Below are 72,089 nucleotides of genomic sequence, written 5' to 3' on the forward strand. Positions count from 1 at the left end.
AACTCGAGGCCACCGGAGATACCCGAGCTGACATGATCGTCTAATATAGCTCTTCCCATGTGGATTGTGGTCTAATAATATAAGTAGGACTTCATTTTAAGAATTTTTTTTAAAAATAATTGTTTTAATTGGAGTAAATTATCTTTTTATTATAAAGTTTGTATTTTTTCAATTATGAAAGCTGAATTTTTTTTAACCATGGTTTAACTACTTAGTGTTTCGATTTCCTTAGAATTTTGATAATAGCGTTTTAACTGGAATAATATAAATAGTGCAAAAAGTTTATTTTTTAGCTTTTTATTAATTAAACCTAAAAAATTAAAGAAAAATAAAATAAAATAAAGAAACAACCCATGCACGGTGAGTCGATCATGTGGAAATTAAAAATATTGTCACAGTGATGTACGTGGTAAAATCACGGTGCGTAAGAGAATGCCATGCACTGAAAATGTAATACAAGAAGTGTGTGTATATATATATATATATATATTTATTAAGCTTTCTTGTTGTAATTCTCTCAGAATAGTAATATAATGTCATTTAAAATATATGCATTATAAAATGCTAAGAGTTTTATAACTCAACTGATATTTTTTAGTGTTTTTAACAAAAATATCTAGGGTTCAAGTCTTTCCTTCCCATTATAACTCTCTAATTAAAATCAAAAACAAAATCATACAAGAAACCAGAAAAATATATTTCTTTACATTTGATCATCATATTATCGAGGAAATGACTTTTTCATTGTCTAGCTATGACAAAAAAAGAAAAAAAAAATCATTCAATCTCCTTTACCTGTCACTATCTTAGTTTCACTAGAATTCAAAAGGTAATGTGAGAATATAATCAACATTGAAACGCAAGTGCATGCATGCCTCTGTACTCAGAAAAATATTCATTCCTCATTTACTTAAAAAAAATTAGATTATCAAACTTAAACTATAAATAGACGATACTTTTTCAATCCATGTACCAGCATACATTTAATTATAAAATTAAAAAAAAAAAAAAAAAAGAATACAAACTAAATCCATTCCTAAAGAAGATTAGAGCTGATTACCAACAACAATAAGATAGACACCAAAACAATGTTTATACCAAAAAAAAAAAAAAAAACCAAATCAAAGAATATGTAGAGAGGACTAAACGTAATTTAATCAGATTTGTCTAAAATAGATCAAACATAATTTAATTAAAATTTGTTCAGTACTTGATTGTTTTATATTCTAACAAAAATTGTGATACATGGGTTTTAATTTGTTTCAATTAACCTAAAACTATTTCGTACTATAATTTATTGCTCATTTTGATATATCAAAAGCTTATATTTATGAGCATTGACAACCCATGCGAAAGTCCAAAGAAATCTAACACTTGTATATAATTTATAATCGTCACCATGATGCTAAAGAGTAAAAGAAAGCAAAAAGGGAGCCAGGTTCATTAATACTATCACTCTGCATTTATAATCTTTCCTTGTGTCTTTGCTAATATATCAAGGCCACATTACTTTCGGTTACTAATTGTGGTACAAACACGTAGGATTCATAATATAAACTGGGCTTTCTTCATTTTTGGAAACTGGAATCGCGTCTCAACAGTTTGATTTTGGAAAAAGCTTAACAAAATGCATTAAGAGATACCCTGTTGTACAAGTTCTAATTAAGGTCTTGATTTCTGCAAGTAGTCTTGTAAGACTCAGAATTGTATTATCATCCCTGGTCGTCGAATAAGAGATTTGGAATTTGAATCTTGCCTATACTAAAAATCAATTGGTGTCTTAATCTGATAATAAATAACCGTCATTCTAAAGCAAACACCATATTTTGAAAATCTGTTGTATCGATCAAATACTATCTTTCTTTTCCAATTTGCAGTTAGTTGAAAGTTGATAATATGTGGTTGATTGGAACCCTACAGGGATAAACTACCGGATACGGAAGCCCCATTGGTAGGTTAGCAAGTTCCATATATTCAAAGGTAATATATATTTTTTGAAATTGTATAACGTGTAATTTTTTCATTTATATCATTCTTGGGAATCACCTAACATCATTGTATGAAGTTACATCCGTATCGATAGCTTCAGAAGCAGGAGATGGTAACCACATTAGTTACTTATGGGGGGACCATGTGTGATACATTTAAAGTATATTATATAGCAGAACTATATAGATGCCATGCATAATTGCATATACGTATGCTTTCACTGTTTATTCACAAATATATATCAGCCCAAGATGGTGACATCAATAGCTAGCTCTCCCCCACAAATTTAGTCCCTTAAATAATGAATCTAAGCTTGTAATCAAATACCAGTAAGACTTATTAATTAGTAGTTAGATATGTATTAGTGCATGTTAAGTGAAGAGGAAAGTGTCAAATCAAAACCATTCATTCATGAAAAAGAAAGAAAAGAGAGAGAATTTGATAAGAATTTTTGAGAATTTAGTAGGCGCATTGAGTTGGATTTTGAGGTGGTCATGTGTAGATTGGTCTTAAATGCTGTGAAGGAGAGTAGGATTTTGAGTCATTAAAGTGAGACCTACTTGCCACCTTAAATGCTTGGCCTGCCCTCCTTTTAATAGGTTTGATGAAAGGAAATTTAAGAAACCTCTTTAGTAGACAAGTCCTCTTTGCATGACTCTCTTCTCTTGCAATCCAAAGGTGAGGAAATTTTTGGTGTCCTCTGCCTCTACTTTTTGTTTGCTCCCAAAGTTTCCACAATCGGGTTCTTCTTTCTTTTTCTTCTACTGCTTAGGAAGAGTAGAGCATAGTTATATTTTGGTGGGGAAAGGAGCAAAGCAAGATTGCATATAGGAGGCTAGCTAGAAGCTGCTTCTTTGACTACATATATAAATATTGGTTTATAAAGAAGAGAACTTTGTGAGAAGAAATGGAGTTTCCGGAGCTCTCTTTGGCTCCAACACAGTTTGTTGTGAATAAGAGCAGTATTTGTTCATCTCCAGAATCTGACGGCAACACTTCCCGGAAGAGGAAGTTTTTCAATGATCACTCGATTAAGACTGACCAAGCAGTTCACACTAGTGTTGATCTTCAACTGAAAGATCCACTGCCGATAGGCTGGGAGCAATGCCTTGATCTTGAAGTAACTCTCTCTCTCTCTCTCTCTCTCTCTCTCTTATTCTTTGATTATATTAACATAGCCTCTGTCAGATTTTTCTTTGGTAAATGTAAAAATGGGATCTTATTCCAATGACTAATGAACTTTGGGAATTTGTTTTGTAATATTTTTCATAACTTTTGGTTTTATCGTGATTTGTACATGATAAAAGTTGTCATATCGGTGGACTTGGAACATTCCTCACGTGACAATGAATCATATTATCAATTATAAAATATATTTAAAAAATATTGTGAAAAATATTGTATTTTTAACACTGCTCAATAGAATTTCATCTTTTAGCATTATTAATAATACTATTCTCTTGTCAATTCATATCTTTGATTCTTGTGTATTGCTGTTTGCAGTCAGGTAGAATGTATTATCTGAACAGGAAGACCTTGAGGAAGAGTTGGGAGTGGCCCAAGTATCAAAAGCTAGACCTTGAACTCAACATCTCAACAAACTCAACTTGTTCTGAGCAGTACAGCAGTGGCAGCTCTGTTACACTTGAGGACTCCAAGAAGAAATACTCCTCAAATGGTAACATGATTGCTTTGGCTTGCTTGAATTGCCATCTCCTAGTCATTCTCTCCAAATCCTCTCCATCTTGTCCCAACTGCAAGTATGTCCATTCACTCCCATCCCAACAGACCCCACAAGCCAAAGTCCCAGTTGTCAAGTCCCTCAACACCTTAAGCCTCTTAAATTGAGCTGTGGAAAATAAAAAATCATGCATTGGAGAAATTGATCAGTGGAATCAACATTTTGGTGTAACCATGCTAAGCTGGTTTATGATGTCTTATTTGAAGTAGAAAATGTAAAAATCTATGGTTAGCCTTTCTTATGTTTTACTTGTTATAGAATAGTCTCATTTGGTAATCCTTGGTGATGAGTGAGACTGACTCTGTAAGAACAATGATGGGCTGCAATACATTTCCGCTCAAAAGTTAAGTACTACACAATCAATTAGACAAATGTAATGCATGAATCAGCAGCAATATTGTTGTGGCCCATGCCTGTCCCCCTTTTTCACTACATTTTTTAGTTAATGTTGAGTTAGTACAACAAATGGATAAATGATGACCTTTCAGATTCATATCTTTACAGATACAGAGTCTGGGGGATCACCTTTCCAAGACCTTTACAAGACAAAATCACTATTGAGAAGACTGGTATTAGTAGTATATCTTGTTCAGTTTCCAAAGCAAAATTGAAGGTGTGCCATTGGCATTTGTGAACCTTTTGTGATCTCACTGAAGAAGCTGTGAATGCCTGAAGTAGCAGTAAGGCATTGGTCCAAAATCCAAATACTTGCATTGGGATCTGTGTATTTTTGGGCTTTGTGAATGTTGCTACGTGAACAGATTGAAAGAATTTAGGACATGTTTGATATTGTTATATAAATAACAGAATATGTATTTTTATAATACTTTTTTATCTATATGTATTTTCAAAATATTTAAACAATGTTATTAACAGAAATTTCTTACCAAACGAACCCTTAATAGTTTTTAATGGTTGATATTGTAAGTTAAAAAAACAACTTTTAGTCTTAACTAGTGAATAAAAATAATAAAAAAATTCAAAAATTAAAATTAAAAAGTGAGAATGGAAAAATAAAAATTATGAGTGAAAATAGAGTAATTGCACCTTATCTCAATCCATATGAATAAATGCTATATGCTCAGCAGTGACATTACCATTTATACCATTCACCTTCCAAGTTTGCCTTTCTTTTAAAAAAAAAAAATTTAAAAATTTAATTTTTTACTTAAAAGCTGATTTTTTTTTTTTTTTTAAAAGGTGGGTTTTAGTTCTCTAATCTGATTGAGATCAGACCATAATATTATAAATAATTATTTAATAATGTAAATAAATAAAAACAAATTTGATATTATGAATTTTTCAGACTTCTTTTCATATTGCATTTTTCTAAAATTTAATCTTACACTTTACAGCATAATATTGGTTATACTGATAAAAATTGAAATGTATTTTGGTGAAAAATGCATATAGAAAAGGCAAAAAAAAAAAAAAAAAAAAAACAAAATAAAATAAAGGTAGTGATTGTTGCACACAGTATGTAGTGCAAACAATTGAAATCTTGACTTCAAGTCATGTGTTTTAAGTTTGAAATCATGACTTGAAAACAATATTTTTCAATTGTTGTACGCAATGTGTGTCCGTACACATTTATGTGCGATAGAAATTGCCCATAAAACAATATCATATCCCTAAAAATTTATACGATGATAGAGCATTAACATCCGGTTTTTACAAAATATCTCATTTTACCATCTTAAAAGCTACTTTATCTATTTTATCACCTTACTTTACAATACATCAAATATCAAATGTTCTATTTTTTTTATCACTCCATCTAAAATAATATAAACAACTCATTGAAATAATAAAAGAAGATAGAGAATTTGAGTTTTTTAATTGAAGGAAAAGATATAATCTTAATAAAATATTATATTTTATTTTTAACAACTTGCTACAGTCAGTTGGTATTTATACCAGTTTACTGTAGTTGCAAAAAATTTAGCTTTAGTTTCTCCAATAACATATGATTTTTGGTTCTTTGGTGGTAAAATAGTTTTTTTTTTGCTAAAATATAGTCAACATTGTGAATGTTTTTATTGTTTTTGTTAAGTTTTTGGGTTGGATAGTTGCTATTTGGATGATGAAAACTCAATTAGTGTAGAAAACTAATGCTTGTTTAGACCCCAAATTTTAAAAAACACAGCTTAATTGCTTTTAGTCTAACTTATCTAAGTGCGGAATAAAGGTAAATGATACACAATAATTGTAACTACTCTCTAATTAAGCCATAACCACAAGCAAGCAACAATAAATATAAAGCTTAAAGAGTAAGAGAAGAGAGATGCAAACACAAAATAACACTGAGACATGTTATCAAAGAGGGCCTGGTTGCATTCGCCAAGCCTCACCGGCTTTTTTTGGAAAATCCCCAATGCTTCCCAAGCTCCAAAACACTTTCTACACTCTGAATATGTGTGAGTTATATTTGGGTATAAATCTCCTCTCAAGGTATAACAATATGAGGGGGAAAGGAGAAGAGACTACTAAGGAATTCTTACTCAAGGATGAATAGCTCTCTTTAAGATGCTAGGTGTGTTGTAGAAACCTCTCTAGGGTTTTCTTCTGTATAGTATCCTTACAATTTTGTGGTCAATGAGAGAATATATAGTAGGGTGAAGAAGAGGAAATGTCACACTTAAAATCATTGAGGCAGAGAGTTTCGCAAGTCACTCATGACTTAGCCTGAGTCACGAATGACTCGTGAAATTCAGTCTGTCAAAAACTCTTCAAATTCCAGCATGTGCTTCTCACATGGCCTATTTTGTGGTTGGCACTCGCGATCCAGTCGTGAGCTAATCGCGAAATCATCATCTTTACAGAATCTTCACCAAATTTTCACACACAACCCTTACATTAAATCCCACAAAAAATATAAGGAAATGAATAAATAGAATTACAATCAAATTTGACATAGAATTAAAGCCAACATAAAACATAGTTGTAAATTACAAATTTACAGATGAAGCTAGCTAGGCTTATTGAGGAGAAGGGGGACCTAAGGTTTTGGAAGAGGGGCCCAACTACAAAAATTAAATATATAATAACTAAAAAGAAATTGGACCTAGAGGGGGGCCTGGGCCCCCTTAGGCGCCCACCTAGGTCTGTCCTTGATTATACCATTCCACTTTATAAAACACCCAACATTCCAACTTTTATTTTCCTATACAACACATTAAAATATTATATCTACGCAATAAAATATATATTCTCTCTCTCTCTCTCTCTCTCTCTCTCTCAACCACTTGTCACCTCCATCACCATCGTGAAGACCCAAATCCCCAACACAGAAATTCAAACAAACCCTAAATAAATCCCCAACACAGAAACTCAACCCAACCATCAATAACACAACCATCTCCCAAACCCAAATCAACCCAACCATCAACAACATAACCACCCACTGATCCACCCAAAAGTTTCCAATCACCACGCACTGATCCACCATCAACACCACCACCCATTGATCTACCATTAACAACACAAGCACCACCCACCAATCTACCATCAACAACACAAGCACCACTCAAACCCAAAACTTTCCAATCACCACCTACCAATCCACCACTACAGCACCACCCTGATCCACCATTAACAACACAAACACCACCCACTGATCCACCACCCTAATCTGCCACATCTATGACATCAAACCCATAAGCTCCACCACCCTATGAGACCTATGAAGTATTGATTCAAGGGGAGAGAGAGGCAGAAAAAAGAGGCGAGAGAAAGAAAGAAAGGGAAGAGAGATTAGATAGAAATGAAGAGGGAAGAGTTTGCCCAACCTACTGCACCACCAGACCCATGCCGTTGCAACACCTACCCACGTCGTTGCACCACCAGACCCACACCGCTTCACCACCTACACCACCGTATGATCTAAGAGCGGCAATGGAAAGGGAGTGAATGAAAGAGAGGGGTTGAATGAGAGAGTCAGAAACTAAAAAAAGGAGAGAAGAAAAAGTGATAGGAAGAGAGAAAAAAAAAGAGATAAATGTAAACTATTAAATAAGTTTACAATCTTGCTACAGTACCATCATAAATTTAGGATGGTACTGTAATGCAATTGTAAATATTTTTAGAATTGGAAGACCGGGTAATTGGCTCTTTTTGTGATTTGATGCTAAAATATAGCATATTATACCATATGGAAGACCAGATACTGATGCTCTAAAAGCAAAAATTGTATAATAGGAAATATATGTCATATCTTCTCTCTCAAGTTTTCATCCACCTTAGAGAACAATGCCACCGATTAGTTCGAAAAGGGCTTCAAAAGTTCAATAATTAAGTTCAAAACTATTAGGTCCTAACATGTCAAGAATTACAGTGATACGTGTATGATTAAGTTCCCTATGTATATAGGGACTCAATGATCTCAGCCAAAAAAAAAAAAAAAAAATCCACTCAAAGATTTTTTTTTTTTACTGTTTATGTTACCTTATTAACTAACTCCCAATGTTCTAAAGAATAGCATGTACATCCCAATTGGACTAAGGGCACCAAGTGCTTCAAGTGGATGCATTCCTTAAAGTATTTCCCTGACCTCCTTCACAGTTGGAGCTTTAAAGCACGAGCATCAACTCTTCTACAAAATTTAGCATTTGACACATCAAAAAGTTTCATTTTCTATTATAACACACCATTTTACAACTCACATTGCATTACATCTCTTATTTTTCATTTCTATTCATTTTTTTTTTTATATTCATCTCTCTCTCTCTCTCTCTCCATAGCAATAGCCACAAATCCATAACCCTCCACCACCATAACCCCACAAACTAAAATTGCAACCCAATCATTGAAAAGTCCACCACCACCACCACCATAAACCCATATCCCACCTCCACCCACATCTAAAACCACCTAATCATCTTAACCCCACACAACCCAATTGCCATAAAGCCACTCTGCCATGAGACACTACCCAAAAACCCAACCCCTACGGCTTCTAGAGACACCCCAAATGATTAAACCACATACCCCTACCCGGGCCCCAAAATCCCCACAACCACCTAAAAACAACATTGTCATCTTTGAGACAGCTGGAGCCAAAAAAAAAATTCCCTTCTTCCCCTTTTATAGTTTGAGCCCAAGCCTACACCCCACAACATCACCAAAACCAGTGCCACCATAAGCCATCACCCAAACCCTGGATTGAGAAGCAAAAACAAAGAGATTAGCGAGTAGCGGAGCAACACAAGGGAAGCAACATGATTGGCGAAGATTACCACACCACCAACATTGCTTAGAGAGGTAGAGGATAGAGAGAAGACAAAGGTAAAAGAGAAAGAGAGAGAGATGAATAAAAAAAAAAAAAAAAAATTAGCATATATGCCATATTGTCTCATTTTTAGAATATTACTATAGCTTTATGCCAAATTTTTTGAGATTTACACATCTGATTTAGGTAGTTTTTTGGTATTTGGTATTGAAAGCTCGAATTTGTGTGAAAACACAAGAATTTGTTTAGACCCCCAATTAAAAGATTACGGCTCGGTTGATTTTACTCTAATTTAAACTAAGTGTGGAAAGAGTAAATGCGAGCGAATAAACAATAAAACTACTCTAAGCCATATTCATTAAAACACAGCAGTAAAATGAAAGCTTAAAGAGTAGGGAAGAAGAATGCAAACACAAGATAACACGTCAATGTGTTATCGAAGAGGAAATCGAAGAACTTGGCGAAAAACCTCTCCGCCACCCTCTAAACGATAAATTGATCCACTAGACAATAAGTTGGGATACACGAATAGCAAGAGACCCTCCAAGCCTAATCTACCAAATGCACCTAAGCCCTCCAAGCTTCTACTCCAACAAGGCTTCTCGGAACCATGTCTTGTCTAGCTTTTCGGATCCTATAATACGTCCGATTGCATCCGTCAAGTCTCGCCGGCTTCTTTTGGAAAATCCCCAAAGCTTCCTAAGCTTCAAAACACTCTCTACACTCTGAAAAAGGTGTGGGTTGTGTTTGGGTACAAATCTCCTCTCAAGGTATGACAATGGGAGAAGGATGGAGAAGATGCTACAATGATTTCTCACTAAGGATGGATAGCTCTCTCTCTAAAAGATGGGTGTGTGTGTTGTAGAAAACTTATTTAGGGTTTTACTCTCTGAATAGCCTCTTTTACATTTATGGATAATGAGGGTATATATAATATGGGTGAAGGGTAAGAAAGTTATACTTAAAAAATCCTCCAGGCAGAATGTTTCGTGACTATCTCGCTGGAAAGCCTTACTTACGAGACACTCGTGAAACTGATAACCTGGCATGACTTTTCAGCTTCCAGTCATGTGCTTCTCACATGGCTACTTCGCGGGTTAGCTTCTTGCGAGCTCTTCGTGAAATCCACTTGATCTTCAATTAAGCTTGAGTCTTCACCAACTTAATACTAAACCCAATACAATGAAATCCCACAAAATACAATGAACAAAATTAAAGCAATTACAACACTTTTTGTCATGGAATAAAGCCGACATAAAATATAGTTGTAAATCACAACTTTACATGTATGCTAATTGTCTATTTGGAAACAGCTTATTTAGCTAAAACTAATTTTTTTTTGCTGAAAGTACTGTAGATAAAACTAAAAGGTAGTTAAAATAGTACAGTCGGACTTATAAATAGTACCAAAAAGTGCAATAGGACTCATGAATAATAGCAAAAATAAGCTTAATAGTAAAAAAAAACTAGTTTTTTAAACCAATGCCAAATGCACACTAAATGCTAAAAAGTTAGCACTTAGCACACTTGATGCTAATACTCTTATCTAGCTCATCATTCTCCCAATTTGCAATGCATGATTGTAAGATAATTTAAGTCATTAGGCCAAGTTAGGTTCACTAATTCATCTACAGCCTTGAAATTGTCATTTCTTTAGACTATTGTGCATCACTGGGGGTAATTGTGTGTGTGCTATGTTTAATTGTCAAGAAAGTGAAAGAAGAGAAATTGGATATTGAGTTTTAAAAAAACAAAAATTTTACACAGATTTTTTATTTATTAAGATCTTGATGTAGCTTTTTAAATACCAATTAAATATTTTTATAATTTTTTAAGTTACATCATTTTTAATCATGTCATGTTAGCATTCTATTAGTTACCAGATTAAGTGAGAAGACGATAAGAACCAAAATAAAACGTTATCCAGAATCTCAAAGACTAAAAATTGAACTTATGAAAACACAATGACTAACATGAATACAATTCCTTGGTATTCTTTCCTCACAATGAATAACATGAATACACTTCTCTCTCTCTCTCTCTAGATATATATATATATATATATATATATATATTTTCCGGATGCATTTTATAATTCACTCTACCTTATCAAATAATTTTATTGTAAATATAACTATGAAAAAGTAAATTTATGGGTAAAAAAAAAATTGATATGAGAGAATAAAGGATTATTATTTTGGGTGTATATTTTGAGAATACCGAATAATTTTATTTTAAATAAATTAATGTTTGTTGCACACTGTTAGGATACTTTTTTTTACACCTAATTTTATTTGAGTACCACTTATTTATACTGCTAATAAGTTATTGGGTTTTTCCAAATATTTTTTGCTCTATTATTATGTTAATCACAAATGTTTCATATCTCATTATCTAAATTGGATTATGATATAAAATATCATAAAAAGCCCAAAAACTCATATTTTATCCAGTTTTATTATCATTATTTAGCTAAGCCCAAAACCAGTCCTATGAACCCAATAAACACATCTTATTCTATTTAAAGCCCAAGAATACTTATACTTGGCAATATTTAAAAAGTCTATGATTCAAGTCCATGGCAAAACAATTTTATCAATGAAATTCAAATCCATGATCAAAGCCCATGATTTAAACCTATGGCAATTTATTTATTCAAAACCCAATTTTCATTGGCAACATCAAATCCCAATTCTCATTGGCAAAATCAAAGTCCAGTTCTCACTGGCAATATTTAAAACTCAATTCTTATTGACGATATCAAAGCCTAATTCTCATTGGCAATATCAAAAACCCAACTTACGTTGGCACTAAAAAGCCCAAACTAACTACTTGACACTATTTTATTAAAAGCTCAGGATTATTAATACTTGGCAAAAATACTATATCATAGTTATTTCACTTAAAAGTCCAATAATGAACAATATTTTAGATTCTTAAACCTATTTCTACAATATTACAAGCTTATGAAATCTATCTTATAAAACCTATGATAACCATTTATGTTACATGACACTATTCATTTTTCTAAAACCCATGGCAAACATACATCAAACCCATAGAGAATTATGAATTTGTGTTACTAATATAAAAACCCATGGAAAGTTATGATTTATTTTAAACCCATAATATTTATTTATTTCATACCATATTATAAACCCATGGTAAGTATTTATGTTACGTGACACTTTTCATTTTTCCAAAACCTATGGCAAACATATATCACGCCCATGGAGAATTATGAATTTATGTTACTAATATAAAAGCCCATGGAAAGTTATGATTATTTATTTTGGACCTATGACATTTATTTATTTCAACCATAATATAAACCCATGGAATTTATATAAGAACTCATGGTCACTATTTATCTTACATCACAATATTCATAATATTTATTACCAAAACTCATGGTAGTTATTCATCCTACATGTCCATTATGATTATCTATAGAGAAACTCAAGAGAACATCACATTATTCCATTATATTGTTTGTTACCATATTTATTTAAAACTCATGGTAAATATTATTCTCAAGAAAAATATTGGAATTCATTATTTAAAAAGCCCCAAAGAAAATATCATTTATAAAGTAATCCATAGCAAAAATTATGAGAAATTATACAAGTTGTTATTTAAATCCCATGGAAATTAATACCCAAAATCTATCATAAATATTTATTAAAACTCATGAATTCATTTTATTTCTACTAACAACTAAAGCCCATAAGGAGTAAAAAACCCATGGCAAAGCATGTCTCTAATGTCCATTTTGTAGGACTAAGAATCTCATGAAGTAGGGAACAAGTCCAAGCAAAGAAAGGGCCATGTGGCCCAATTAAGAGTGCTGAAATGAAGCAAAGTTCCAACCTAAAAAGGTCCCCAACAAGAGGCTTGAAAGTGGGCAACCAGCCCTTGTTCATCCCTAACCAAAAAACAACTAGAGACCCTTACAAGAGAACCAAGCCTTTGAGGATGAACTAGGGGCTGTTCCATAAGTTTTCTGCTACCCTCTGCCTGACGTGAACAGTGCCCAAGGGCTGTCATATCAGCTGAAGTCTAAAGAATGATGGAACTCCATCATTTTCCTCAAGACTGCACCTCCAGCGGAAGGGGAGCTGAAACCAAATTATCCAAACTCCAACAAATTGATGCTATAAATGTTAAAAACGTTCAAGACATGATTCATATACTAAGCCCATGAATCCTAAAGGGGAAAATTGGGAACATGTGGTTTGGAGGGCATAAAGGGATCTCTAGCGGAACCTCCTGAAGTAGGCTTAAAACTTGACACTTAGCTTGGGGTGTTAAATCTTACTTCTTGAAGGTCCAAATCTCAGTTGTAGTATTAGGATTCGTTCTTAATACACGCCTTAATCATATTGATTCAACTCAGCCCCAGAAATCCTGGCATTAAATGCAAAGCACTTTAAAATCCTATCATTACCCAAAGAAGTAAGGCAGCCCCTAAAGTAAATCTCCTACTTTTGGCAAAAAATTTCAGGAAGATTGGTCTTGATCCATCACCTCTGATTAGTCTTGCGATTTTTGGATTTTTGTCAATTAATACTTCTCTAAAGCTCCATTATAAAAACACAAGCAACTAACCAAAAAACAGCTAACCACCCCCCTCTGAGACTTTAGGGATTTGTTGGCCATTTTTGCTGGTGGTTTAGCTTTCTTTAAACTCATCACTTATCATCTTTAGCCACCCCCCTTGAGACTTTGGGGATTCGTTGGCCATTTTTGCTGGTGGTTTAGCTTTCCTTAATCTCACCACTCATCATCTTTAGCCTACACTCATTTAATCCCAAATATTTTTCTCCCCCCTTTACACAATCACAGCTCAAAAATGTCCTCCAACTAGTCACAAACAGCCCGTTACTCACAAAAAACTTCAATCTCAGTATTAATCCCATCCCATTCACTCAAAAATAGCTCACATTTATCTCATTCATGCCTTATAAATACACACTCATCAAAATCTTATTTTAATACTTGGTGCACTGAGCTAGGGATCTTTCTCTCTCTTCATTCCATCATATTTTCCCTCTTTTATTTGTAACTATGAAACCTTTAATTCTTGTTTATTATTATTATGATGAAGGCCATAATGTTTTGGATACTATAAAAGTTTTCCCTTATTTTGACTTAATAATAATAAGGAAAACATATGATTTTTACCATGTAAACACACTTATTAACCTGAAATTACTCTACTGCTGGAGATAATACCGTACCGCTAAAGGACTGATTTGAACTATGATGCTATAAAATGACTAATAATATAACAAACTAACAACACTAACATGTTTATTGGGCTTTATTGTTGTCTTCTTGTTAGGGTGCAGCCTTTATCTCTTACCTGGGCGGACTTACATCACATCGATAGCCTTTGGGCTTTATTTCAAGGAGCCATCGACGAGTTTTGGCTTGACTACTTCATATTCTATTTGGAAACATCAAAATTTTCTCCTCAACACACACACCTTCATAAACAACTTTAGAACACGATTTTAGTTTTAATTTTGAAATTATGAAATCGTTTTCTAAAAATAAAATTTCACAATTTAATTGAAAAATAATTTCAATTGACGTGGCGCATCTATTTCATACATACTAGTGTGGAACTGTAATAATCGACTCTCATTTAAATATTTAATTACTGAAAAGTGAATTTCTGAAAAAACAAAAAAGTCACAAAAGACAATGTGATTATTCAGTCATGTGGTGCGAACCGCAACTTCAAAATATCCCCATATATTAGAACTTGTAAGAAACCGCTTCCTTTCCCCCTTTCAAAAAGATTCCATTTTCTATTTTCCCAGAAAACAAAATCACCAAGCCAAGGCACCTGAGAATTTACACAGATATACGCCGCAAACAAGTCACACCCCACGTTGCCATTTTCGAATTCGATCTTGATTCTCAATTCAAAACCAAAGTCAAAATGGAAATGCGGGTGTGTAAGCCATCGCTGAAAAAGCTAAGACGGGCAACCATAATATTGGGAACTTCAAACATGGTGGTGTTTCTTTTGGGTGTGTTGATCGTGATTCTTGCTCACTCGTCATGCGATTTCCAATACTTGGTTCCCTTTGTGGCTGTTTCTTTGGGTTCTGGGTTTAGACTCGTGGTTATGGTGCAGTGTGGACTTGCCCAATATGCCACTGCCCAGACGATTCTTGACTCTCCTTCCTCTGCCATTGTCGACAGACGGGTGTGAACTATGAACCATGAAATCTATCATGACCCAGATGAAAAAAAATGTGAAATTTGTGTTTTGATTGAGTCTATTTGTTGATTGAACAGAGGAGGTACAAGACATGGATACGGTGGAGTCGGTTTGCATTGGTGATTACTGTGTTACAGTTTGTGGGTGCAATTTATCTTGTGTTCCATGTTGCCAAACATAAATCTCAGTTTGACGATGGAAAGTTTAAGGACTGTGTTTTAGGTAAGGTGGGTTCCTTCTTCTAAAATTCTTTGTTTTTATTTATTTTCATGGCTTAAATACATTGTTGGGTCTTTAAAGTTTAGCACATGGGTTGTGAATGATTGCATTTAGTCCTTTAGAGGATGCGGCGAAACTAAAAACTGACGCGTAGGGACTAAAAGGGACTAAAATCAATCACTTTTAAGTCTTTTAGGGACCAAGAGCAATTCCTTTTAAGTTTGTTAGGGACTAAAAATGATTATAGCCCCTCAAATTTAAAGTGATCACTTTTAGTCCCGTAGATGGCATGGTGAAACTACAAACTGACATGGCATCATTCCATAAGGACTAAAAGCAATCAATTTAAGTTTATTAGGAACTAAAATCACTCACTTTATAGTTTTTTAGGGACTGAAAGCGATTCCTTTAAGTTTGTTAGGGACTATTACTTTAAATTTCAGTGACTAAAATCTCTCATGTACTAAAATTTAGGGACTAGCAATGTATTTTGGCCCCTTCTTTTATTGGGAGATTTATGACATACAACTCTCGTACTCATACTGCTTCACCTTGCATCCACAGTTTGTATTCTTCTAGTTATCTTTATGTTACACATACATGCCAACTAAGTCTATTTTGGTGATAATAAGTAGTTTTGATTTGACCAATATGTGTGTGTGTGGGCATTGTGAAGAAGGTTTATGAAATGTCGATATTATGTTGTCTAAATGTTATGGTTTTACAGTTATTTACAGAATATATGCTAATAGCTAATACTGGATATTGGAATTATATAAGCACAACTATATTAAGAGAGCACTCATTAGTTAGAAGGGGTAGTACTTATCTGAAGGGGGGCTTAGGTTCTGTCTAGCATCTTAACTTATTTAATCTCCCTTCTTATATTATGGCTTCAGTGATTGATAGACTTGTAAAATTCAATGGAATCTCCTTTGCATTGGGAAGGGTGATGAATTTAGATATAATTTGGTGAAGGGGGCTTAGGTGCTTGTGTTATTTCTATCAAGTTTCTTAGGTAAGTGGCGACGGAGTCATGGAGGTTTGCTGTGGAAAGGGATGCTTGGTTGGAGGAGGGTGGTGCTGTAAAACAAATGTATATGAGTGGGTGGGTTGAGATTGAAGAGAATATTTCCTTAATGTGGTGTACGATGATATGTTTTCTTAATGGGATCTGTCATCTGTGGTGTGGAGAAGTGCCTTTGAGAAGTTATTTCTTTATCTATTCTCTATTGATGTGAATGAGGGGGCAACTGTTGCTAACTGTGTAGGTTGGCCAGGGGTTGTGTTGCTTTGAAATTTGATGTTTTCTTTTGGCATGTTCAGGATTTTGTAATTGAGTCAACTAATGCCCTTTCTCAGCCTTCTTATAATATTCAGGTTTGTTCAGTTGAATATGGGATGTGTTGGAGACCAAGTATACGCTGCATGTTTCAGGTGAAAAGTTTCTAAATGGGACTTTCCTGTGATAGAAGATATGAGGTTTCTTTGGAAGAGTGTTTGGCATGTAATTGCTCCAACTAAAATGGAATACTCTGGGTGGAGGGGAAACTTGAGTCATAATTTGGTAGCTAATATTTATGAAAGTGAAGGATTTTTCAATTGTTTATTTTTTTAGTTGGTGTTACATGTGGCAATGTGATGGGGAAACAATAGGCCATTTCATTCTTCATTTTTGGTGGATTGGGAGCTTTAGACCTTGATTTTCTTTTCCTTTTTGGTATAATATTGGGTTATGCACTTATGCCTTGCTAGTTAGTTGATTTGCTGGCTTCTTGGAATATGTAATTTTATAGTGGAATGTGTCTTGTTGATTGGAGAGTTGTACCTTCTTGTTTGATGGGACATTTGATTTGAGAGGAATAGGTGGGCAGTTGAAGGAAGGTAACTATCTTTTGGGAGATAAAAAGTTTGATTTCTCAATGCCTTGTTCTCTCGGGTTTCAATTCATCTATCTCATGTGACATTAGGCTCTCTTTTACGTGGTGTCTGGTTTGGGGATAACATTATACCCTTTGGCATCTAGATTGCTAAGAGTGTGATGCTTGGGAATTTGATTACCCGAGAATGTAATGATGGATGTTTGGTTTGACAAGATTCAAGAAAATATGAGATTCTCACATTTGACTTATTTCTAGGAACTTTTAAGGATTACTTTCTTTTTTTCCGCCAACATATCACTGTACAAGATAAACTTGATGCATCTTAGATATTTTAATTTTTGTTGAAAACACTGATAGTACTCTCTCGAAAAATTTAAATAAAATAGAGTGGTAAAAGATAACAATAATATAACATGAATTCACATAAAAACTTTAAAACTAGGATAAACAACTTTCATTGATTAGTTTTGCAAGTATAATTGATTATCTTTGTTGCTCCTTGACATGAGCATAACGTACTTAGCCCGTTGGGGGTGAATGCCCATGGATTAGCCGACAACTAGTTTTGGCGGTGGGGTCAGTTGTCCATAGGTTTTAGTGGCTAGAGGCGAGTCCAAATGACTCTTTTTTAGAAAGGTTCTCCATGTTATTAAAAAAAAAAGGAAAAAGAAATATTGATTAGCTTTGAAAATATGCATAAAAACCCCTTGAATTTTGGGTCAAAATCAAACTGACCCCTTATTCTTCTAATTTGAAATTAGAAGCCCTTGAACTTTGATAAATGTCTAAATTAATCTTTTTGCTAATAATAATTCATTTTATATAAAAAATTCATTATTGAACTCATTTTCCCCTTTTTCTTCTCTCTAATCTTCATCCCCCCTCTGTTTGGAAACCAAGCACCACTTGACCACCACAAGGTCCACAACCACAAAAAAAAAAAAACCTAAAATTTACATGTATAGAGCTTTGGAATGGGTTGCTGTGTGGGGCCACTAATGGAGGTGGCTTAGATATTTGGTGGCAATGGGTTTTGGGTCTATTTAGGTGAGGATCTTGAACCTTCCTAGGTGGGGGTTTGATTGGGTGTGAAGAGGACGTGTTGCCTTTTGGGGTCAGTTTATTCTCAATGGAGGAGAGGTGTTATGCTTTCTTTGTGGGTTGGGCTGCTTGGGATTGAGGAAATTTATGGTTTGGATGATGAGTGTGGGTAACACGTAAATTGTGGCTGGTGCTTGGTTTAGTTGTGAAGGGGCATTGATGGCTGGGTTTCAAGTGGATTGTTTGCTTCTTGTTGTGTGCATGTGGCTGTGCAATGGTGTTGCCGCATTATTAAGGGGAACAGTAGGCTGGGATGGTGTAGCTTTGGCAAAGCTTGTGGTGGTGGTGGTTCCTGTAGGAAAAAGGAACCACCATAAGTCATGTGGTAGCATCTTCCATCCACCATCCACCCAATTCACGAAATAGTAACAGAAGGATTGATTTAGACATTTCCTAACATTCAGGGACTTCTCATTCAAATTAAAAGAACACGGAGTTAGTTTGAGTTTGACGTGAAGTTCAGAGGATGTTTTTGCATTTTTTTCTGTTTTTGTAAATATAGATTGATTATTTATGTGGCTTGATTGATTTGTGGAGAGAGTAAACTTTAGTTTAATGCTTTTTTTTTTTTTAATTTTTATAGATTTTAATAAATATATGGAAAAGCATTAGATAAGGTTGGGATGAATTTTCTAGATCTATGAAATTTGTTGTTGGGGAACGTACATGTGTTAGGTTTTGGTATGATCTATGGTGTGAAGATTCTTGTTTTAAATATTTGTTGCCTGATTTGTTTAGATTGGCAATAGATAAGGGTGCTTCCACGTACTCTAGGTGAGCCGTTTGTATACTTCCTGTATGCTTAAGGTCTTTCCTTTTTTCTAGTAAAATTTCTTTGTTATTTAAACTAAATATTTCATAATGCAGGGATGATTTCAAACAGTAGCAGCTGGGGGCAAAAGTTACTGGTTTTTTTTATGATCATGGTGTGCTTTGTTGGACTAGTGCAGTGTTTTACGGGACCAGATATTCTAAAGTGGAGATCTTTTTATGCAACCCAAGACAATGCATGGAAAGCTCACTATCGGGAAGTATTCGATAATGGCATGCGTGAGGCTTTGTGCTGTCTGGGACGTGTCAAATACTTGTAGGCTTATCTGCATTTTGGTTGAGCTACGGAATTCTAATCTATATTAGCTTTCTGATGTTAGTGTGTATTAAATTTTTAATCTTTTACATTTCATTCTCATCTGTTAAGGAGTATGTCAGAGGAAGATGAAATTTATTCTGTAGCAAGACTATTGGGTGACCTTGTTGCTTATCGTGCTTCAGGAACTGGGCATCTGGAACTCTTGGCAGGTTTGTTCTGAAATCATGCTGTTCCATACCATGTTATACTTGTATGGTGTTTCATGGTTGCTACAAGTCATATCTTATATATTTTTAAGGCAGGCATCTGTGCTCCATCTATTCTTTGTACATAAAATGTGCTTTATTATTAGTGCTTCTCTATTAATTGAGTTGGCTAATTTGTGATTAGAAATTCTTTGTTACTTGAACTTTGGTGATTTACCAGTGGTTGCCAAATTGCTGCTTGTATGAAGAGGTACACAAAAAACAGATAATATAGTGAATTGGAAAGGAAGGGAGAGAACTTTTATACCTGTGACTTTTGAACTACTTTTTATTTATTTATTTATTTATTTTTGGTGATAATCTGATAGTTGGGGTGGGATGATCTGAATCCTAGATGTCTTTATTGGAAACACTAGGAGGTGCCAATCAGTTGAGCTATAAGGCTCTTGGTGACTTCGAACTACTGTTGATTCCTATATAGTTGGTCCATTTTTTTTTTCCTTTTTCCTGTTATGCTAGGAAATCTCTGAAACAATTATGAGAGTAATCCTACGAAACCAAGAATGTGGATTCCCTCATAATTAGAAACCGTTACTCTCCTAATCTGGTGGGTCGTGTAGGTATTAGAGATGAAGAATGCAGTTTCTAGTAGTGGGCACTTTGTAAGCATTGAGCATGCTATGTTTTAGGAATTACCCTAGATTGTCTGTCTTGAACTTTCGTTAGAGCTTTGGATTTGTCCTCACATCTGTCTTGAACTCCATGCATTTTTTCAGTTGTTCCTCTACAATCAAGTCTTAAGTTTCCAAGAAATGAGTAGTTAACAAGAAGAATCAATTTATAAGAGAATTAGTGGTGGATTCACTTGAAAGCTGAGACATATAATTCCTGAAAATTTTCAGAAAATTATCACAATCAGTTGATACATGATAGTGTTATTCATCTACTTTTTTTATTTTTATTTTTATTTTTTATGGAATGTTAGTTGTTTGTATCGACTTTCAATACATTTGCATTAATTATTAAGTAATAAAGAATTTTATTAATGAAAGAACTCAAACCTCATAAAGTATAGAGAGGTGTTACATCCACAACATTTTCACAACAAATCATATGTGGCAAGTAGTTATTGATTTTAATTTGAATCCACAACTTAAAATTACTTTTTTACCTACTCATAACAACTAATAACAACCTACTACTTAGGATTTGTTGTGAAAATGTTGTGAAAATGTTGTGGACATAGCATTTCTCTAAAGTACAATAGAGTCTTGTTGAGAATTATAATCTAAGGTTTAAGAGACCCACATAATTAATGAAGGAAGCACAAGATTTCTTGGATATAACAATACTAAACTATGCAAAAGGATGGAACAAAGCAGATTTGATCTCAATAAAGATTTATTGACACCTCCAAATGTTCAAATTTTCCAGTCTCTCCAAACTGTCCACATTAGGCAATGAGAAGTTGCATTCCAAGAATGAGGCTATTCTTATGCTGATCCATTGCCAACTAGAGTAGACATCTATCACCTTCTATGGTATCACCCAATGAATCCCAAAAGCAAAAAATATAAACGACCAAAAATCTCTTGTGAATGAGCAATGTAGCAAGATCCAAGGATTCATTACAACACATGCAACATCAATTGACAATGACAACATTATGCTTGATAAGATTATCCAAAGTCAGAACTTTACCCAAATTAGCTTTCTATGCAAAGAATGCAACTTTCTTAGGAGCTTTACCATGCCAAGTACTCTTCCATGATAATTTTCTCATCTTAGAATCACATAAACTTTTGTTTTAAGAATGAATGCTGAACTTATCATTATGGTTCAACACTCATATCATATGATCAGTTCCACCTGTAATTGTAATATTAGAGTACTTAAAATCCATAAAAGAATCAACAACAAATTCCTATTCCTAATCATGAAAAGCTCGGATGAATCATTAATCATAGATTTTAGAAATGGGGCTCATCCTCCCCTATTGAGTTCAAGGAAAGAGAGAATAGACTCATTTTTGTTTTCAGCAAATAAAAAACAAATGAGGATTCAAATCTGCTGATTTCCACTGCTAGATTTGCACATAAAACACCAGTTTACCAAAGTAATATCTGTTTAATAAGATTATCAGCTGTCAAAGATTTTCCCAAAGCTGTTGCCCATAAGAAACAAGCAACTTTCTTTGTATTATTACTGTATCAAATATTCTCCTGTGTTGGTTTGTGGATGGTTATTTGATCATCTTCTTCCATTACAATAATTAGGCCAAATGAACCTGGAAAAAAAAGAGAGAGGAAAAGCTACTAAGGAAACCTGGTGCTAGGTACTTCGTGTCAATTTAAGACGACCATGGTTCTAGAGGCCTTGTGGACAGGGTTTTTCTTCACTGGTGACCTTATGAATATTCTTTTAGGTGTGAGTTTCTAAAGAGTTTAGAGATCACCTGCTGAATCATAACTGTGGTCGAGTTTAGTTTATTTACAGTAAGAAGAGAGTATATAATATATATGCAGTGAGTTTTTCTCATTATTAGATGTGTGGTTTTGGGTTTGCATAGTTCATGGTAATTTGTGAGTGAAACACACACACACACACAGTTGTCTGTATATTTCTTGTTTATAGCTGGCAATTTTTATTGAAATCTGTGGGTTTTTGTTTTTTTACTCTTTAATGAGATAGCTGTATTCTTAGTTTATTTTCATCTTCACAGAATTGTAATTTCTACAATACCAAATAAAAGGAGGTATTCAAATTCTTTCTCTAGTATTTAAGCTATATTTTGCTAGTGATGCTGCGTTTCTCTGAAGGTAAACTAAATGGTTTTTCAATGTAATTTATTTAGTGTTTCCTTGGAAGAACATTTGGTTCAGAAAGGTTTCATTTCACTTGAGACCTTAGGAATATTTCTATAGGTCTCAGTGGCTAAAGACTTTAGAGAGGTCACCCACTGATTCTTACTGTTGATTGAGTTTAGTCTATTATGGAAGTTTTTTTTTTTTTTTTTTTTCTTTATTATCATCAATTTTTCCTTGTCCACTTTCCATCTATGTATGTCATACCTCAAACTGGTTGTACAACATTTCATTTCACTGGCATTACGTTCCATGACATCAGAGAGCATTCCTGTCCAGGTCTAGCCTTATTGCAGAGGCATAGTCATTCCTTAAAATCACTTGACGATGTTGTTGAGGCACCTGAAGAACGCCTTAAGGAGGCTGCAGCTCTTCATAAATTTGCCGTAGCTGCTTACACGGTATTGCATTAAAATTTTATTATATCAGCCTTTTGAGTTTATCTTTTTAATTTATTGAAAGTGTTACATGGTGCAGGGTCCTTTACTTGATATTGGAAGAAATCCTTTATTTTTTCCTTGTGCATGGCTTTATAGGCAAGGGATTTTGACGCCCTGGACTCGTAACAGGTCATTAATCCATCGGGTATCTTGCTTAAATGCATTTGTGACATTATAATTTAGACATGATTAAAGAAACTGTAGGTGCTTGAGTTCATTATTTTGGTCTTTTTACTCTTTTTTTTTTAAAATTTTTAATTTTTCAGGTTTATTTATTTTTTAAATATAGAAGCATTCTTAGACCTTGATCTTTTAGAAAAATACTGTCTTGCATCTTTTGGTACTTATGATTCTATTTCTTCTTCTTAGGCGGCCCAAAATTGATGGTGACAACTGGTGGCGAGGCCATGCAGCAGCCTTTTTAAAATATGTTAATTTATCCCCAGAAGTACTTAGACATGGGCGTGTTAACCAGGTGATTTATTTTAATGGTCTTATGTTTCCATGCATGACAGCAATAGCTTAAACAGATGTGGCTTTATATCATAATTCATTTTTACACTACTTATAAAAAAAAAAAAAAAAAACATTTTTACACTCAGCATTAATTCTCATTGATTTAGTTGGTATGTAAAGGACATTTCAAAGATTAAGTATTTGCCATGTCTGGGGCCATTAACGTCATTATCCATGTACATATCACATCATTCCACTTCTTAGGATTGTAGGTGAGAAATTACTTATTCAAAAAGAAAAGAAAAGAAAAATATTGCAGGTGAGGAGCATGTTCGTTCATTAAAGGGTCAAAACTCAAAAGTTAACTTTGCTGAATACAAGCTGTCATTAAGCCATTGTTTCAATCCATGCATATTAACAGAGAGCTCTTATGAAAATTTTTATGTAATCATATACTTAGTTGGTTTGCTCATAAATATTATTGTTTTTCTGTTGTTTCCTTGTTTATGTGGTCCATGGCAGATTGGGTTTGTGCTTATCCCCCCCCCAAAAAAAAATGGCAGACTGGGTTTGTAGATCAAACATTACTTATTTAGTGCCGTAAAATTTCTAAACTAGGGTGCAAATTTGATTTATGCCAATTGTTTCTTTATGTGTATAAAACTTCAATTTAAATCTTGATTATGGGTTGCTATCTTGATTCTTGCTCGTAAATCAAGAAATAATTAAACAAGTTCCATGTTTGATATTTTATGATGATGATCAATGCAAAAAAAATTTCAAACCTGTTGAAAGGGAGGATTTAAGAAAACAATTAGAATGATATTTATTGAAAGGAGGTGCTGGAAATTCTTGATTCCCAACCCTCTTACTCTCCATTTGTTATATAGGAAAAGGTGGTTACAATAGGACAAGGAATATTCTTGAATGAGACAGCTAGGGAAACATCATCACTAGAAACTTCTAGACCCTTCTAGAAGAGTACTGCCCATTCAACAAAAGAGTACAACCCATAATATCATCTTTCTATTTCTCTTACAGACCCTAACTATCACAATAAAGATGTTCTGTTCTTACTATGAATAAAATTTAGAGCTCAGCAGGACACTCATGAGGTTCGGATTACATTGATTTTTTTTGATAAGTTTTCCATTGGTAAAATTTTATAATCAAAGGGGTATTTCCCCTCAGAAAACATGGAATCAGTTTTTGATTTGTTGTTCCATTACAACTAAGCATGGTCCGATTTTGGGGAGATTGGGAAGCCTTTGCATGGTGGCTTCTAGTATAAATGACCAGTAGAAAGGAGAGAAGTACAAAATCTAATGTTTAATTATCTCATTTTATTTTCTCATTATTTATTTCATCTTTCCCCATGAGCGTTCTTTATCCGTTAATCTTTGAATGGAACTAAAGTTGGAACAATATAGGTAAGTTCTTTAAAGGGATTAAATGATTTGTGCATCTGCCACTGTTCTGAGAGTTGTTATCCATTCCTTTGAGGCCATTGAGGCTAGGTGGAGGCCAAAGGGGAAAAATGGGTTGAAGGTGAAGCAGCATCAGAGGCCAGTCAAGGGGTGTAGAGAGTTAAGGAATTTGACATCTTTGGTTAGTTTTGAGAGACAAGGAATTTATCTGGTGGCAGGTGCTTGCAGATCAAGGTGTCTAACACTGTCTTAATGAATCTAAATCATCTAATTGATTGTCAGTGGCCTGAATAAGCAGAAGAGCTTGCAGTAGAAATGCTCTTGAAATGGCGAGGCTAATTTGTTTGCAAGAAACTAATGGAGAATGGAGAATTGGTGAGGAGTCTATGGGGGAATAGGTTTGTTGAATGGGTGATTTTGGAAGCAGAAGGGACTGTGGGGTTATTACTGATGTGGGACAATTGGGCAATTGAAATTCTGGACTGCGTCAAAGGTTAGCACGCAATTTCTTGCAAGTTCTGGTGTCTTATAGACTAGTTTGATTGGGCTTTCTCTGATGTTTATGGCCCTAATTAGTATACTGATAGAAGATTCTCATGACAACTGGTGGGGGTGCTTGGTGGGAATTGCTAGAATGTGTAGGAGCCGATTTTAATGTGGTGCATTTTCCTAGTGAGAGATTGGGAGAGGGGGGGTGGGGGGTGGGGCTGGGAGGACATACAACAACCATGTGGGGGTTCTATATTGGAATTGGGTTTGGTGGATTTGCCTCTTCTGCAAATAAAGTACAACCGGTCCATTAACCAAGAGCCTCATTCCAAATCTAGGTTAGATAGTTGTTTGCTATCGGCTGAGTGGGATGAGCACTTCCCAGATATAACCAAAATGTGTTGCCCCTGATTCTCTCTGCTCATTGTGCAATAGTGCTTGGTAATGGAGGTTTCAATGAAATCTCACTTTAAGTTTGAAAACAAGCCAAGAAACTCCTAGTTATATCTTGACAAGTAAGCTGAGAGCTTTGAAGAAGGATTAACAGAAATGGAATAAGGAGGTATTGGGAGATATGGGAATATGGGAAAAATAGGTATTAAATGAGATGTGAATCTTGGAAGGAAGAGAAGATAGTGGGACTCTCTCAATGGAGAATTGGGTTAGAAAAAATAACTTTTAGAGGAAATCTGAAATCTCAGTGACAGAAGTTGGGGTGCTATGTGGTTAAAGGAGGGGGACAAAATCATGAAATATTTCCATTGCCTTGTGAACTCTCATCACAGGAATATTCATCAGAAGATTAGCATGTGGAGTAATCTTCCTGTAGGGAGCGTACTTGGGATACTCAGGAAGAGATATAGGATGCCATTGTATACTTTTATAAGGTGTGTATTTAGAACTGAGTCATGGAGGCCTTCGCTAGAAGGTTTATCTTTCATATTCCTAGAGAACAAAGATGTTATGTGGCTGGAGAGAGAATTAACTGTAGATGAGGCGGTAGATACGAATACGATTATACTGTTGAATGGGGACAAAGCACTGGGTCCAGGTGGTGTCGTGATTGCTTTCTTTCAAAATTTTTGGGAAGTGGTTTGTGAATACACTCAAGGGAGTTTCATGAATCCAGGTTGCTTGAGAGAAGTCTAAATGCAACATTTATTGCTCCTATTCTGAAGCTAGGAGCCTCAGACGTTAAGGATTTTAGACCCATTAGCTTAGTTGAAAGTTTATACATTTTTTTTGATAAATAAAATCATCTAAAAGCATAAAAATATAGAAGTTTGTAGGTGGAGTTGCTCGCTAATAGATTGAAGGTTGTCCAAGTGAAGCTTCTTTACCAATCTCAAAATACAATTATTAAAGGAAGGCATATTCTCGATTCAATGTTGATTGCAAATGAATGTCTTGATAGTAGATTGAAGGCTTGACTACTCGGACTGTCATGCAAGTTGGACTGGGAGAAAGCCTATGATCATGTCAATTGGCTTTTCCTACTGTATTTGCTGGAGCTGTTTGGATTTGGCAAGAAATGGAGATCTGGATAATATTTTGTCTTCACAGTTCGTTTTTTATTTTAATTTAAGTCCAGATGGTTTTTTTTTTTGGTAGCTAGAGGGGGTTGAGGCAAGGAGGTCGTTATCTCTGTTATTATTTGTAATAGTGACAGAGGCTTTGAGTAAATATTTTTATGATAAATATACTTGAGTTTGTTATAGGCATGCTAGTTCCCTTGGAAGTATATAGTACTCCTCTGCTTCTACATGCTTCATGTTAAGCACAGAGGCAGACTTTTAAGACTAACCATCTACTGCTATCTCTGAACATATTCAAGGAAGTTAATTTGTGACTTCTAGGAATCTCCCATCAACATAATTGAGAACTCCTTAACTGCCAGATAATGCAATAAAAAATGGTCAACCAATTTCACACACACAAATATATATATGTATATATATATTTTTTTTTCTTCTTTTGTGCATGTTGCTATTTCTCTACTCAGTGTTTTGGAAACTGGACTAGCTGGTGGACAATTAAACCAGGAGCTGGTCTGCTTTCCTGTCTGGTTACACATTTTTATATCTAGGTCAAAACCGAATATTGAGACTTTGTCTAACGGCTGACTAGTTGAAACCTCCAAATCACGAACTGCCCGGTCATGCTTGTGAGTGTATCCTCTGGATTTTTATTGAAAAAATGTGTATATTGATAATGGCAAGATTAGAGTCTCAAATGAAGCGATAGATATGCAAGGTACTTACCATTAGACCATTTTAATATTTTGTATGGTTAGCACTAAATGTACTCTACTATAAAAATTAACATAAAATAAATGCTATGACTTGAACCCCAAACTTTATGATTATTTTGCTGCCTAACCTTCAGGCCAAAGCTTCTCCTGGTATTAATTGTGTTACTTATATAGATAAAAAACCTAGTTTTTATTTCTATTATAGTAAAATTTTTAAAGTATTTATGATGTCATGGTCAGACATTGGTTTGCTTGATTTTTTGGATTTCCAACCCTTGATCCTCTCAAATTTTGAATTCATTGAATGTTCCAAGTTCTAAAACATTTCTCCTACCTCAATCAAATTTAAAAAAAGAAAAAAAAGGAAAAGAAACTCTTATGGAATTTCTAGGAGCACTATAATAATACGTGCACATGCATGCATATACCTACATCTGTAATTGAGAGTTTCGTGACTTTGTGGTCTTAAATGGCTGAATTTTTTTTGATGTTTGTGGTTTTCGGAATTCTGAAAGTGCCTTTTTCAGTGTCTAGTATGTCTATATTCTTTCCTTTGTTTTTAAGCATGCCATGTTCTGATTTGTTATGTTATGCTTTACCAGCAACATATAATTTCAATTTGGTTCTTTTTCTTTACCTTGTATTCCAGGCAAAATGTGAAGCTGCATACTTCATTGTGGTTCTGCATCATTTGAGATCGGTAGTAATTGCTATAAGAGGAACTGAGACTGCTGAAGATCTCATAACTGATGGTTTATGTAAGGAGTGTGCCCTTTCTGCAGATGACTTGGATGGATTGATGAAGTATCTCTCTCTCTCTCTCTCTCTCTCTCTCTCTCTCTATGTATTTTTGTGTATTTTTATGGGTGAGTGTATGATGAATCATTGCTTAGGTGATCCTTAAAAAAGCTTCAGCATTTTAACATTCCACAGTAGGTTAGTTAATGTCCTTTCTTAGAACTTGTATTGTCAAATTTCCGTCTAAGTTACATCTAGACAAAATATGGGTATGTTCTAAATTTCTAATACTTAAGGAAAAAAAAAAAAAAAAAAAAAATCTTGCAGTGAGAGTCTGTAACTTTCTATAATGTTCAATTTTACATCCTACTAAGGCTTTTAAAAAAAAAATTTTAAAATAAATCTTGTCTGAATAAGTTACTCCTTTTTAGCCGGGCCTGTTGCAATGTTTTAAAGACTGGACTTTTTAAAGAACCATGAAATGGAGAGGTTCAAGGTTTTGGGGTTGAACTGCTGCAGGTTCAACAGAGGTGATGCCATAATTAATTCAATATTATCATAATAAATTTGTAAAAATTAGTAACCTTGATTAAAAAAATATCTACTGAATGGTGGGTGGGATCAGTTACTTGTAAGTTTTATTGATCATAGGCGGGCCCAAAGAACTCTTCTTTTGAAAGGTTCTCTACGCTATCCAAAAAAAAAAAAAAAAAACTATTGAAATTTAGCTAATTTTTAAACATATTATCACAACTTGATTGAAAATTAGGGGTGTACTCCAAACTAGGGCCTCAACGCTGATGAGTTGAAACTAGGGACGTGTACTCCAATAGTTTCCATGGTCTTTGACTGTTATAGATTGTTTCTCCATCCATGGAAACCGAGATTTAGCTGGGTCCACTTGCCAACGTCAAACAAGGCAGATCTGAATATAAAGAAATGGGATAAAAAAATTGTAGTCAATATTGTACTTTGGTTCTGACACTAATCTACTATTGCAATTTCCATATCTGTTGATTAAAAAAAATGGTCATGGAATCTCTCAAACATTGACCCTACAAATCAGAAGTTTCAAAATTTGGATTTGTATTTCATCACATTTACATGGTCTTTGAACTTAATTCAATCTTTCAACATCTGGCAATATGAAGATCCGTTACATTTTTTACAGTCTGACTTTTAGCCTTTAGTAGAAGAGAAGAGGAGAGCAGGTCTCTTTTTCTTTCTTTTTTTTTTTTTTTTTTTTTTTTTTTTTTGAGATAAAGATAGAAAAGGAGAGCAGGTCTTGAATTGCAAAATAATGTTGAAGGAGAAGCATTTGGAGGAAGGGGCTAGTTTCTGCTGCCAAAGCATCTTCTTTTCTTCATGCTGTGGGTTTTGCAGTTAAGTTGGTGGGACCAAAGTCAAATAATTCAAAATTCTCTAATTTGATTTATTGCATAATTGTTCTCTTCTAGATTCCTGATTTTCTGAAAATTTGTGTTAATCTGCTTAAATGGCTTTATTTGTGATTAGTTTTTGTCCAATAGGCACTTCCTGGTGTTTCCAACATAAACTTCCATAATTTAAATCCCCTCTCCGCCATTGTAACTATAAAATAAAAGCCTTTATTTGTGGTGGGTTTTTGTTCTTCTGAACAGTTCCGCTGGTTTTGAAACTTCTGCATTATTGTTTGCAGTTCAAGTGATATTGATCCTGTTGTGAAGTGCAGCGTGGACTCATCTTTCCCACACTATGGTCACTCAGGTATAGTTGAGGCTGCACAGGATCTTTTCATGCAAATTGATGGGACTGCTTTTGACCATGGTAAACTTATGACCTTTTTCCTTCAAACTTATTGAGCTTTGTTTTACTGACCATTTTAATATGAATTTTTTTGAATTCTTTGAGTCATCCTGAGATTCTGACTGTTGTTTATTTCTTTGCTTCAACAAAATTACAATTTATTTTTTTAATTTTAAATTTGGCTTATATATAAATTCATATATACATGGGTTAGTTGTGTATATTCTCAAAATGGAAAATGGTATTAACACCAATGGAATAAAATTATTTGAAGAAAGAAAAAATTACATGTGATTAAGCTTCATTAAAGTTTCTCTTCTCATTCAAATTTGAGCTAACTTGCAAAATATCTATGATGCAGGACAATAGACTCTTAAGAGGTGATTGTGTTTTTTTTGGGAAATAAAAGAAGAACAATAGAAAGGGATAGGACTTAGGAATTGGCACCTAGGGTTTGCTTGAAATTAGCATCAAGTGTTAAAATAGAAAAATAGATATGACCTAGGCATCAGCACTTGGGACTGCTTGGAATAAGTACTAGTGTTGGTAAAAGCGCACTTAAGTGCAAAGAGCAATGCCCCAAGGCTCTAGCGCTTTTTGCCTGTAAAGTGAGGCGCACTCAAAGAAGCACGCTTTATTGCTTTTTTTTATATTTAAAAAAAAAAAAAAACCAAAACTGAATTAAAACTTTAGGATCTTGACATTATTGATATTAAACCATTGATTTGGCATATATTTAGTGTAACTTAATTATCAAAAAGACATAAATTTGAGCATAACTTGTCATAACTTATCAAAAAGACATATAGTTCTTCTCTATTTTTATTTTTATTTGTTCTTGGTTTTACCTCCCCGAAACAATTACCCACCCAGCTTCTGCTTCTTCCTCTTATTCTGTTTTTTTGCTTTTGAATATCTACTTCACACCAATTACAATACTGCTAATGTCTTCATATTCTTTAGCTCATTCATGAAAAAAAAAAGTATGATATAATATATTCGTGGTAATTGTTTAGTTACTTTAGTAGTTGTTGTTGAACTTAAAATACTAATTCTTAAATACTTATGGTCCATAAGTGATTAAATTATTAACTAATATTAATGATTAGTCATAGGGCATTATGGCTATCGGAGATTTAAGAAAGGGTGTTACATTGAAGTACTCATGTTAGCTGATCCAAAAATTTAAAATGACTTGACTTGCAATTTTTGTGTTAAAATTGCAAAAGTAGGGCTTATATAAATGTTATATGAATTATATAAAATGTTTTATATCAATTTATATGATAATATGATTGTTTGATTGTTTCTCATTAATAATTATTTTTAAAAATTTTAAATTATTATTTTTAAAGGTACACTTCACTTCAATTTGGCACACTTGTGCTTTGTGCTTTACTCCAAGTGCGTGCCTTGTGCTTTACGCCTAGGCTCCAAGAGGCCTTTGCACCTAAGTGTGGCTCATGCTTTTACCAACATTGATAAGTACCAATCATGATTTGAACCTAAGGATGAGCACATGATTTTGCTTGGAATTTGCACCAAGCACCGGAAGAAAATTCCTAACCCAAATATTATAAATCCATGATTAGCTGCATAAACATTGCATTTTGGGGCCTTAAAATAGTTCGCCTAAATTACATCATCGAAGGAAAGAAAATTAATTTCTATCTTAACAAGGAAAGAAAATAACTTGTAATCAATTACATTAAATGTGAGAATAGAAGAAAATTAAATCCCAAAACGTATCAACATTCATCAACATCAATTACATTCAGTCAAATAGGTCCAATAATATCAATCAACATTAATAGGTTTGATTTGGTGTCCACATCAATTCACCATACACCTTGTAACAGTGGCTTGATGAATATTGAAGCTTAGACCTTGGAAAGAGGAAAATATTACATATTTTGTATGTATGAATTTGTAACCCTTTTGGTGCATTATTCTTCAAAATTTTTATGAGGGGAGAACTTAGCTTGTTCTAAAGATTTTATAATGGGAAGTTTTTTTTTTTTTTTTTTTTTTTTTTGATAAGTAAGGAGAGAATATTATTAATAAAAGAATAGCAAGAAAAGCACACAAAGTTCACGGTAGTGAACAAAGGAAGAAAGAAACAAAAAGACAGAAGCTGCCCCTAATCTATACTAATAGAGGAAAGAAAATCCAAAAAGGTAGAACAATCCGAATAGCCCCAACAACGAGACCAATCGAAGAGGGTCTGCTGGCAATGCTCTAATAACTGAACCACCGTTTTCTCCTCATCCTTAAAAGACCGGCGATTCCGTTCAGTCCAAATAGTTCACATTAAACATCCTGGAACCAAATTTCAAATATCTGAGTTATGCTTCCCAAGCCAATGATACCAGCAAAATAATAAGTCCACAACTGAACCTGACATGACCCATTCCATTCCAAACAACCGAAGCATATACATCCACAAAGAATGAGCTATCGGACAAAAAAGTAACAGGTGATCCACAGATTCCGCATTACAACAACACAAACAACAATGATTCGCCAAAGGGCGACCACGAAGCATAAGGTTATCCAAAGTTAGAATCTGACCATGAGCTGCTGTTCACATAAAAAAAGCCACCCTTTTAGGAACCTTAACTTTCCAAATTCTTTTCCAAGGGAAAGTTGAAGGAGCTACATTTCGAATATTATGATAAAAGGACCGAGTATCAAACTTCCCACTGCCATTAAGATCCCAACAAAGCCTATCACACCCTCCTTCCCTAGGAATTCGGGTTTGGATGAAATGAAGAAAGGAGTAGGAAGCCGTCAACTCCCAATCATTGAAGTCCCTATGAAAACTTAAACTCCACACTCTGTCAATATCACCCACAGGAGGGCTTAACACCTCAGTAATACAAGCCTCCTTATTAGCTGAACACAGAAATAACTGAGGATAAAGAATTTTGAGAGAAACATCACCAGTCCACTTATCATGCCAAAAAAGAATACGAGAACCATCCTCCACCACAAAAGAGAAATGCTTAAAGAAAGTTTCCCACCCTTCACTAATACTCTGCCATAACCCATAACCACGGGCCTTACTACAAGCTTTAGTGCACCAACCCCCTTTTTTTTCCCCATATTTCATGGCAATGACCCTTCGCCACATATGCGAGGTTTCATGGCCATACCTCCAAAGGCATTTCCCTAATAGGGCCTGATTAAAAGGCACCAACTTTCGAATTCCTAAACCACCCAACTCACGCGGTAAGCAAACCTTTTCCCAAGCCACCAAAGAATATTTGAAACACTCAACTGATGAACCCTACAAAAAGTTCCTTTGGATGCATTCCAATCTAGTCACCACAGCTTTAGGGATGGTAAAAAGGGAAAGGTAATATGTTGGAAGGCTTAAAAGGGTACTCTTCAGCAAGGTGAGTCTACTACCCTTTGACAAATAAAGTCGCTTCCAGCTTGAAAGTTTCTTTTCCATCCTCTCAAGGATTGGATTCCAAATAGAGGCTGTTTTGTACGAAGTACCCAATGGCATACCCAAGTAAAACATAGGTAAACTGCTCACCCTGCATTGAAGGATATTAGCCAAATGCTGAATGTTACACACCTCCTCAATAGGGACAATTTCACTTTTCCCCACATTCACCTTTAGACCAGTAAAAGCTTGGAAACAAGTCAAAACTAGCCTAATAGAAAGAATCTTCTCTCTAGAGGCATCACAGAACAGAATGGTATCATTAGCAAATAGGAGGTGAGAAACCCGGATACCAGTTGAATTAACAGGACCCACATGAAAACCCTGAATGAAACCCCCTTCCTCAGTTTTCTTCAGGACACGACTTAAAACTTCCATGATCAACAGAAAGAGAAGGGGAGACAAAGGATCGCCTTGTCTGAGACCTCTAGAGCTACCAAAGAAACCAGTAGGAGATCCATTAACCAGAATTGAGAAGCGAACGGTAGAAACACAAGTCTTTAGCCATCTCTTCCATCTATCCCCAAAGCCCATTCTCTCCAACAGATAAAACAAAGCATCCCAATTCACATGATCGTATGCTTTCTCAATGTCTAGCTTACACACCACCCCGGGAGTATGACATTTCAGTCTACTGTCTAGACATTCATTAGCAATAAGCACTGACTCCAAAATCTGTCTGCCACCAACAAAAGAATTCTGTGACTCCGAAATAAGTTTATCCAGCACCCGCCTCAATCTGTTAGCTAAAACCTTAGACAACAACTTATACACACTGCCCACTAGGCTGATAGGCCTAAAATCTTTGATATTTACAACATTATTTTTTTTGGGGATCAGAGATAAGAAAGAAGCATTTAGAGACCGTTCAAACTCTGAGCTCCTATGGAAATGATCAAAGAATACCATAACATCTACTTCCACTACACTCTAGTATATTTGAAAAAAAGCTATAGTGAAATCGTCAGGACTTGGGGCTTTATCACCCTCCATCTCATGAAGAACCTTTACCACTTCCTCCTTAGAAAAATCCCTCTCTAATTCAAGCTGCTCATTCTCCTCAATTCTAGCAAACTCTAAACCGTCCATAGAAGGGCGCCAAGAAACTAACTCAGTGTACAACCTTTGATAAAAATTGACCACCCTAGACCGGGTCCAAGTAATGTGAATGCCTGGGTTACAACCTCTGTACAAGCAATGCGAATGCCTGGGTTGCAGATCTTAACGTTCTAATCTGAAGAAGTTCAATGTCTGCTGGCATCTTTATTAATGATGATTTAGGATGTCTTATATGAATTATTTTGTGATATAATTGCTCATATTATGAGTTTTCTTATATTTTCTAGTTAAAAACCTTGTTACTCCTAAGTTTGTGAAATAGGGGTTGCTTTCATTTCATCAAGTCCTTTATAATTGTTTCACACTGAAATTTTCTGTTTTTGACATAATTTTACCGCAAATTGCATTGTGCCTAACTACTTTTTCGCTTTGGACAACGTGATGTAAATTGAGATGCAGAGTCAAGTGGCTACCTTTCCTCATTGCTTGGAGCTAGATGTGAGTGTGATGGGTATAATGTTCGCATAGTGGGGCATTCCCTTGGAGGTTCAATTGGTGCATTGCTAGGAATCAAAGTATGGCCTTTCTTGAAAGAATGTATTTGTTTAGTTCGGCATGTATGCTAATCTTGGACAAGGATTCTCTCTATTTGCTTTTGATAATGAAAAAGGTCAATTCTTGGTGAAGATTTGATTTTTACAAATCTAAAGGTGTACTTAGTGCTAGATCATTTAAATTGAGTCACCATCAGTTATCATTCCTTATTTAGTACATTGAGATTTTAAATGACATGGCACATGACCTTTAGATTTATCAAAATTATATTTTAACCTTGAGTTGACCTTTATTACTTAAAAGCAAATGAAAAGGATTCTAATATTCTTTTTCATGACTATTATGAAGTTCTAAGATGAAGAGAGACATGATGTTATTGTCTCTGTATATGTTGTTGTAAAAGTACAAGATTTGCCTCATTCACGTAGTTTTCTTGACACTCCCCCCTGCAAGCTGGATCATGGAAGTCTATCATGCTGGCATAGTATGAAGTTAAAAAATTATTCTTCCTTAATGTCTTACAAAAATTACCTTTTAAATTCTAATTGATTGCAAAGCTTGAAATAGGATGTTGCATTTTGCTTTATCATAACCATAATTCAGACAAAATGGCATATACATTGCTGCTTAGTTATCATGTAACATGTGTATATATATATGTGTGTGTATATATATATTTTAAAAAATTATTATCTTTCTCTATTATTATTATTATTTTTTAAAGATTAGAAAAGCCCACCTTTCCTAGGAGAGATGTCACCCATAACATCCCACATGCTATATGGATCATAATCTTGTACTCATCTTTTGCAGCAAACTGTCTAAATGTGACGCAGGCAGCGTCTAGCCAATTTAATTTTAATTTAATTTTATATACTAGTTGCGGATATGTAATTTTCTGGTTTCTATTAGTCCATTGGGTCGTATTTTGGTTTTATATGAGTTTAATTATTTAGTTTGGACTTAGTAGCATAAGTCCTAGGAGTTTAGTAGTAAAAGCCCACGGAGTCCACGTTGAGCTCTTTTTAGGAGTTTTGAGAAGTCCATGTTCCACTTGGATGAGGTATTAGTCAATTTATTTATATGGATTTAATACTTTCTATTGAAGGAGAAGAATAAGATTTCTATTTTTTCCGAAGCTATGGAGCTTTTTTTGAGGCCCTTGTGATACAACCTGCTTCGAGGCATGATGCCAGGGAAATTCTAGGTGTGATGCCTAGAAGTTTATTTTTTTTCTAATCCTTGCTTAAATTCCTAGAATCCTGAAAACCTTGCAAACACACATTGGTTTGTCACCTTTTAAACCCATAAATCCAAAACTTCAAAACCCTAAACCATCCATTTATCAAATAGCCCCAAGTACTCCATAAAGACCCAAAACCTAGTGTACCTCTTAAGACAATAAATTGCTTTCTTCAACATGAAAATCTTGTTTAGTTTGCCTTCCTCTAAGCACATAACTAGGTAACAAGTATTCTTAATATCTAATTAATATTCAGGCCACTCTATAAATAATACTCAAACAGAATTGAGTCTTGCCATAGGAGAAAATGCTTAAAATTAATCCACAGCAAACATATGAGTATTGCTCCTAGTGACTAAACAACCTTTTTGGTGCTCAATGGTACTATTAGGATAATTTGTGCTAATATGACCTGTGGCACTCAACTGTGTTTGCTTGGAATTGGACAAGTTAGTTTCCAATTATCATTCATACATTGGAGTCTTTGACCTAACTGAAGGTGAGGCTTGCACATAGGAACAAGGAATGGAAATAGAGGAGAAAATACAAATGAATGGATGGAAAATATGTTACAAGCGATAAGAATGATAAAAGTTATGAATAGGATGACAAACACAAGATTAGATATCAAAAGGTCTAGGCTCTGTAGCAGCTGGCGATGGAAGAATTCTTGATATCCATTGTTAAGGAAAATGATTGGATGCTCCCACTTTGTTATATAAGATCAATCAAAAGTCTATACTACTTAGACATTCAATCAGACAAGGGCTAATATTAATGTTTTTTCCCCCTTCTCTTTTTCTGAACTTGTTCTGATTGCTTTGAAATCTTTTTTTGTTTGTCTAAATATCCTATCTTTTGTGCACAGCTTTATAGCCGATACCCAAATTTACATGTCTATGCGTATGGGCCCCTTCCGTGTGTGGATTCAGTTGTTGCAAATGCTTGTTCAGACTTTGTTACAAGGTACATATAATTCCTACACCATGCCGCTCATAGTTTCAAGGCAAGTGATTCTATTGTTGTAGGTTTTTCTCTGTATGTTTTAAGTCTTTGAACCTTCTGCAGTACTGTATGCAACAATGAATTTTCAGCTCACCTTTCAATTGGATCCATCCTGAGGCTTCGTGCAGCTGCAATTACAGCACTGTCGCAAGATAACAAGACTGACACCACCATGGTTTTTCAACTTGCACGCCGATTTTTGTATGTGAGCAACTATCAGAGAAACAGGACTGAGGTAAAAGATCCTGCTTCAGATTTTTATTCTGGGGCCATCACAGCTGAAGATTTCAATCACCACATCAATGGAAGTCAAATTCAGAATCAGAATGATTCTCCAGGTATCCCTGTTTTATTTCTAATATGATACTCCCTCTATCTCATTATATTTGTCCAATTTAAAGAAAATCAATTTTTTTAAGGGGCCATCATTTAATATTGTCTCTTGAAGGAAAATATATTCAATTTTTTCAAAATTCTCTATATTTTGATGCAGCCAAAAATGGAATACTTCACAAATAAAATGGGATGGGTGGAGGGTTTTTTTTTGGTTATTTTTTATTTTATGCTGAAAGATTCATAATTATTACTTTTGCCATCAATTACTGGGATCATATAGCATTCATGGGTGTACCTATTGTAACTAGGGAGCATAATCTTTTTATTTGAGCAATTCCCACTTCCACTGCAGTAAGCGAGGGACAGCATCAAGGGTTTTCCCTCTGGAATGAGGCTGACAATAATGATTCTATTATTGAAATCGATGATGGTGAATTCACCAATCCTATTGCAACCACTGTAAATACACGTGATGACCCCATATCTCAGTTTATGGAAACCGTCCCAAGATCTGAAAATGGGTCAGCTGGGGATCCCCCAGAATTGTATTTGCCAGGCCTTATAATTCACATGGTACCACAGCAAAGAAGCTCACATACATCTCTGTGGAAATGCTGTACTGTGCTAGATAAGGCACAAAGTTATAAAGCTTACATAGCAAACAGAGAAAGCTTCAAAGATATTATTGTGTCGCCATCTATGTTTCTTGACCATCTCCCTTGGAGGTAATACTAGTGAATTCTTGGATACTTTAGTATAATCTCTATACATAATATGAAATGTCTGAGAAGTTGCTCTGATACCATGTACTCAACTGAATTAATACTTTTCAGATGTCATTATGCAATGCAAAAAGTATTGGAAGCTCAAGGTGCCCAAGCTGTCTGAATCTCATTCTGTTTAAGTGTAAGTCAATTTGGAAACTCCAGCATATATTTGACAGAGCAGAATTTCCCCCCCCCTTCTGTGGTTTTGGGATGGTGTTGCATGTCTGAAACCTAGATATGTGGATAAATGAATGAAACTAATTCAGAAATGGCATCTCCTGTGATTACTTGACAGTTGACACTCAACTACCGAAAAAAGGGGGCATTCCTTATGTTATTCTTGTACATGCCTATAGTTGGTCAACAATCTGTAATTCCAAGTTTTCAAAAGGTTGCAATTGTGACCTTTTAGAATTAATTTGTAGAAACATCTTCCACATGCCTAAGTTCTTGAAGCTGTGCCACCACAATCAACCCTAGACCCTGCAGGCAGGCTCTGCTAGTAGTTAAATTCAATGGTGTTAGGGAGCACATTTTCATGGGTTTCATAGTTGTTTACAGCTGCAGCATCCAATCTTCCCTATTGGTCGAATATCAATTTTCATGTTTTCAATTACTAAATTGAAAGCTATGGAGCTTCATTGCGGTATGTTATTAGTACCTGATTTGAAATACGATTCTGCAAAGAAAATCTTAAAGCAAAAGTGCAATAGTTGGATTAATTCCTCTATGAAATTTTGGCTGGTGAGTTGTGACACATTTTGTGCTTTTTTGTTAAACTGGTAGGATTTGTCCCAATTATCTGTATAATGTGTGTAAATTCTCCTTTCTGAAATGATAGTCAAGTTTTCCCATGTAAGTGAGATGTGGTTGATTTTCTTGGTAGATGTTTGGATCTTAGAGCTCATATTTTTCTGCTAGTGATATATTACTTAATAATATATCTTGGACTGCAAATGTTAACTTGATAAGAAAATAAAGGAGGCATTTAAGTAGATAGCCTGTTACCCTTTTTAAATATTAATTCTATTGGGCTTGCTCTTTAAGAATTTAAGTTTTAATTCTATTAGGATGACATTCTGAGGACAGGTTAATTAGGAATAATGTATCAATTGTTGTCTGAAACTCACAATACTATGATTCTCCAATCCAATGGCACTCTGATGGATTTTTTCAACATATTACGTCATATTAAAAAAAAAAAAGAAGGTAGTGATTCAATTTTCTACCTTCTGTTTCTAGTTACATATAAAAATTTGCATACTGAATTTCAATTTGTTTCAGATCTGCCATCGGTCTTATGTCAAATAAAATTATATAAAAAGTTGCTTTTTAAATATCAATTTGTTTCAAATCTGCTATCAGTTTTGCCACATGGAAAATTATTAGATGTATGTTTTAAAGAGAATTGATTTCCCTTCTTGGCCTCAATTTTAAAAGTTGAATTGACATTACATGCCACAAATTTTAAGAGTTATTTTATTTTATATATATATATATATATATTCAACTCTAATTTAATCTAAGTGTATATGTGTATAAAACTCTCTTCTAGAGATTTAAACTCCGGACTTTACTTTCCTCTCTCTTTACACCACTTGGACCCAGACTTTTGCCCCTCTCGCCAAACTTTATATTTGTAGAGTGACCATCATATTGAGTGTGCGTAATGGTTCAAGTTTTAAGAGTTGAAAAGGCATTACATTGGTATGATGTAATCATGTGAATAGATGCTTCCGAATTTTGATAGTATTTACTATTTAATTATTTTATTTACTCTGCCGAATTGAATCTCATTCTAATCATAGTTTTCAGAACCGGATCGGACCCGAAGGTCGGACCGTGAAAACCGAGAATCGGGATAAAACCCGATTTTTTAAGCCTAAAGAACCGGATTTTTTGTTAATTTCGTGAACTGCTAAAACCGGGGTTGGACCACACGAACTGGTGAGAATTGTGCGGTCCAACCCCTTAGCAATTTTTTTTTTTTTTACAATTTTATTCTACTTAATTAAATTATCCATCTCTTACAAGAAATAAAAAAAATTATAATTAAAATCCTTCAAAGATATTCAAATTTACTTCAAAAATTAATCATAAATTTTAATGTTTTCATGGTTATTATTTTATTTTATTAAATTTCTTATTTAATTATTAAATATATGCTTGAAAATCATTAAATTTCCCTCACATATATAGATATATTGTCAATTTTGCTAGTTTTATAAATTTAATATCTATATTTAGGCTTTAATTAATTATTAAATTAATTATGATGTCATCACGGTTCGACCCCGGTTCAACCTCGGTTCGACCTCAAAAACCTTGAACCTCTCCCTTTTACGGTTCAATGAATGGTCCGGGTCTAAAAACCTTGATTCTAATAAGTCAAATTTGTATAATTGATTTGTCTACGTGGTCATCGATTTGTAAAATTGAAACAAATGTTAGGTGAGTCATATAAATATAAAATCACGTAAAAAAACATCATTTCTTATCTTGGTATTATATCTATAACCAAAACAATTATTGCATGATTCAAATAAAATCACATGAAAAGATGCTTTCAAATTTCAATCTATTTCAGATCTACTATCAATTTTGCCACATTAAATGTTGTTTAATGTTAAATTGGTTTCCATTCTTCGCCTCAAATTTTAAGAGTTGAATAGACGTTACATGTCTCAAGTTTTTTTTTTTTTTTTTTTTTTGGATATAAGATAAAATTTTTACTTTAATATAATTTAAGTGTATATGTGTGTGAAGTTCCCTCCTAGAGACTTGAACCCCAGCTCTTGCAAATGTTAGGTGAGACATATAAATATAAAATCACGTAAAAAACATCATTTCTTATCTTGGTATTAATATCTATAACCAAAACAATTATTGCATGATTCAAATAAAATCACATGAAAAGATCCTTTCAAATTTCAGTCTATTTCAGATCTACTATCAATTTTGCCACATTAAATGTTGTTTAATGTTAAATTGGTTTCCATTCTCAACCTCAAATTTTAAGAGTTGAATAGACGTTACATGTCTCAAGTTTTTTTTTTTTTTTGGATACAAGATAAAATTTCTACTTTGACCTTATCCAAGTGTATATGTGTGTGAAGTTCCCTTCTAGAGACTTGAACCCCAGCCCTTGCTCCTCACACTTCACAAGCACTTATACTTGTGAAGTGACTATCGCACTAAAGGTATGCGGTAGTACATGTCTCAATTTTTAAAAGTTGAATAAGCGTGTAACATATTTCAAATTTTAAAAGTTATATAGGCATTACATGTCTCAAATTTTAAAAGTTCAATAGATGTTACATTACATGCCCCAACTTTTAAAAGTTGAATAGGTGTTACATTCCTTAAATTTAAAAAGTTAAATAGGCATTATATGCCTCAAATTTTAAAATTTGAATAGGCGTTACATGAGTATGATGAAATCACATGAATAGACGCTTTTGGATTTTCATAGTAATTAATTTTGCTATTTGTTTTTGAATCTCATAAAAAATAAGTCAAATTTGTATTACTGATTTCTCCACATGGCCATTAGAAACAAATATTAGGTGAGTCATATAAAATGACATAAATATCCTTTTCGTTTTACTATTCTTTAATTTCCATCGTCGGTTTTATTGCCCGACTTTTCTATATATACCTTCCAAGTCTTCTTCTGAAATGCAAGAAGGTGATACACTTGTTTAAAGCTTTTCATCCATCATGGATGACGATCAAGAGGATGAAGACAAGTTAAGGTTGCTTAAGATTGCTCTTTCACTTTTAGAAATTGATGGTATGGGAAAAAGAAGGGTTTAGAAGGATGCTCTAAAAACTCAAAGCATTTAACCGATCCTCCCCTGCCCCTGAGGTTATTTTTACACAAACTATTATCACAATTTCTTAATTCATACATTATTCATTATTTTGAATAGATCTTGATTTGCTAAGAAATTAATTAGAACATAAATATATGCCATCTCAAGAATCCATTAATATCTACTTCTTCCTTTTCTTTTTCTTTATTTATTTTAACAATGTGGTCCATATGATTTGGCATTCTTTTTTCCTATGTTGGGTTTGGACCATTATTAAAACTCAGATGAGTATTAAGTCTCCCCCCACCCCGCAAAAAAGGAATCTCAAAAAGGAATCTCAATCATCTGTAAATGGTAGACATTTGATAGTTAACAAATCTAAAGGTAAATATAGTGTCACATCATTTAAAAACAACTAACGTTCTTTATTTTTTAAAATAAGGAATGATAACTCATTTTACTTCCATATGGGAAGGAAGAGGATATGATTTACCCGAGTGGCAGGGTCAGAAGGGGGGGGGGGGAGGTGAATTTGAAACTTTTGGTGGAATTTCCAACTTTAATGCTATGCACCCAAAATTTAACAGGCTTTTATGATAATTTAATAGTTGAGGTTGGGGAATTTGAATTCTCATTGTCTTATTTAGAAATACCAGGATGAAAGATAAATTTTTTTGTCAAACAATCTAAACTAAAAAACATAAATTATAAATTTAGAGGAAGATTTGTGTAATAGTCTACCATATTCACTGTTATATTATTGGTTTCAAAATCTTCAGGTGGTTTGAACGATATAGGCACACTTTCTGTCTCATGTCAGTTTTGCCCAAGTGGTAGTTGTCTTAGGTATGGTGTAGATCGATATTGCGGAATTTATATATGAAGAAATTATATTCTCAATTGTGAACACTCGCATCAACAAGGTCGACATCTGACACTTGGGCATTGATTGGCATTGGAAGATATTGAAGTATACTGAGGCTAGTAATAAGACAATGCCCATTGCCTTCTTTTCAGGCAACATTTCTCATCCGAGCGGAAATTCCTCTTCTTCTTTGGGTGTGGTTTTCTCATAATTCCTTGCATTACCATTTGGGCATTTATGGGGAAGCGAAAAGTTCAACGTAAGTCCTTTGGTTGGAAGATGTTCCAGGAAAACTTCTTGGTCTTCATCAAGCACCTTAGGAGAAGCTATTAATTAATCACTTTACAATCTTTACTCTTTGGTTTAATTTGTGTTGAACTCTTCCTATGGTGCATGTCACATACCATATTCTCTACTTGACAGTCTTTAAATTAGCTTAAGGATGAGGGTTCAGGGTAGTAGTACTAGTAGATTGACAGCCAATGTAAAACCATACCCATAACATGAATGTATTAATCGAAGTTTTATCAACTATTGTAATGCTAGTGTGTTTGGACCAAGTATATTTTAACTTCTTCTTCTGGGCAAGTATTACTATATTACCAATGTTAGAGCATAAGCCCAAGTATAGTTTAGGTCCAAGCTCAACCTTTGATGTTCAAGCCAAGAATACTATTTGTACTATAAATTAACCATGGTCATTGTATAACTATTTTAGGGTTTAGCCTATTATAAATACCCTATATTGGCTTCATTGTAAGTATGAATTGCGATTGTATTGAAGAGGTAGCTGTCAAGGCTCTGCCTCTGTGGATATAGACCATTCAGTCGAATCACGTAATCCTCGTGTTCTCTTTCTTCTCTCCATACTCTCTTTTTCCATACTTTCATAAAATCTAACATGTTATCAAGTACACCAACGACATTTTTGTTCTACTTAAAGAAAGAAAAGGACTAAAAAAAGGGGACAAAGAATAAATCACAATATTGATCTTGTTAATTAACATTAGGGTATTTTTTTTCCTTCTAATTTTCTAACTTTGGAGTTTTTAACTTGTATAGAAAAGGCTTAGAATAAAATGAAGACTTGGTCCTTTAGCTAACATTTAATAAAAAACATTAATTTTTAAAAAAAAAAAAAAACTTATATCAAATGACCCAAACAGGATTGCCTTAATTTAGCCATAAAAGGAAAAAAAAAGAAAACCAAATCCAAATTAAACAAGCTGTGGACTTGACTATTTAGCTTTCCCTCTTGTAGTAGTTAATTATCACCCATTGCTAACTTCTCTCCCTATCTATAGTCTTTGTTAATCTACTTTAGTCTTAATAGGCTCACTGCCTGGAAGGCTGGAAAAGAGACAAGTCTAACCTAATACATATTTTTATTTTTTGGGAAATTAAAGAAACCACACATATTTTCAAAGGCCAAAACAGAACTTTGTCTTGGAGATTCTCAAGCGGACTGAAGGTGGGATCCACATCCATTTGAATCGCGTAAAACTTTAAATTTTCTTCTCCTCTGAGTAGGAGTGTTTTCTTCTCACTTTAGGTGAGTTTTTTTCTATCACCAAACCTTAAGGGAGAGGTGAGAGTCTTTCTTCGCCTAACCTACTATCCCTATAGTGGGCAGGGTAATGGATACTGACTTTATAGAACGGATAGAGAAGCTGAAACTCACGGTGGAGGAAGGTGAGGAAATAACAATCCGATCAACACAGAGAGAAAAAATTTTAGAGGAGTGGTCACTCAGTCTTATTGGCAAGTTTCTGGGTTCCAGAACCTTTAATCAGAGAGCGGTAAAGAATTTACTACGATCAGTGTGGAAGATGGGGAATGACTTGAAAATAGTGGACATTGGAGAAGGATTATACCAGTTCAAATTTTCCATTGAGAGCCAAATGAAATGGGTCCTTGATAATGGCCCATGGAGTTTTGAGAACCAGCTCTTGGTGTTGAGACGATGGGAGAAAGGGATGACGCCGAGATCAGTGAAGTTCACAACGGTTCCTATGTGGGTGCAAGTATGGGGTTTACCATTCGACCTCATTAACGAAGATGCAGGGAGAGATATTGGAAGCGGTTTAGGCCGAGTGGTGGCTGTAGACTCAAAAGCTCTCTCGGCAGACCAAGCAAGATTCCTCAGGATTCGGGTGGAGGTTCCATTAAGCAAACCTCTACGTCGAGGCAGTCCGGTGATAAGTCCGGAGGGGGATAAAGTACTAGTGGCGTTTAGATATGAGAGATTGGTCGGGTTGTGCTACAGGTGTGGTACGTTGGGCCATGACGAAAAATTCTGCATAGTTTCATCGGAGTCGGTGGTAGGGGAGAATCCTTACGGAGAATGGATGAAAGCAGGGTACAGAGGCGGCCAGGGGAACATGGGGAGACGTCCACAAGGATTTCAACAGCAGAATGAAAAGAATGGCAGGGCGGACCGTGGCAGAGGTCTGGCACAGGGGGCGGTGACTTCCAATTCAAATTCTGGAGTAATGATCATTTATGAGAATGCCGAAAAATCATGGATTAATGATGAGGCAAATAAAATCCCATCCGTTTTGGAAGCAACTTCAACGGAAACAGAGTTGATGATGGTTGACCCTACAATTAAGGACTCTGTTTTAGATGAGGGGAACATAGTATCTTTTGAAGCCACAAATCAAGGTATTAATTTGTATAATGTCCCTCTTAATTACGGCACTAACTCTATTCCGTTTGGAATAGAAACAAATGCTAAACAGAGTACATCTGGGCAACGTGACTCACCACATGCTGAAATTCTGCCCATGCACGCAATCGGCCCAATAAACCAAAAAGCCACAAGAAAGAAAGGTTTACGTAAAAGTGAGGCGGCCAAACAGGAGGAAGGGAATGTTGATAAAAAAACAGGTTTGAAGAGAGAGCATAGAGCTTGGGAAGATGTCGCAGAGCCTGAAAAAACAGAGTGCAAGAAGGCAAGGATTGAGATGCAGATGGAAAAAACAATTAATCCAACGGTGGAGGCTGGATGCCAGCCCCGCCGATTGCAATGAATGACCTCAGCTGGAACTGCCGGGGGCTTGGGAACCAACGCGCAGTTAATGTCCTCTCCAATTTGGTGAGGGAAAAGAGACCCAAAATAATATTTCTCATGGAGACTAAGCAAACGGTTGATGAAATGAGAAAGTTGAAGGAGGAATTACACTATCAAGGGGGGTTGGTAGTACCATGTGACAGAAGCTGGGGAGGAAGACGGGGTGGCCTAGCGATGCTTTGGAAAGATGATGTTGACTTGCATATACAAACTTACTCTCCGCATCATATTGATGCTATCATTCAAACACACTCAGGTTCTTCGTGGAGGATTACTGGATTTTATGGGTACCCTGAGGAATGCCACAAACATGAGTCTTGGACTTTGTTGCGCCATCTCCATTCTAGGATGTCGTTGCCGTGGGTGTGCATAGGAGACTATAACGAAATCCTATCCTCTGATGAGAAGCAAGGGCGGCTTGAGAAGGCTTTTTCACCAATGTTAGCTTTCCGGAATACACTAGCTCATTGTGATTTGATTGACATGGGCTTTCAAGGAGGTAAATTCACATGGAATAATGGCAGGCCTGGAGTGGAGTTTGTCCAGGAGAGGATTGATAGGGCCTGTGCAAATCAAGTTTGGAGAGACTTATTCCCAAGGAGTCAAGTATTTCATCTCTCTGCTTCTTATTCGGACCACATCCCAATCATGTTGCTATACAAGCAAGCAGCGAAGTGAAGAGAAAAAGGAATTTTCCCAGGAGATTTGAGGAAAAATGGGCTTCCCACCCGGAGTGTAGAATGGTGGTTGAAGAAGGATGGCGGCAAAGGGTAGAGGGAGGCAGTCCAATGTTCTGTCTTTTTCAGAAAATAAGGAATACACGGCTGGCTTTGATTAAATGGGAAAAGAGGGCTTTTGGAAATACCAAAGTCATCCTCCAACAAAAGCAATGGTTGCTAGAAGAGCTGACTTGTAGGAACGATCCAACACTGTTAGAAAGGATAAGGGAAACGAAGGCAGAAATTAATAACATTCTGCACCATGAAGAGTTGGCGTGGAGACAGAGATCTAGAGCAATATGGTTACCTGCCGGGGATAAAAACACCAAGTTTTTTCACCAAAGAGCCACCCAAAGGAAACGTAAGAATCAGATATTGGGAGTTTTTAATGCAACAGGGGAGTGGTGTACGGATGATGAACAGATTGTGGACACAGCTGTGGGGTACTTCCAAAATTTATTTACATCAAGCCAACCTGGAGATGAAGAGATTGGCCATGTCCTTGAAGTAGTGGATAAACGGGTTACAGATGACATGAACAATGCATTGTTGGAGCCTTACACAAGGGAGGAGGTAAGGAGAGCTTTATTTCAAATGCACCCCTCAAAGGCGCCGGGGCCGGATGGTATGTCTCCTTTCTTTTTCCAAAAATTTTGGAATATAGTTGGGCATGATGTTACTGATGCTATCCTGTCTGCTCTTAATTCGGGTCGCTTATTGCGTAAAATAAACTATACTCACATTGTTCTGGTGCCCAAAAAGAATGATCCGCAAAGTCTAGGTGATTTTCGGCCCATCAGCCTAGGCAATGTGATCTCTCGCCTTTTCTCCAAGGTCCTAGCCAACCGATTGAAGCAGATTCTACCAGGAGTGATTTTTGAGGCTCAGAGTGCTTTTATACCGGAAAGAATTATTACGGACAACACTACCGTTGCCTTTGAAGTACTTCACAGAATGAGGAATAGAAGGAGGGGAAAGGATGGTCAGATGGCAATCAAATTGGACATAAGCAAGGCTTATGACCGTGTAGAGTGGCTATTTTTAAGGAAGATGATGATTAGATTGGGGTTTGATGAGAGATGGGTGACACTTGCAATGGAGACTATTCATACTGCCTCATACCTTGTCCTTATAAATGGTGAACCTAAAGGTTATGTACAACCCACAAGAGGAATTAAACAAGGCGATCCGTTATCACCGTACTTGTTCCTCTTATGCGCAGAGGGTCTTTCAGCCATGATAAAAAGAGCCGAGGAGCAGAAAAGGATACAAGGAATACTTTCTTGCCGAGGGGGAGTTTGTGTATCTCATCTCCTTTTCGCCGACGATTGCCTGTTATTCTGTCAAGCCAAGATTGAGGAATGTTGGAATCTTCTGCGCATATTACATAGTTATGAGATAGCATCCGGTCAGGCCATTAACAGAGGGAAGACAGCCCTATTTTTTAGCAAAAACACAAGGGCAAATATCAAGCTGGCTGTGCAAAACATGTTGGGAGCACAAGTTTTTCATGACTGTGAGCAGTACCTCGGTTTGTCCATGATTGCCGGAAAGTCTAAGACAAACACCTTTAAAGGTGTGAGGGAAAAAGTTTCAAAGAAGGTAACTGGGTGGAAAGAGAAGTTTATCTCAAAGGCGGGGAGAGAAATACTCATAAAAACCGTTGCTCAGGCGGTACCAACGTATACAATGAGTATTTTCAAAATACCGAAGCAAGTATGTGAGGATATCAATTCTATCTTGGCTCGATATTGGTGGGGTCAGCTGAAGAATGAGAAGAAGGTTCATTGGATGAGTTGGAGCAGGTTGTGCAAGTTGAAGAAGATGGGCGGAATGGGTTTTCGAGGTTTACACGCTTTTAATTTAGCCTTACTCGCTAAACAAGCATGGAAACTGGTCCAGAAAACGAACTCTCTGTTCTACCGTATTTACAAAGCCAGATACTTTCCAACCACTACATTTTTGGATGCTGAGATGGGCCACAATCCATCGTATGTTTGGCGCAGTCTACTCTCGGCGAGGGAGGTAATCCTGGCAGGTTCAAAGTGGCAGGTTGGCAACGGTGAAACCATAAAAATTTTGTCCCATGAATGGCTCCCTCACCCCCCGGAACTGAATGGAGATATACTGGAAGATATGTGCGTGAAGGAGCTTATTGATCAACAAACGAAGCAATGGGATCGAGGTAAAGTGAATGCTCTGTTTTCTGAAGCTACTCGCCAAGAAATTTTGGCGATACCTCTCACACGGGTAGAGGAAGAGGATAGAGTGATTTGGAAGGCAAATAAGGTCCATGACTTCTCTGTTAAGTCTGCTTACCAGGTGGTGCTAAAGCTAACTCATCAGCAAATTGGAGAAAGCTCTCATAATCGGAGTAATGAAAAGGTTTGGAAACATATTTGGACTCTGAATGTACCCCCAAAAGTCAGGAACTTTCTGTGGCGAGCATGCTCCAACATATTACCCACAAGGGAGAATCTGCATAGGAGGAAGGTAAAAGTGGATCCACTGTGTGAGTTCTGTAAGAAACAACCCGAGACAGTTTGTCATGTGCTGTGGGAATGTCCATTTGCTCGCAACACATGGGCTGTTGTAAGGGGGAGATTGCAGAAATGTCCAAATGAGTTTTCAGATTTTTTCGTACTGTTTAGAATGCTGCAGAATAGACTTGATCGTAGTGACATAGAAGTCTGGGCTATCACGGCTTGGGCCCTATGGAATGCTAGAAACAAGTTCTATTTTGAAAGAGTACAGATGCACCCAAAGGTCATTGCGGATGGAGCCTTAGCCTTGCTAACGGAGTATCAGAGACTTATGGAAGCATGAACCAGCCACTGAAGCACGAACCAGCCACTGAATTCTTGCCTCATATTGTAGTTTTATTTTACTTTGTATTGTTCTTTCTTTTACAATCCCAGCTAAGCCCCACGGGCGGCTTTTTGGACTGGGTATGCATGTCTGCTGCACTGGAAATATGTCTCCAGTTTACTACTTTCGTTATACTTACTTTATTCAGTCCTAAGCAATAAAAGCTATCGTATCTTTCTAAAAAAAAAAAAAAACTTCTCTCCCTATCTTAGACACGCAAAAATTTCTTTTTCGAAAGCCGAACAAACAAAGCAACCACCCCAAAGATTTAATGCTCAATGCAACTCAGTACAGTATATAGTGCAAGGCAGTGTATTTGGTTACTTTGGGAGACCAATTAGGTCTATGTGGTAGAAAAAAAAACACATAATGAACACCCCAAATATCATATGGTCCATCTTTGTCCGGGTAAATAGGGCCGAAAAATGTCAACCCAAACACAAGTCTATTAGGAAGGAACTTGAGTTATGTTTCTTTTTAATGTTATCTTGATATTAAACTAAAACTCAAAATTTTCATTTTGTAATCAAATTGATTTCGGTCTCACAAATTTGACTTTATCCCCTCACTTTTGAGACTATTTTTTAGATTCTATAATTAATGTGTCATATCTATTTAAATTACAAATCCACAAGGTAAATATTTGTCCTCCTTTACTAACAAAAAATATCAAAAAAATTATTTATGAGTTCTCAGTATTGTTTGATAAGGTATAGGCTCTAAGTAGAGGCATGAATACTTTGGGCCAAGATAATTGAACGTGAATGTGATATGTTTTGGTTTTTATCTTTTCTTTATCTTCTTTATTTTACGGGTTTGATAATTTTGATTAAAAAATATTTAAAAAAGATACATGAAGATGTGGAATCTAATATGTTTTTGGGGTTTTTATTTTATTTTATTTTATTTTATCTACCACTTGAAAATGTGAACCTGAGATTTTTTTTTTTTTTTTGGGTATTGGACTTTTTGAAGAGGTCCAGTTATTATTATCTCTCACACTCGCTCACTATCTTATTAGTTTGAGTCTTTGAGTCTCCCGCTCTATAACTACAACCTCGGACCACAAAGCCCACCCTCTCTATCCCATTTAAAATTTAGCCGCAATAGTAGCAGCAGTGGTTTGACTTTGGTACTTTTGGAGTGTTTGCTTGGTCTTTTATTTTTGGGGTCCGTTCGTGTAGGGCTTATAGCCCGCCGAATATGGTGGCATGAGGGTTTATTTGAATATCGGTTATTATTGAAAATTAAAAATTTATTATTGAAAACAATGTAGTAAAATAATTTTTAAACTATGAATAGTATTCGTGGGACCCAAATTTATTGCTTTTTTTTTGCGTTTTTCGTACTTATAGGTCCCGTGAACAGTTTTGCGTTTTTCATATTTATGGGTCTCGTGAACAGTGCGCGGGATCCAGGAAAAATACAAACGCCTACCGCATGATGCTATCCAAACTCACACTCATACTACTACTACTACTACTTATCAAGAAGGGGTCCACATGAAGAGCGATTGCTTTTTGGGGGAATTAAAAAAGTGTTTGTTTATTTTATTATCTATTACACTTGGAAATGTGAATCTGAAATGTTTTGGATTTTTTTCCCTTTCTTTTATAGGTTTTGGTAAGGAAAAAATTATAACGTTAATACCTACCCAAACAAAGGCATGAAGCGACGACACAAACGAATCCGTTGGCATCCATTGGCAAGTGATGACGGTATGATGATGGCAAAGTGTGCCTTGAAGCTGACAAGAATACCTAAGAGGATGTGTAGTTGACGCCAATAAAGCTGAAGGGAGCAGGCGAAGCTGACGAGCCTAGCATAGCTTAGTTTAGTTTCCACGTTTGCATATATAAGGAAATATCTTGAGGCCCACGTTCCATGTTAATCCAAAAAGACTCCTACAAGGAAAGGAGTTCTGTAAAAATCCCTTATAAAGACTTCTATAAGGAAAGGAATTCTAAACCAAGGAAGAGAGATCAACCCTCTATTACTATAAAAACCCCAAAATCCTCATAAACCAAGGTACATATAATTCATCCCAGCTCTGGCACTCTAAAGTTGTGAGAAGTTCTAACTTGACATTCGGAGGATATTTGGCCGGCATCACACCGGTGCTCTCTGCTAGGTCTTCTCTTTTTGTATTGCGTAGGTGTTGTTCGAACATGTGAGGATCGTGTGACTTATTGTTGATTTTTCGGCATCATCAAGTTTAATAAATTATATATAGAAAAAAAAGATAGATGAAAATATGGAATTTGATATGTTTTAAATTTTTTCTTTTTTTCTTTCTTTAATTCTATAATATTTTCTTCTACTTTGTAAACTAATTGGTAAATGAACTAATATTTTGTTTACAGAAGTTGCTTTCATTTTGTTGTACTCTAACAAAGCTGCTTCTTTCCACTGGGGTTTTCAAACGTGCGGGCCAAGATAATTGAATGGAACACTCCATTCATGTTTGAAAACGTGAAGCTATATTCTTGGTTTTTAGCGCAAAAGGGGGCCCTTCCCACGCGTGCGTCCACTCTATGATGAGCAAATGCTGATGCTGCTTTAGGTGCTCCTATGCATTATTAATTAAATTATTATGGGTCTGTTTGGATATAACTTATTTTATTGAAATTGAAAACTGAAACTGAAAATATTGTAGTAAAATAATTTTTAAACGTGTGAATAGTACTGTGGGACCCATTTTTAATGAAAAAGTGGTTAAAAAGTGAAGTTTGTGGAACTTGTAAACAGTGCACGGGTGCACTGTTCATTAGAGAAAAGTCATATGTTGCGGCTTAAAAAAAAAAACGAAACGTGATTTTAAAACGCGGACTCGCAAAAAGTCGGATCCAAACCGCACCTATGAATACATTTTCTCTATAAACACTAAATTTACACATTATATATTTTTCCAATTAATATTGGTTGTATTTGTGTTAAAAAATAGCATTTATGTGTAATCGTTATTGCCTAAGACAACCTTTAATGGCAGCAATACCATTTTCATTCAAAAACGTATAACTACTTGGTCATTATTTCAAAAACTGAAACAGTTATTGCCTAAGTCAAATAAAATCATATGAAAAGTTGCATTCAAATATAAATTTGTTTAAAATTTGCCATCTGTTTAGCCATATTGAATTTTATTAGTTGTATGTGTAAGGTTGAATTTTATCAACCATCTTGTTGGCTTTATTTCGTGCTAAATTTGCTTGTATTTTAGCAATTAGTAACCCTGTATTTAGGTGGGAATCATGTAAGGGTAGTGTGTGAGAGAGTGTGAAGAAATGCTCAAGATTGTACAAAGAAGCAAGGACTCGTAATTGGATCTCGTGGGTGGCTTGTGGCTTGCAAGACGCTAAAAAGGTGCACACGTGTCAAGCATGCCAGAAGCTGAAGAGTTGCGCCAGCTGTTGCACTACAGGACAAAAGTCCTAGACTGGCTAAGCCATTAGCTCGCGGCTTGAACTCGCGACTTAACCTAGTCGCGAGGTTAAGTCACCAGAACACCCTGTTTGGGAAAAACTGACTTTTCACATTCCTTCTCACCCTACTATATATATATCCTTATGCCCACGATATTCAGAGAGTTTCCAGAGAGAATTTTGAGAGAGAAACTCTAGAGAAAAACAAGATTGATTCATCTACAATCTTCACATAGAGACTCTTCAAATTCCTCTACTCTCTTTCTCTCCATTGTCATATCCTTGAGAGGTACATTACCAAAACCTTTTCTCACCATAACCATATCTGTGAGGAGGCCATTTGGTGTTTGGGAAGTAGTTAAGAAGGGACCAATTTCATATTGGTAGATGCTATGGTCAAGTAGCGGAATCCGACAAGCTAAAGAAGAAATAGGTTCAGCGTAACCTCGTTGGAGTAGGAGCTTGGAGGGCTTAGGTACATTGGATAGATTAGACTTAGAAGGTCTTTTATTGTTCATGTATCACAACTACATTCTTTAGTGGATTGTTTATCACTTGGAGGGCAGCGGAGAGGTTTTACGCCGAGGGTTTCGGTTTCCTCTTCGATAATATATCGAGTGTTGTCCTTGTGTTTGCATCTCTCTTCCCTTAATCTTTTCCATTTAATTTTTGTTGTGGATGTGAATTTATTTGGTTTAAATTGTTTATCAATTCTGTATTAAGCTTATGTTCATTTTCCGCACATTAATTGTTTGATATTAAGCTTGAATTGATAATTTGTAAATTGGGAGTCTAAACGTTTAAGGTGTTTTATACACTTATTGAACTTTTAGTATGTCTTAATGAGAAATTCATTTCCCTTCTCGACCTCAAATTTTAAAAGTTAAAATGGCATTACATACCTCAAATTTTAAAAGTTGAATAGATGGCACTATGGTTAAATCATGTGAATAGATGATTTTGATTATGAATTATGATAGTATTTAATTATGTTATCTGCTCGGCCAAATTAAATCTCATGACAAATAAGTCAAATTTATGTAACTGATTTTTCCGCAAGGTAATTGATTTCTAAAATTAAAACAAGTGTTAGGTGAGTCGTATATATAAAATCACATTAGAAATATCCTTTTAGATCTCACTATTAAATTTTATAACTGAAACAATATTTTCTGATTCTAATACAATCATGGAAAATTATTGAATACTCCGGCAGTACCATAAATGCGTACTCCTCTCTCTCACATAAATTGTGGGTCTTATCATAAATTTAATTAGTGAGATCTACAGTTATGTGAGAGGGGTGAGTATGCATTTATTGTACTCCGAGAGTACTTAATAAAGGGAAAATTATTGAATACTACGTTAGTATCATAAATGCGTACTCCTCCCTCTCATATGAATTGTGAATCTTACCATAAATTTGATAAGCCACAAACTGAATGACCCATTGTGATAGAAATTAATTAATTAATTAGCCAAGTTATTAATTAATCAATTTATCATGAAAACCCGTGGTAGTACAAAAAAATTACCAATAAACTAATTATGCAGCGGAAAATAAAAAACACAGTGATTTGTTTATGAATGGGGAAAATCTAACGGCAAAAACCCCACCGGGTGATTTTCAGGTCACCACTCTCGAAACTCCATTATTATCACAACAAGCGGTTACAAGTAAAGGAATCCCAAGTACCCTACCAACTTACAGTTGAACTCTTACCCCAATACCTAATTGGACTTGTTCTGTAGTGATAGTTCCCCTTTTTGATGTACGACTCCCAAGTACGTGACTAACCAATTGCGCGGATTCTAGTACACGACTTCAATCACCAACTAAGAAGGTTGTCGGTTGCAAAGTTCTTCAGTTCATCCACACGATGAAGATCAAGAAGATGCTTGGTCACAAAACCCTATGGTGCATATATACAGCAACTTCTTCAAGAGAAAGAGATGAACTAAGGTAAGAACTTCGTCACCGGTCACAATTTGCTTGAATAGAGTTTGCTCAATGCTTGTGCAACTTGTGAACTGTTTGACGGCCCTTAAAACAATCATTTTATATGTCTAGGGTTAGAAGAAAAGATGGCCCAAAGACATATTCACGGATCCCAAGAAAATCATATTTGAATTCTGAAATTCTTAAACCTCGACAGATAGAAGGTGTCGAGCAGTTGTCGAGCAGGTGTTGAGTACACCAGTCTTTGAACAGCTTTCTTAAGCTCGATAGATGCAGCTGTCGAGTTTTAATGAATTTGCACTATCAACTTGAAACATGGTTTCTTGAAGTATTTAGACACATCATAATTCTACCCAAATACAAGTAAAATGCGTTTTGTCAAAGGATAAGCCAATTACGTAAAGTAGTGATATATGTTCCTAACAAGTGAAACACATATGTCTTAACAATCTCCCCCTTTGGCAATCCGTGACAAAACCACAACAAACAAATGAACATATTAGAGAAGTCATAAATCACTCAACTCATATTCACTTGTTGAATACAATAAAATCTATCCTAACACAAACTCTTGAAAAACTTTGCAAGAAGAGAGCTTATGGCAAGTAGACTTTGACAACCTGTATTTTTGAAACAGTTTAAACAAAACTTATCAAGGCATCTTTGTGTGAAACAGAAATAATAGATTGCATATAAGTAATAAGAAACATATGTATAAAGGGAGAAAAAAAAACAACACATGAAGGGTAGGTGAAAGAAAAAAACATACATCAATATAAATAGGAGTAAAGTACAACGTATGTCAATAAATGGTTACAAGACCTCATGTACAAGAATAATGTATCTAAAAAGAAAGAAAAGAAAAGATACATACTATCTTCACTACATCCCTCAAAAAATATCAACACTCCCCCTAACAAAATGGTCCTATACTAACTCTCCCCCTAAGAATGACTACTCTCATATCAAAACTACTTCCCTTTTTTGTCATGAGTGATAAGGGGTAAGAGTGTCAAGTAGACATCTCATCGATAAAGTTAGCATCCCCATTAGCAGAAGCATCATCGTCATCACCATCATCATCATCCTCATCCTCATCCTCAGAATCAGAAGCCACGGGAAAAGGTGGTGAAGGAGTAGCCTCTGGAGCAAAACCACCCATGGACGCTTATCGCTGTGCAATACGACCAACATGAACATTCACCTGATTCAACTCCGTAGAAAGGTAACCGAGACATCACACAATGACTCTCATCCCCTATTATGAATGACAAAGGGAAGGTTGGTGTCGGCATAGTTTGACAGAATGACTTGGCGTTCCGAATGAATGTCTCGTCTAGAAAAATTCTCCAAAAATGCCTTGAAGGCATCATCATCACGGAACCAAATATGAGATAGAGTAGGATCAGAGGATGAAGAAGCTTCGGAATGAAGAGGGTTCCGAGCTGGAGTGGATTTACACCGATGTGCCATAGACACGACTAACGTAAATAGAAAGAGAGGGAGAAAAAGAAAGACAATCAGAAAAGTTCCAAGCAATATTAAATATAAAAATTATATTGAAAAGAGAGTATGTATACATGGGAAATGCATGAACATGTGACATGCAAAAGAAACTTCATCATGGGCTCAGCCTAATCCAAACCTATCAGCACACAAACAGATAGCAGACATCTAAATGCATGACAATACTATTATAATGCTAATATGATGCAATGTATGAGGTTTTAAACTCATTTAAGTGAAAACCCCAAAATTTCAATAAAAACCCCAAAATTTTAAAAAAAAAAACCAAAACCTAGGTTTCAAAACATGAAATGTATGAATGTGAAAGGATTAGAAGCTTACCAAGTGAAGAAAAACTTGAAAAAGCTTGAAGAAACCTTGAGGAACAATTATTGGAGTGAGATGAGAGAGTTTGGGAGAGAAATCAGAGAAGTATTAAGAGAGAGATTGAGCGAAATGAGTTCCGGATTGCATAGGGAGTTTAAATAGAGTACCAGTAAATCTCGACAGATGAAGGTGTCTAGAGGTGTCAAGACATCTGTCGAGGAAGGTGTCGAGGAAATGGTCGTCTACAAATACAGGTATCAAGGAGGTGTCGACAAACACATCATCAGATACCAGATCAGAATCTCAATTGATCTAGCAGGTGTTAAGAAGCTATCGAGGAGGCAGAAGCATTCTCGATCGATCCACTAGGTGTTAAGGAGTTGTCGGGATTGCGATAGGAAAAAGCTGAAGAAGCTCGACAGACAGCAAGGTATCGAGGAGGTATTAAGGAGGTGTCAAGCAAGCTTTTAAAACCAGTTTTTCCAAATGTGAAAAACACAAACATGGATGCAATCCAACATGCAACTCAACTAGTGATCCAATCAACATATTAAGCTCTCAAAATCATCTCTCAGTAAAAATTTTAAGCACATGGATCCTAAAAAACACACACACACACACACACACACACACAACAAATCTAACCAATTTTATTTTTCAAAAACAAGTCAAGACAGTTTAGTGAGCATACATTTACACATGTAAAACCTCGTGATGGCCAAATCACATTGAACCTGCACATGTATCAAGAATAGCAAAGAATATTGCATGTTATATGTGAAAAACATCGTAAGATTGTATATGTGTATACAAGTTATGACGATTTGAGATATGAGAAAATCACTTTAACTCACACACAATCATAATTGCTTGATGGGTACTATCACCTTTGAGGTACATCCTATAACTCCCACATCTCCTAGAATACACACTTGCAATCATTGTTAAAGCATTTTTGATCTTTTTGCTTTTGATTTTTCTTATGCATATTTTTCTTTTAAGCATATCATACATGGGCATATTAAAGAGAGAAAAGAAATACCCAATGATATTTGACATTCCAATTTTGCTATGCCTAAACACATTAATGTCATTGACACTGCACTTTTGCTATGCCGAAGCATACAGGTGTCATATTATGATTGGCTGGCAATTGTGGTGAGATGGTTATTAATGCCTTTCTCTCAGGATTTTTCAGTCCTTCCTGTCAAAAAGAGTGATATGAGTGTTAAGTACAAGGGATAACTTAATCTTACTCATCACTAATAAGAGCCACAAAGCTCACTTGCTTAGTTGTGCATAGAGATGCTCATCTAAGCTACAAATGATACAAAGTTTAGAAAACTTTGTGATAGTTTTTAGACCCCTTAAAAACACAATTGGATTAACCTAGGTAATTAGCCAAGTTGTTACTTAGTCCAAATTAACAAATCTAGGTTATCACAATCAAAACAATCATATCATGCAAAGTAGCGGAAAGATAAATAACATAAAAATATGATCATCCAGGAAACCAAACCAGTAAAAACCTAGAGAGGATTTAACCTAACTATCCTCAAGATAAACCTGAATCCACTATGAAAGAATCGAAATTGTTCAACAGGACTTAGACCATTAACATCCTATCGCTACCTACTAGTAGAAACTTACTGACATGACCACGTGCAAGCTCCGAAACCACGAACTCCTTCTTTCTTGGATTCTCCAGCAAGTACAAGCACACCCGCTTGTGTTTCTTTAAGTTCTTATGGCAGCAACTGAATGATCATCAAGCTCTTGAAGAAATCTCATTCTTGATAATCCTAAACTTGTGTAAAGGAAAGCTCTTCACAGATCTCACAAGAGATTTACACAAACAGCAATATGAGCAACATTAAAACGTGGCTAGGGTTTGCCTTTTATACCTAGGGCAAATTAGAAAACCCTAAATGTTTTAAAACAAACTAGGACTGAGTTGGAATTCTATAGAAAAACACATCTGACCCGATTTTTGATTGATCGAGCCTAAGATTCGATTGATCGAACCAGGCCAAGAAGCATAAATAAATTCTGTATCAGCTTATTCCAACTTTACATAAATGAACCAACTTTGAGCAAATCTAAACACGAATAACCAACTTGTTTTGATCATGATTTGCCAACAATACACATTAGAGTTCAAAATACATAAAATCCTAAGTCTTTAGAACCTAACAAATTCCCCCTTTGGCAATCCATGACAAAACACAACTAAAAGCTCAAAGTTTACAAAGAAAAGCCCTTTACAAAAATAATGCTCATAAAAACAAATTCAATCCTAACTACTATCCATCAGTTGCAAGTGTAGACAGCAGCTCAATTGAATCAACTTGTATATTTCCTGAAACATTAAACAAAATGCATAATCGCACGTGTGGCAGAAAAACGAAAACAGTAAATTAACAAATATGCAAACTAACTCTCTCCTGAAGTTTAGATACATCAAAAACAATGTTAACTCCCCCTAAACAGAACATTCTTGTATTTTCCACACATATTCCCACATATCTAAATCTCCCCCTTTTTGTCACGAATTGACAAAGATAACTCAAACAAAGAGTAACAAAGGTCAAGAGAAAATAGACAATCAAGGGAACACAAAACAATTCAACTCTATAGAAAATAGAGACAACTCCCCCTACGAAGAGAAACAATTCCCCTATAAACAACAAAGGCTAAAAATAACTTTTCTCCCCCTATAAAAATAGGAAAAACAAAACAAGTTTTGGGAAAAACAGTTTTGGGGAAAATTTAGGAGGTGGGGAAAAACAGTTTTGGGAAAAACAGTTTTGTAGTGACAATTCCCCTTTCTGATGCACGACTACCAAGTACGTGACTAACCAATTGCGCGGATCCCAGTACGCGACTTCAATCACCAACTAAGAACAAAGTTCTTCAGTTTATCCACACGATGAAGATCAAGAAGATGCTTGGTCACAAAACTCTATGGTGCACATACACACAACTTCTTCAAGAGAAAGAGATGAATTAGGGCAAGAACTTTGTCTCCGGTCACAATTGCTTGAACAGAGTTTGCTCAATGCTTGTACAACTTGTGAACTGTTTAACGACCCTTAAAAAAAATCCTTTTATATGTCTAGGGTTAGAAGAAAAGATGGCCCAAAAACATATTCACGGATCCCAAGAAAATCATATTTGAATTCTAAAATTCTTAAACCTCGACAGATAGGAGGTGTCGAGCAGGTGTTGAGCACACCAGTCTTTGAACAGCTTTCTTAACCTCGATAGATGCAGCTGTCGAGCCAGCTGTCGAACTTTAATGAATTTGCACTATCAATTTGTTTTCTTGGATAGACTTGAAGGCTTCAACACTTGATCTTGAAACATGGTTTCTTGAAGTATTTAAACACATCCTAATTCTATCCAAATACAAGTAAAGTGCGTTTTCTCAAAGGATAAGCCAATCACATAAAGTAGTGACATATGTTCCTAACAAGTGAAACACATATGTCCTAACACTTATAATAGCCAAAGTTTAAAATGGAAAAAAAAAATACACGTAATAAGTTGTGATTGGTGGAGCATAAAGTAGAACACAAAATGTGGTACAGAAGATTTGTATTTTTACACAATGCCCTTGCCTTCCTTTGAGGCAACATTTCTCATCTAAGAGGTGATGTCTCTTCTACATCGGAAGGAGTTTCCTCAGATTGCCTTGCATTTCCATCAGGTTATTAGTTAGGGGGAAGTGAAAAGTTCAATGTAAGGCCTTTGGTTGGAAGATGTTTCGGGACAACTTCTTGGTCTTCATCAAGAACCAACCAATTGAGCTACAAGACTCAATTGGTTTAATTTGCATCAAACTCTTCATTTGTTACATATCACATACTATATTCTTTACTAGACTATCCTAAAATCAGCTTAAGGGTGAGGGTGGTAGTAGATTGACAGCCAATGTAAAGCCATACTCATAACAAGAATGTAGCAATCAAAGTTTTATCAACTGTTGTAGTGCTAGTGTGTTGGGACCAATTATAACTTCTTGGTCAAGAATCTTATACCTTAATTGGCAATTTTTCATACACAATACGTTTGGAGGTCTAGGGGGAGAACATATTGTAACTATCTAAAATATATATATATATATATATATATATATATATATATAATATAATTTTTTTTGAGAAAATAATTAAATAACTTTGAAAGCTCGGATTTGTGCTAAATTACAAGAGCTTGTTAAGACCCCCAAATAAAAAATTACGGCTAGATAGCTTTTACTCTAACTTATACTAAGTGCGAAACAAGAGTAAATAAGCGCGAACAACCGATAACACTACCCTAAGCCATATTCATCCATCATTTATATATATATATATATATATATATGAGATGAGTTCAAGTTACACATGGTGTAACTCTAAAGAGTTACACATTTTTTAAATCATTGGATTTAAGTAGATTCAACGGTAAAACAAAGACCCTGATTAATGCTAATATTCTGATTAGGATCTCATTAGTTATCCATCATTTATTATATTTTATATCTATCTCTAAACCAAAAAAAGTGTCATATTTGACTTTCTCTCTCTCTCTCTCTCTCTACGTTTCTCTCTCTATCTCTTTCTCCTCCACCGTTGTTCCACCTCCATGGATAGATTGTTGGCAGAAGAAGGAAAAAAATAATAAAAAAATAATTGCGGAACACTGAATTTGGAGGTTTGTGAGAAGGAAAACAAAAATGAAAATCATTTTGTTCAATTTGCAGTCACTTCTCAAATGTTTTTTGAAGTGTACAAAATTTGGCATGACAGATCCGTTCAAGTAGACCCGACGGTACTAGGTTATTGGGCTGTTGGAGATAAGGCAACAGAGGGGCATCAGATCGATGGGACATGTGACGGAGGGACTTCTCCCCATAATAGACGGATAGTCCCTCGATATGGATGGATTCAAGTCACATGAATACAGGGTAGACGGATACTAAAGCCACGTGGTACCAACATGATTTTGAGTGGGCTCTAAGGAATCCTAAATGGAAATAACTTGTGTCCCATGGTTAGCCCTAATCAGTAGAATTCCAACATGAAAAGGATCCCGTAATATATGCACATTTATGATGATCTTTTCCGTAACGAAACACCTTCCCCCGCAAGAAATGGAGGTCGGTTCTAGACTACTATAAAAACCCAAAGCCCTTAGAAAATAAGGTACGCATAATTCACCCCAATTCTGATACTCTAGAGTTGTGAAAAGACTTCTAACTTAACCTTTGGAGGGTTTTTGGCTGGTACCACACTGGTACTCTCCTAAGGTCTTCTTGTTTTGTGTTGTGCAGGCGTTGTCTAGAGCACATGAGAACTGCGTAACTAACTGATGATTTTCGGCATCATCAGTTGGCGCCGTCTGTGGGAAATCTGAGAGATAAGCCATACTTATCGCTTCCTGAAAAAAAGGTTGCATGGTACTTACTCGTTCAATGGCAACAACCAGTAACAATCAGGACGACGAACTACGCACCATTGCCCTTGAAAGATAAGTTCAAACCCTCGCAGCAGTAGTGGAATGCCTCACCAAGCAGAATCATGACCTAAAGGAATAGCTGCACCAGAAGAATGCAGCACTTAACACCTAGGAGGAGGACTAGGAAGGAACCAACGCTGAAAGAAGGAATCAAGAGGGGCTGGAAGGCAGCAACGCCCCAAGCAGACAAGAGCGACAAGATACCAGCCACCCATTCGCCACAGATATGGCTCCCCCTCACATAGTTGCGAAGATGCAGATCATAAAGGAACAGATGGACTCTATGATGAACGCCCTTAGAGGACAGGTGTTTAGCAACCTCGATGACTTGGTTCATCGAACTAATTCACCATTCATCGCATCTGTCACGTCTTTCCCCCTACCACCAAAGTTTCGTATGCCTCGGTAGAAAGGTATGACAGATTTAAGGACCCCCTAGATCACCTGGAGTCCTTCAAGACTTTGATGCACCTGCAAGGAGTGGCAAACAAGATTATGTGTTGGGCTTTTCCCGCAAGGATTTGGTTTAGCAAGTTGACGCCCAATTCCATTGGTACCTTTAAGGAGTTGAGCGCCCAATTTGCCTTATACTTCATTGGGGAGCACAGGTATAAGAAATCCACTACATGCATAATGAGCATTAAGAACTAGGAGGATGAGACGCTGAGGTCATACATAGCCCGCTTTAACAAGGAGGCACTCTTAATTGATGAAGTTGACGACAAGATTCTTATGGCTACATTTACGAATGGACTACGGAAGGGTAATTTTCTGTTTTCCTTGTACAAAAATGACCCAAAGACTATGTTGAGAGTACTCTACAGGGCCACTAAGTACATGAACATGGAAGATGCATTACTGGCTTACGAAGAGAAGCCCAAGAAGAGATAAAGACAGGAGGAACCACGACAGGACAGGGGGCAGAAGATAGCGAGGACAGGAGATAGAAGGGAGGAAAGACGCTCGAAGCCTGCCACTAGAAGATTCACAAGCTTTACCCTATTGAACACCCTGATTGACCAAGTCCTAATGCAGATCAAGGACGAAGGAGCCTTGACGTTCCCTGGCAAGCTAAAGGGAGACCCTAGCAAGAGGTCCACAGACAAGTACAGTCATTTCCATCGTGACCATAGTCATGACACATCTGACTGCAATGATTTAAAGCAGCAAATAGAGGCACTTATTAGGCAAGGGAAGTTGCAAAGATTCATCAGTAAGGAAAGGATGGATCAACCCCAAGAACCACCTACCCAAAGAGAAAATGAGCGCCCTAGGCCACCTTTGGGAGACATAAAGATGATTATAGGGGGCAGTGCAACTTCCAGTTCTTCGAAGAAGGTGCGCAGGACCTACCTATGAATGGTTTAGAACGTCTAGCTGGCGGGGTACGTTCCAAAGATGGCATGAATCGACAACCCCGTAATTGGGTACACAGAGGAAGATGTTTGACGTCTCCATCACCCACACAACAATACACTTGTAATCAGCATATATGTAGGGGATTACAACACGCATAGAGTCCTTGTGGAAAATGGGAGCTCTGCCGATATCTTATACTACCTAGCGTTCCAACAGATGAGGATAGGGAGAGAACAGTTGATTCTAACAAACGCACCACTCGTAGGATTCAGAGGAATAAGGGAGCATCCCTTGGGAGCGATCACCCTGCTAGTAACGGTCGGTGATTACCTTCAACAGAACACCAAGGATGTCACATTCCTGGTTTTTGATTGTTCATCTACGTACAACGCCATATTAGGTCGCCCTACTTTGAATTCATGGTAAGCCGTAATCTCAACCTACCATTTGACGATCAAGTTTCCTACTGAGTACGAAGTGGGAGAAGTAAGAGGAGATCAAGTGGTGGCATGCAAATGCTACATTGCCATGCTGGAGATGGAGGATCATTTGCAGACTATGTGTATAGAAGAACAGCAGGCGGTAGTGGAACTGGTGGAAGGGTTAGAAGAAGCATTCCTTGATGATTCTAGGCTAGAACGAACAACGAGGATAGGCACCATGGCCAACCTACCAGTGCGTCCAGCATTCATGACGTTCCTAAGGGAAAAACTAGGACGTGTTTGCTTGGAGCCATGAGGACATGCTAGGAATTGATCCGTCAATCATAGTCCATAAGTTGAACGTATCACCCTCATTCTCTCCCGTCCAGCAGAAAAAGCGAGTGTTCACACCAGAGAGGGACAAAGCTAAAGCTAAGGAGGTTCACAAATTACAAAAAGCAGACTTCATACGAGAAGTGTACTACCCCGATTGGCTGGCGAACGTGGTGATGGTCAAGAAAGCCAATAGAAAGTGGAGGATGTGCGTAGATTTCACGGACCTAAACAGGGCCTACCCTAAGGATAGCTATCCTCTCCCACGGATTGACACCTTGGTAGACTCAACCACAAGACACCAGCTACTAAGCTTCATGGACGCATTCTCTGGTTACAACCGAATCAAACTGAATGAGGCGGATCAGGAGAAAACTTCATTTGTAACCAGTCAGGGTCTCTTTTGCTACAAAGTGATGTTGTTCGGACTCAAGAATGTGGGCGCCACATACCAAAGGCTAATGAACAAAATGTTTGCGCATCAGATTGGAAGGAATGTGCATGTTTATGTGGATGACATGCTAGTAAAAAGCATACGAGAGGACGACCACCTGAGCGACCTCTAAGAAACCTTCGACACCCTTCGGTCGTACAACATGAAATTGAATCCAAACAAGTGTGCGTTCGGGGTGACAGATAGCAGGAAAGTCCTTGGGATTCATGGTATCCCAAAGGGGTATTGAGGTCAATCCAAAAAAGATACAGGCCATAATGGAGTTAGCTTCGCCAAAGACGGTCAAAGAGGTACAGAGCCTAAACGACAAAGTAGTTGCATTGAACAGGTTCGTCTCAAGAGCAATGGATAAGTGCCTACCTTTCTTCTGCACATTGAAGAAGTTGTTTGAATGGACGGTCGAGTGCCAATAAACATTTGAAGATCTGAAGGCATATTTTTCTTCTCCGCCATTACTAAGCCCGTCTAAGCCAGGGGAAGAACTGTTCCTATACCTAACCATCTTCCCTGCTGCTGTCAGCGAGATTTTTATCAAAGAAGAGGATGGGGTGTAGAAGCCTGTATACTTCATAAGGCGAGCACTCTGAGGAGCGGAAGAGAAGTACCCCCCGATGGAAAAGCTTAAGTTTGTGTTAGTAACTATGGCGCAAAAGCTCAAGCCATATTTCCAGGCACACATTATGGTCGTCTTGACGGATAAGCCCTTGCGTAAAGCTATGAGTAGCTCGGAAGCAACGGGAGGGATGGCATTATGGGTAGTTAAGTTAAGCGAATTTGACATACAGTATCGGCCATGCATGGTTATTAAGAGGAAAGTAATCACTGACTTCATTGCAGAGTTCACTCTCATGGAAGGCCAGGGGGTAGAAGAAAGCCCACAGTGGAGCATCCACACAAACGGATCCTCCAATAAGCAAGCAGGTGGAGTTGGTGTAGTACTCCGTAGCTCGGAAAGAGATAAGATCGAATGCATGGTCCATCTTGACTTCCTTACGACCAATAACAAAGTAGAGTACGAAGCCTTGATAGCGGGGTCGGACCTTGCCAAGGCAGTGGGAGCTAAAAATTTGGTCGTATACTGCGATTCCCAAGTGGTAACCAGTCAGGTTAATGGCGACTATGAATGCAAGAATGAACGGATGAAGAAGTACCTTAAGCAGGTGAAGGATCAAGTTAGCAACCTCCAAGTAAAGTTTGTTCAAATCCCAAGGGAGGAGAATGAGTGCGCTGACCGACTTGCTAAAGTTGCTTTAATGGAGCACATGCTCATCCACGGTCAGGTATTATCCTTCGTTCAAATCTCATCATTAATAGACAATGCCAGTGTGCAGGAGATAGGGTCCGAGAACTATTAGACGACACCAATAGCCTCCTACCTTAAAAAAGGTACGCTACCAGACGATAAGGAGGCTGCAAGGAAGTTGAAGGTTCAAGCAGCTCGCTTTATTTTGATTAAAGATGTTCTATATAAGAGGAGCTTCTCCTGACCATACCTGAGGTGCCTCGTCCCCAAGGAGGCAGACTATGTCATGAGAGAAGCCCACAAAGGAGTCTGCGGAAACCACTCTAGATCACAGTCGTTGGTGCACAAACTAATTTAGGCAGGATACTACTGGCCAACCATTCAATAGGATGCCCATGCATACATCAAGCTTGTGACAAGTGTCAGAGATTTGGAAACCTCATTAGGCAACCGACAGAGGAGCTCAACCTAATGATGACCCCATGGCCATTCGCTCAATGGGGATTGGATATCATGGGCCCGTTCCTAACGACGGTTAGACAGTTAAAGTTCTTGGTAGTTGGTATAGACTACTTCACCAAGTGGGTAAAAGCGGAAGCCTTGGCCACCATCACTGAGAAGATTGTGCAAAGCTTTGTATGGAAGAACATCATTTGCAGGTACGGTATACCCAGGGTGCTGGTCTTGGACAACTAGAAGCAGTTCGACAACGATGCATTCAAAGACTTTTGCTCATAACTTAGGATCAAGAACCACTACTCATCACTCACCCACCCACAAGCCAATGGACAAGTTGAGGTCAAGAACTAATCCTTGCTCAAAATAATTAAGACATGGCTCGAGGGGGTAAAAGGTATATGGCCGGATGAACTACCTAGTGTTTTGTGGGCGTACAGGACAACGACAAGGATGCCTACAGGGGAGACCCCGTTTTGGCTAGCATACGGAAGTGAGGCAGTCATCCTAGCTGAAGTAGGAATCACAAGCTATAGAATGGGGAACCATGAAGAAAGCAAGAATGATGAAGTTATGCGCCGGTAGCTTGATTTGGTGGACGAAGTAAGAGCAACAGGTGAACAGAGGTTAGCATGGTACCAGAATCTCATGGCCAAGCACTACAACTCCAAGGTCAGATACAGGGACTTCCAAGTTGGTGATCTTATCCTGAGAAAGGTGATGGACTCCACAAAAGACACCTCCTAGGAGAAGCTAGGACTTAATTGGGAAGGACCATATAGAGTTGTATCATGGCATAGGAAGGGAACCTACCACCTGGACACACTAGACGGGCAAAAGTTGCATCACTCATGGAACATAGAGCACCTAAAGAAGTTCTACCAGTAGACGAGCAACGACACTCCTTATTCCTAGTTTATTTCCTTTTTGTTTAAAATTTACTATCTACAGTTTCTTTTGAGCCCAAGGGCAGGCTTTTTATCTTTTAAAAATAATTTTTACACATGGTTACCACAATAAAAGCAGTTATTCATAAATGCCATATGTTTATATCTACATTTCTACATTATCAAGTCCGCAATAATGGACGGGCACGTCCTAGAGAGATAATTTAAATCAATAGAAATAGATGGGTTTCATCCTTAAAGGATGACTAATAATAAGTCTATAAAGTGGATGGATTCAAGTCATCCAGTCCACAAAGTGGACAAGTTTCATCCTTAAAGGATGACTAATAATAAGTCCATAAAGTGGACAAATTCAAGTTATCCAGTCCACAAAATGGACGGGTTCCATCCTTAATGATAAGTCCATAAAGTGGACGGATTCAAGTTATCCAGTCCACAAAGTAGACGGGTTTCATCCTTAATTATAAGTCCATAAAGTGGACAGATTCAAGTTATCTAGTCCATAAAGTGGATGGGTTTCATCCTTAATTTTAAGTCCATAAAGTGGACGGATTCAAGTATCAAGTCCACAAAGTGGACGGGTTTCATCCTCAAAGGATGACTAATGATAAGCCCATAAAGTAGATGGATTCAAGTTACTGAGTCAACAAAGTGGATGGGTTCCACCCCTCCTCAGGGATTGCTAAAATGGACAGATACATGTTTTCCAGTCCACAAAGTGAACGGATCCCATATAAGCCCCTTAGTCATTGAATTAGATGAATCTACCCTATAGGGATGAAACCTGGGAATTGGATGGGCTCAATGATCTATTTAAATCAAAGTGGATGAACTTATCCTGAAAAGATTATATTTAACGTCCCTAAAGTGGACAAGATCACCCTTATGAGATAACACATGCCCACTAGGCTCACAAGGTGAACAAATTCAAATACGTTTGCTTGAACCAACAAGGCAGGCGAATCTATCCTAACCACGGTTATATTCATGTAACCATAAACTGAACGGATTCATCCACAGGAATAAAAACCAAAGTAGACCGGCATTTTAAAACAAATGATTAGTATACTACAAAAGCCCACAAGGGGAGATGTCTGGACACAAAAAGCAACGGATAAATTAAACATAAATACTGTTCTTAAAAACTTTACATTTTAATTAAGTAAAATAGAAAAAACTACTGCTGGACGGCGCCCGGGGGGGGGGGGGGGTTTCTTTATCCTTCTCTTCCACAATTTGCATGTCTTTAGGTTGACGGGTATCACCCTCGACGGATTGGATTTGGCCTTCAATAGGAGCAGACTTTCCATCACCACGAGGATCGTCAGTAAGGGCATTGTTAGCAAATAGTTCGTTAGTGCTCTCGGAGTGGACAGGCTGAGCTAGGGTCTAGGCCTGGGCATCAATGGAAACATGTGACAGGTCCAGGTCTGGAAAAGAAGCCTTGACTTAATGGAGGCAATTATCAAAGCCATCCACATAAGTGCCACCGAGCTCCATCAAGTATGTGTCGGAGTCACGATACTCTTGCGTTGTGTCTTCCTTGGCCTGACGGAGCTTGAAAGTTCAAAAACGTGTATAAACACCTTTGAACGTTTAAACCCCCAAATTACAACTTAACCAATTCAAGCTTTATGTCAAACAACTAGTGTGCTGAAACTTAACATAAGTTATAAACAGAATTGGAAATCAATCTAAGCCAATTATAAATCACATCCATAGCAGAAAATAAAAGGCAAAGATAAAGGGAAGAGAGATGCAAACACAAGGACAACACACGATGTGTTATCGAAGAGGAAACCGAAGCCCTCGGCGTAAAACCTCTCCGCCACCCTCCAAGCGGTCAATAATCCACTAGAAAATGTAGTTGGGATACATGAACAGCAATAGACCCTCCAAGCCTAATCTACCCGATGTACCTAAGCCCTCCAAGCTTCTTGCTCCAACGAGGTTGCGCCGAACCTTTTTCTTTTCTAGCTTACCGGATTCCGCTACTAGACCATAGCATCCGCCATCCTTGGCATCTTCCAATGCTTCCCAAAACTCCAAAAACACTCAACACTCTAAATGGGTGTGGGTAGTGTTTGGATAGAAATCTCCTCTCAATAGGTATGACAATGAGAGAGGGAATGAGAAGAGACTACAAAGATTTCTCTCTAAGAATGAGTAGCTCTCTCTAATTGGGTGGGTGTTTTGAAGAAACCTCTCTTAGGGTTTTTCTTTCTGAATAGCCACCCATATTTTGTGGGAATGAGGGGTATTTATACTGGTGTGAGAATGGAATGCGAAGAGTCAGTTTTTCCAAAAACAGGGCTGGTTGGCGACTTGACCTCACGACTTGACTGAGTCGCGAGTTCAAGTCGCGAGCTAACTTAATGGTCAGTCTGGATTTTTGTCGTGTAGTGCTCCAGGTGGCGTGACTGTTCAGCTCCCCTGCATGCTCTGCACGTGAGCAACTTTTGGCGGCTTGCAAGCCGCGAGCCACCCGCGAGTCCTAGCCGCGAGTCTCTGCTTCACTGCACTGTCTTGAGCATTTCTTCACACTCTCTCACACACTACCCTTACATGATTCCCACCTAAATACAAGGTTTCTAAGTGCTATATTACAAGCAAATTTGTCATGGAATAAAGCCAACACATGGTTGATTAAATTCAACCTTCCAATGATCCTTGGCAATTTTGATCTCTTTTTCCTTGTCCTCAAGGACCTGCTACAACACCTCTGTCTGCTTCTCCAGCTCACCTTGGACTTGCTTTGACAAAGCCAGCTTCTTCTCCTGAACCGTCTTCTAGGCCTTTAGCTCAACGAATTTATCCTCTGTCGACCTTGCCTTCGCCGTAATGCGGTCTAGTGCCATCTCATGGTTTAGGCAACGACCCATCACCCTTTCATCATTAGCATCACCTGGAAACAAAAGAGGGGTTAGTAACCAGGCAAGTTGAAGGAAAGAGAAAGAGAAAGGAGACAGGTATAGTTACCTGCACGATACTAAAAAGACCCGTCTCCCCTATAGCTTCGATTGCGTGGTTGCTTAAGTCCTCATAGTCGTCAGCTGTGATGATAGACGAAAGATGCTATAGTGCATATTGAGAAACCTCAAGGAGGAGGACGGGTTGTTTTTTAGTGACGAGGACATTACCCGTCATGAGTCCCTTACCTCTTCCTTGGCTGAGCGAAGTTGCCATCTTCTTAGGTTTGGCCTTTAACCCAACAACTAAATCGGGCATCACCTTGGGTTTTTTCGGAGGATGGTCTGTCTTCTTTGACGGTTTCCTCTTGGACGGCAGGATGGCCGGGCTCGTCCCCTTAAAGAGTTGACCTTTCTCTTGTTTTTTCTTTGCAGCTTGCTGCTTAATGTAGGCCCTTCTTTTGTTGTCCTCCATTTCTGCACAAGGGTGGACGAAAATAATGAGTTAGATAATTTAAAAGCAAAGAAAGAAACCAATGTGTTGGGCGACGGACTTATGCTGGCGAACTTAACGGTCGTAGCGACAAGCAGCTGCTGTGGATTCTAGTCCGTCACAGTACTAGTAGAGGGTATCTAAGTTAACTAGCTTAGCCCACGTCCTCCTTGACAACATGGTTTTGTTGAAATTTTTTTCCAAAAAACCCCACTGCTCAAGTGTGACTTAAGGACGATCCCGAGCTGCAATAGGAGACGGTTAAAGTAACAAGTAAAGCCAACACAATTAAAAACCTAAATATAGACGAATGCATACCAGAATGGGGCATTATACCCCATGTCTTGTCGACGGGCATGCACTCTTTGTCACCAGGGTGACACATACGCTCGCCACCCTCCATGAAAAATTAGCGACTCATCTAGTTCCTGTTAGAGTCGGGGGTGTCACACACGTGCCTTAGCAACGGGCTCCTGGGCACAAAGCTATACATGCATTTGGACTAAACGATCTCAGTCGGACAGTAACAGTGAAAAAAATCTTCCACCGTTAACCTACGTGCCCCGTTGGATATGGCCCTGTAAAAAACCTCCACGCCAAGGAAAACCCTCTAGGCATTTGGGGCAATTTGGGTGATGACCAACCCTAAATATTGAAGGAGGTGATGGTGGAGAGCGCTTAGTGGGAATCTGAGCCCTGCTTTCAACATTTTCTCATAGACTCTAACGCCTTCGACACCCTTGTAATAACACTTCTTTGATTTGTAGGGTAGACGGAGGGGTATGTGGATGGGTATTGGGTACTTCTCCCTAAATGTGTTGAAGTATGTTGGTTTGATGGTAGAAATGAAGTTGTTAACCATCCAAAAAGGAAGTATTATGAACTCCCTAAGTCC

General features: G+C 36.6%; 2 protein-coding genes across 7 annotated transcripts; both read left to right on the top strand.

The window, feature by feature from the left end:
- The first annotated feature begins 2,592 nt into the window (after positions 1-2,592).
- LOC126703191 (protein CURLY FLAG LEAF 1-like) lies at positions 2,593-4,574 on the top strand. Its single transcript, XM_050402141.1, has 2 exons — positions 2,593-3,109; positions 3,493-4,574. Exons 1-2 carry the CDS (start codon positions 2,897-2,899, stop codon positions 3,835-3,837), a joined length of 558 nt encoding a protein of 185 aa, XP_050258098.1. The 5' UTR covers positions 2,593-2,896; the 3' UTR covers positions 3,838-4,574.
- A 10,123-nt stretch (positions 4,575-14,697) lies between these two features.
- LOC126701608 (uncharacterized) lies at positions 14,698-39,419 on the top strand. 6 transcript variants are annotated; one of them, XM_050399826.1, is made up of 14 exons: positions 14,698-15,177; positions 15,270-15,414; positions 19,263-19,482; positions 19,594-19,694; positions 22,835-22,956; positions 23,033-23,124; positions 23,365-23,470; positions 28,268-28,422; positions 30,068-30,162; positions 35,108-35,229; positions 37,321-37,418; positions 37,521-37,795; positions 38,146-38,518; positions 38,627-39,419. In XM_050399826.1, the coding sequence occupies exons 1-14, from the start codon at positions 14,908-14,910 to the stop codon at positions 38,679-38,681; spliced, it is 2,229 nt and encodes a 742-aa protein (XP_050255783.1). In that variant the 5' UTR covers positions 14,698-14,907; the 3' UTR covers positions 38,682-39,419. The 6 variants fall into 6 exon arrangements, with proteins under 6 accessions (XP_050255783.1, XP_050255781.1, XP_050255782.1 ...); XM_050399824.1 differs by having other exon boundaries at positions 14,699-15,177; positions 30,035-30,162; XM_050399825.1 differs by having other exon boundaries at positions 14,699-15,177; positions 30,035-30,162; positions 35,114-35,229.
- The last annotated feature ends 32,670 nt before the right edge of the window (positions 39,420-72,089 follow it).

The sequence above is a fragment of the Quercus robur genome, chromosome 10 (genome assembly GCF_932294415.1).
Source record: "Quercus robur chromosome 10, dhQueRobu3.1, whole genome shotgun sequence".
Classification (NCBI taxonomy): Eukaryota; Viridiplantae; Streptophyta; class Magnoliopsida; order Fagales; family Fagaceae; genus Quercus; species Quercus robur.

Coding starts and splice junctions, on each gene's coding strand:
- LOC126701608 (XM_050399824.1), top strand. CDS start 14,908: ATGGAAATGCGGGTGTGTAAGCCATCGCTGAAAAAGCTAAGACGGGCA. Junction 15,178..15,269: donor CTGCCATTGTCGACAGACGG/GTGTGAACTATG, acceptor TTGATTGAACAG/AGGAGGTACAAGACATGGAT. Junction 35,230..37,320: donor GTGCATTGCTAGGAATCAAA/GTATGGCCTTTC, acceptor TTTTGTGCACAG/CTTTATAGCCGATACCCAAA.
- LOC126703191 (XM_050402141.1), top strand. CDS start 2,897: ATGGAGTTTCCGGAGCTCTCTTTGGCTCCAACACAGTTTGTTGTGAAT. Junction 3,110..3,492: donor AGCAATGCCTTGATCTTGAA/GTAACTCTCTCT, acceptor TGCTGTTTGCAG/TCAGGTAGAATGTATTATCT.